General features: G+C 39.3%; 1 protein-coding gene and 1 non-coding gene across 2 annotated transcripts; both read right to left on the bottom strand.

The window, feature by feature from the left end:
* Positions 1-29,331: 29,331 nt before the first annotated feature.
* Positions 29,332-29,471, bottom strand: LOC123937657. Its single transcript, XR_006817514.1, has one exon. It is a non-coding gene; the product is annotated as a U4 spliceosomal RNA (small nuclear RNA).
* Positions 29,472-39,599: 10,128 nt separating this feature from the next.
* Positions 39,600-69,227, bottom strand: ANXA5 (annexin A5). Its single transcript, XM_045998180.1, has 13 exons — positions 69,068-69,227; positions 68,918-68,961; positions 57,505-57,589; positions 56,110-56,204; positions 54,671-54,784; positions 53,006-53,096; positions 50,410-50,489; positions 49,699-49,755; positions 44,231-44,324; positions 43,243-43,338; positions 41,646-41,704; positions 41,293-41,415; positions 39,600-40,135 (listed from the first exon to the last, which is right to left on the bottom strand). Exons 2-13 carry the CDS (start codon positions 68,924-68,926, stop codon positions 40,073-40,075), a joined length of 966 nt encoding a protein of 321 aa, XP_045854136.1. The 5' UTR covers positions 68,927-68,961; positions 69,068-69,227; the 3' UTR covers positions 39,600-40,072.
* Positions 69,228-72,089: the final 2,862 nt, after the last annotated feature.

Raw genomic sequence — 72,089 nt, 5'->3', positions numbered from 1 at the left:
CTTGAAAATTTGGTAGAATACATCGATAAAAACATTGGGTTCAAGGTATTTTAATCATAATTTCAACTTAACACTTATTGGTTAACTCAAGTCTCTGTCTCTCTCTTGCACTAATTTTGTTGACACTGTCTGCAAGAACTTTCCTTGGATTCAGTATAGTATGCAATATAGTAGACCAATAAGAAAGTCCATCCTTCTATGGTTCTATGAAGATTACAGAAAGTATGAGAAAACCATGTCCCCATTTACTCTACCAAGATTCTGGACTCATCACTAGGGACATTCACTAGAGTTTTGATTGGACTAGGCAAGCCCAAAGACCTGCAGGGTCTTGCTGGTCCCTAGCTGTTGAAGCATATAGCTAATTGGCTATTAATATGACATTTGCTTTTATATTACTGTTCTAGTGTGGTATACTCAATATTTTGTTTTCCCACTTAGAGTCAGTTTCCAAATTTCTTTCCTTTATTCCACAACTTTTTTATCCTGGCTGCTTTACTATTTACCTTCTTCTAGTTTAATTTTCATAGATTATTTATTGTTAGCAATCAATAACTTTCCTCAAGGCCAAAATATCTTCTGCCTCTAATTATAACCACCTAGACAGTGGTTATGAGAGGTTCCCAATTGAAGAAGGTATACAATTTAATGCTATTGCATCTGGTTCTTATTGTCTGCTCTGATCATTGCCTTTTCTCCAATTCTATTCACTTAATTCACTACCACTAACAATAATAATAATTTGAAGAAATGGTTTTTTTCAAAGTAAATTACTTCCCTTCCAATTCTCATTTTTCTGACAGCATAATTGAATACTATAGCAATTTGCTCAAGTAGTAGCTTGTCTTTACCTCATTATTTATAATCTGAAATGAGGCTAACAGCACCATTTTTCTCCCTGGAATTCTCTCAAATAAAAAGCCATGTGTAGTACAAAATCGAGTTTGTGGTATACACATTTACTTGGCCTGTTTCATGCTAAAGGAAACACAAAATAGCATCTTTTAAGGAAATTTCAGTGCATTAAGCAGTATTAATTTCAGTTTGTTGACTAGCACGTGGTAAAATTCTCCTGACTGCCGCTCAGTGCACTGAGTTATTTATAAAATAAAGAAGTGATAAATAAGATAGAAGGCATCTGCAGTTGAATAGAAAGAAAATAAACTGGAGTCCTTGTGATCTTTTGCTTTCTGTTCTGTGACCCCTTGAGTATAGTTCCCTTGAATAAACATTAAGAAAGAAACTAATTTCGGATAGAGAACATTATCCATTGATTCAAATTTTTAAAATATTGTTTATTCTCAAGCAATAAAATATATTATAAAAGCTTGAATCCTACTGATACTCATTCAAAATTACATTGAATGTCTACTATTGGCACGCACTGTGTTCACTTCTAGAAAAAATTCAAGGATGAGCACACCATTGTTCTGCCTCTATGAGCTTACCAGCTAATTAAGGAATAAGGCTAAGGAATAAACAGTTCCAGAGTGCCTGGGTGGCTCAGTTGGTTAAGTGTCTGCCTTCATTAGGTCCTGGGATCGAGGTCCTGCATTGGGATCCCTGCTTTGTGGAGAACGTGTTCTTCCCTTGGTCTCTCTCTTTCTCTCATGAATAAATGAATAATATCTTAAACACACACATACATACACACACACACACACACACACACACACACACACTTCTGATAGTATGCTGTGTTTCCAAAATAGAATGGAGTGACAAAGCATTTAAAATTTCATTTCCATATGGAAACCACAAATTCAAGCTGATCATAATTGGGCAACTATACATCTTAACAATTTGGCAAAATATATATATATATATATATATATATATATATATATATATGCAGAGAATTTGTCTCCTACTACTGCAAATCCAAAAAATAAGAGTATGATCCATATGCAAAGCTTCTATCAAGGAATTCTAAAACCACAGGTAGTCATCATTATCTATCAATTCCATGGAGCCTTGCTTCCTAGACTAAAAACCAGACAGGAAGGGGCAACTAAGTGGCTCAGTCAGTTGGGTGCCCACCTCCACCTCATATGATCAAGTCCTGGGATAGAGCCCTTCAACAGGCTCCCTGCTCAGTGGGGAGTCTGCTTCTCCCTCTTCCACTCCCCTTGCTTGTGCGCTCTCTCTCTCTCTCTGTCAAATAAATAAATACCAAAAAAAAAAAAAAAAAAAAAAAAACCCAGACAGGAAAACAGAAAAGCTCTAAGAAATAATAATAATTTCCTTTTTTCCCTCTCTATCTTCAAAATCCTTTCTTTTTCTGTAGTCCTCTGGCGCTCCCTTCTACTTGCTAGATGGAATGTGGCCCAATTTACAAGTGATTAATAAAAACAATTAGATCTTATAATGTACTCAGTTGAATTTTTGTTATTTAACCATTCATATTTTTCTGGCTTTTTTGGTGAATTCCTTTCAACTAGAATATATTCTATTTATATTCAGAAAAAAGTCCATTTCTACTTAAGGAAGAAATGAGTATTATAAAAACTTGAAGGAAATAAAGAAGGTACAGAAGCAGGTGAGTTGAGAAATATAAGAAATTAAATGGTAAAACAGAAAGAGAAATAATAAAGGAGGTCACAAAAATCACTGAAGCAGCTCTACATTATCTGGGCATTCTATTAACATTTTGAGATAGTCTAGCAATCATTTTCAAGTACCACAGTTTGGACAGCAATGTTTTAGAGAGTTCTAACACTGGATAACATTTCTAAACAAGATTAGAGGATCCTCAAACTGTCACAGAATTATGAAATAATTGTGACTAGTTCTTTTTAACAGAAGAAACAATAGCCAGCAAGATTTATTGCTTTTTTTATGTACTTCCCCAGTATTATATTCTTAGGCAACAAATGATGAGTCTTGCAGAATAAATATAATTTCAGTGACCTTGAACCAGTCTACTAGTTTAAAAACATTTTATAATTTACTTTTTTTGTGCAAAATTGTTGTCAGGAAGAATCAAATATTAGGAGTCCAGGATCATATATAATGACTAAAATTAAGAGTGAAATTGGACGTCCATATGTATCATGGGCAAAATTTAAAATGAATTATAGATCTAAACATAAAGCCTTAAACTATAAAACTTCTAGAAGAAACAGAAGAAATTCTCAATGACCTTGGGTTAGGCAGAGTTCTTTGCCTTTTTAGGCAAAGGCACATAAATCATAAAAGATTTTTTTTTATTTTTAAGACTTTATTTACTTATTTAGAGACAGAAAGAGAGAGGGAGAGGGAGGGAGAGGGAGAAAAAGAATCTTTTTTTTTAATTTCTTTTTTCTTTTTTCTTTTTTTTTTAGAGAGACAATCACAAAGATTTTAATTAAAAAGGAAAATACAAACCAAGAAAATATTTGAAAAACACATACCTGATAAAGTACTGTTACACAAAACATATATTAAGAACTTTCAGATCTCAGCAACAAGAAATTTTTTAAAAATGGGCAAAGTAGCTGAACATATATTTCACTCAAAAAAAGCATAATAGCTAAGCACAATATAGTCAACGAAACATGTAATTAGATTATCTTTTAATTAAAAATCTGTTGATAAAGAGAGTGTCTTTTGATAAAGTCTAATTTATGAACTTTTTTCTTTTATGGTTCACGTCCTTTGCCCAAAAAGGTGAAGAATTCTTTGCCTAACCCAAGGTCACAAAGAATTTCTGTTTTCTTCTAGAAGTTTTATATTTTAGACATTACATGTTAAGTGAAATAAATCAGAGAAAGACAAATACTATATGATTCCACTCATATGTGGAATTTAAGGAACAATACAAACAAGCAAAGGGGGAAGAAAAGAGAGAGGGAAAGAGAGAAGGGCAAACCAAGAGACAGACTCTTAACTATGGGGAACAAACTGATGGTTACCAGAGGGAGGTGGGTGGTGGGATGAGTTAAACAGGTGATGGGGATTAAGGAGTGCCCTTGTGATGAGCACCAGGCGATATAAGGAAGTGCTAAATCACTATTATTGTACATCTGAAACTAATACTACACTGTATGCTAACTAACTGGAATTTAAATGAAAACTTAAAAAGAAAAAAGGCTGTATGGTGGGGGGGTTCCTGAAGATGGTGGGGTAGGAGGATTCCGAGCTCACCTTAACCCATGGACACACCAAGAAAACAGACACATCAGTACAACTCACTCTGAAAATGACCTGAACACTGGCAGAACAGCCTTTCCACAGCTAACCACAGAGAAGAGGCTTCACTGAAAAGGGTAAGGAGCTTAACCTTACTGATGGGAACAAAATTCCCAGTATGACCAACCACAAACAGGAGGGACGCATTAAAAATCAGCAGGCTTAACTCCAGAGGAGCTGGAGTGTGATAGAAAACTGAGTCCCCACCCTTAATAAAGAGACAGAATAATGGACCCACCAAAATACTAGGAGAGTTGTTTTGAAAAGTGTCTAGGGTACATGGGAAAGAGATTTACTTACTAATCTCGGAGCATATACTGTAGAGTCAGGGATCTTTAGGAGACTTCTCTGGTGAGCACTATTTCTTTCCCCCCACCCCACAGCCCAAATACCAGGACACTTGCAGGAATCAGCCTAAACACTCTCCACCTATTTTGCTAACACTGTGCACCCAACCTCCATGTTCTCCTGTGGATCCACCCCATCCAAAGTAGCTCTTACCTCCAAACACCCAGCAAGCAGCCCTGACAGGGATGGGTACCACTCCAAAGTGACTCCTGCCCTTGGGAAAGGGGCAGATAACCAGACACACCTGTGTACCTGCAGTCCCACCAACTAAATCTTACAGCTAGCAGTGCAGAAAAAGTGTCCTCCTTATCAGGATGACTGTAGCCCCAGCAGATGGACTGATAGCTTGTATCTGGTCTGACTTCTGGCCCAACCCACCAACAAAAACCTCTCAGGGGCTGTACAGGGAGAATACCCTGCAAGCAAATGGGCTGAGGGGAGGCATCTGGTCTGAATCCTGAAACCAGCCAGCTACAAACCTGAAATGGCTCAAGACTGGCCCCTTAACACCAAAGGGATCAAAAACTGCCTGGGCATCCACAACAGGCAAAGGGAGCCATTGCAGCTGACTACACTGAAGGCAAACACAACTCAGTCACAACAATATGGAGTACACAACCCACACAGGAGTCACCTGAAGCTACTGGTTCTGACGAAGAGGGGCATTGCACTACAGGGCACCACAGGACCTCTTCTTCAATAAGGCCTCTATTTTCAAGATCAGGGGATGCGTTGACCTTCCTAATATACATAAACAAACACAGACACACAAAATGATGAGACAGAGGAATATGTCCCAAATGAAACAAAAGGACAAAACCTCAGCACGAGAGCTAAATGAAAAGGAGATAAGTAATATACCTGATAAAAAAAACTCCAAGAAAATGTCATAAGGATACTCACTATACTTGAGAAAAGAATAGAGGGGCTCAATGAGACCTTCAGCAAAGATATAAAAGTATAAAAAAGAATCAGTCAGAGATGGAGAACTCAATAACTGAAATAAAAATACACTTAGAAGGAATCAATAGCAGAATAGAGTAGGCAGAACAGATCAGTGGCTTAGAACACAGTGTAATGGAAAGCAATCAAGCGGACCAGCAAAAAGAAAAAGAATAAAAGTTAGAATAGGTTAAGAAAACTCAGCAAGATCATCAAGCATAATAACATTACCATTATAGGATACCCAAAGAAAAAAAGAAAGAGAAGGAGGCAGAAAATTTATTTGAAGAAATAATCCCCAATCTGGAAAAGGAAACATCCAGATCCAGGGGCAAAGAGAGATCCTAACAAGATTAACCCAAGGACATTCACACCAAAACATAGAATAATTAAAATGGCAAAAAGTAATGGTGAAGACAGAATTTTAGGAGTAGCAATAAAATGAAAATAGTTTCATGCAAAGGAAACCCCATAACGCTATAAACTGATTTTTAAGCAGAAACTTTGCAAACCAGAAGACAGTGGCTTGATATATTCAAAGTGCTGAATGGAAAAAAACTTGCAATCAAGAATACTCAAACCAGCAAGTTTATCATTTAGAATACAAGGAGAGAGAGAGTTTCCCAGACAAATAAAAGTTAAAGGAATTTACCACCACCAAATCAGCTTTACAAGAAATGCTAAAGAGAATTCTTTGAGTGGAAAGAAAGACCATAAGTAGGAATAAGAAAACTAGGAACCACAAAAGCAGTAAAAATAAGTATATCTATAAAAATCAATCAAGGGACTCACAAAATAGAAGGATAAAAAGTATGACACCACATACCTAAAATGTGGGGAGAAGAGGAGTAAAGAATGGGTTCAAACATAAGCAACCATCAACTTAGTAGACTGTCTTATGCAGAAGATGTTATATACAAATGGAATGATAACTACAAAACAAAAATCAGTAAAGGTGGCGGGGCGGGGGGGGGGGGGGGGGCGCCAGAGGTTAAAGCCTCTGCCTTCGGCTCAGGTCATGATCTCAGGTCCTGGGATCGAGCCCCACTCTCTGCTCAGCGGGGAGCCTGCTTCCCTCCCCTCTCTCTGCCTACTTGTGATCTCTGTCCATCAAATAAATAAATAAAATCTTTTAAAAAAATCTGAAAATAACACAAATATATGGAGGCTAAATAACATGCTACTACACAATGAATAGGCCAACCAAGAAATCAAAGAAGATATTTAAAAAAATACATGGAGACAAATGAAAATGAAAACACAAAATATTTGGGTCCAAAATCTTGAGACGCAGCAAAAGTGATTCTAAAAGAGAAGTTGATAGCAATACAGTTCTACTTCAAGAAGCAAGAAAAACTTCAAATAAACAACTTAACCCTGTATCTAAAGAACCTAGAAAAAGAACAAAGCCCAAAGCTAGTAGAAGAAAGGAAATAATAAAGAGTAGAGCAGAAATTATAGAACTAGAGACTTGAAAAGAAAAAAAAAATACAGAAGATTAGTGAAACCAGAAACTGGTTCTTCAAAAAGATAAATAAAATTGATAAACCTTTAGCCAGATACATCCAGGGGGGAAAAAAAGAGAGAGAGAGAGAGAACTCAAAATCAGAAATGAAGGAGAAATAACAATTGACATAACCAAAATATAAAGGATTACAGGAGAACATTATGAAAAATTATATGTCAATAAATTGGATAACCTGAGAAATGGATAAATTCCTAGAAACTTATACCATTCTAAAACTCAATCAGGAAGATATAGAAAATTGGAAAAGACAAAGTATAAGGACTAATGCAGAGGATCATAAGGGAAGGGAAGCTGAATGGGAAGAAATCAGAGAGGGAGCCAAACTTGAGAGACTTTTGACTCCAGGAAACAAACTTGAGGGTTACAGAGAAGGAGGTGGGTGGGGGATGAGGTAACTGGGTAATGGGCATTAAGAAGGGCATGGGATGTAATGAGCACTGGGTGTTATAATAAATAAATCATTAAGTAAATGATTAAATAAATCATTGAGCACTACATCAAAAATTAATGATGTACTACATGTTGGCTAATGGAATTTAAATTAAAAAGAAGAAAGTAGAATGTACCATTTTAAGCTTCTGTTAAAATTATAAAAATTTAAAAACTAAACTCTTAAAAAATTTAAAAATTTAAAAAGACCAAGTACTAGCAATTAAATTGAATCAGTAATAAAGCAAACAAACAAACAAGCAAACTCCCAATAAACACAAGTCAGGACCAGACAGCCTCACAGGTGAATTTTACCAAACATTTAAAAAAGAGTTAATACATTTATTTTCAAATTATTGTCAAAAACAGAAGAGGAAGAAAAGCTTCCAAATTCATTCCTACAAGGCCAGTGTTATCCTGATAACAAAAACAGACAAGACAGTTTAAAAAAAAGAAAGAAAAAGAAAAGAAAACTACAGGCCAGTATCATAGATACAAAAATCCTCAATAAAATATTAACAAACTGAATACAGCAATCCATTAAAATGTAATATTCACCATGATCAAGTAGAATTTATTCCAGGGATGCCAAAGTGGTTCAATAATTGCAAATCAATGTGATACATCACATTAATAAGAGAAAGAATAAAAACCACATGATAATCTCAATAGATGCAGAAAAAGCATTTGACAAAGTCAGCATCTTTGATAATAAAAACTCCCAACAAAGCAGGCCCACAGGGAACATACCTCAACTTAACAAACACTACATATGACAAGCCCACAGTTAACACCATATTCAATGGTGAAAAGTGGAAAGCTTTTCCTCTAAGATCAGTAACAAGACTAAGATGCCCACTTTCACCACTTCTATTCAACACGGCATTAGAAGTCCTAGCCAAGCAATTAGGTAAGAAAAAGAAAAAGACATCCGAGTCAGAAAGGAAGAAGCAAAACTCTTAATCTTTGCAGATGACATGATACTTTATACAGAAAACTCCAAAATTCCACAAAAATGCTGTTCAAACTAATAAATGAATGCAACAAAGTAGCAGGATACAAAATCAACAAAGAAAAATCTGTGGCATTTCTAGAAACTAAAAATGAATTATTAGGAAGATAGGAAAACAATCCCATTTACAATTATATCAAAAAGAATAAAAAACCTTGGGAATAAATTTAACCAAGGAGGTAAAAGACACTAAAAACTAGAAAAACCTGATGAAAGATAATGAAGATAACAGAAATAAATAGAAAGATATCCCATGCTCATAGATTGAAAAAGTTAATATTGTTAAAATGTCCATACTACCCAAAACAATATATGGATTCAATGCAATCCTTTTCAAAATTCCAATGGCATTTTCCACAGAACCAGAAAAAAACTAAGATTTGTATGGAACCACAAGACCCTGAATAACCAAAACAATCTTAAGACAGAAGGACAAAGCTGGGGGTATCATGCTCCCTGATTTAAAACTACGATAGAGTTATAGTAAAAAGTATGGTATTGGCATTTAAAAAGAGCAATAGAACTACATTGAGAGCCTAGAATTAAACCCACATGTATATGGAGAATTAAATTACGACAAAGGAGCCAAGAACATACAATGGAGAAAGGATAGTCTACTCAATGAACGCTGGGAAAACTGGATAGCAGCATGCAAAAGAATGAAACTAAACCACTATATTATGCCAGATGAAAAAATTAACTTAAAATTTAATCCATTTTAAAAACTATAATGTAAGTTCTGAAACCATAAAATTCTAAAAAAAAAAAATTCTTAAAATTCCCCTATGATCCTCTGCATTAGTCCTTATACTTAGTCTTTTCAAATTTTCTATGTCTTCCTGATTCTATCTCTTCCTGTAAAGTTCTTTAACATCTGTCTTAGTTTCTTGGATCTGACCCCAAGGACATGGGGAAACAAAAGTAAAAATGAACAAATGGGATTGCATTAAACTAGAAAGCATCTGCACAGAGGAAAAAAAAATCATTGAAATGAAAAGACAACCTCCTGGATGGGATAAAATTTTTGAAAATCATATCCAACAAGGGATTAATACCCAAAATATATAAAGAACTCATATAACCTGACAACAACAATACCACAAACAACCCAATTAAAAAAAATGAGCAGAGGATTTGAATAAGTATTTTCCAAATATGACATACATATGGACAACAGGTACATGAAAAGATGTTCAATATCACTATTAGGGAAATGCAAACCAAAACCATAATGAGCTATCACCTCACATCCATTAGAGTGGCTATTATCAAAAAATAATAACAAATAGTGGTGGAGAGTAATGTGGAGAAAAGGGAATCCTTGTTTATTGTTGGTGGGAATATAAACTGGTGCAGCTACCATGGAAAACAATATAGAGATTCCTGCATGAGCATAGCATTATGATACGATCCAGCCATTCTATGTCTGGATATTTATCTGAAGAATACAAACATGCTGATTTAAAAAGATATATGCATTATTGCAATATGATTTACAACAGCCAAGAAAGGGAAACAACCTAAATGTCCATCAATGGATGAATGGATAAAGATGACTATACACACACATGCACATGATAGAATATATATATACACACACAATTTGTGTATGTGTACACACACACACACAATGGAATACTTCCCATGATTTATGAAAAAGAATAAAATCTTACCATTTGCAACAGCATGTGTATACCCTGAAGATATTATGCTAACTGAAATAAATCAGAAGAAGAAAGACAAATACCATATTATTTTACTCATATGTTGAATCTGAAAGAAACAATATAAGGAAACAAAACAAAAAAACTCAAAGATACAGAAAACAGACTGGTGGTTACTAGAGGGGAAGGGTATTGAAGGTGGGCAGTCGGTGAAGGGGGTCAATCATATGGTGATGGATGGTAACTAGACTTTAGTGGTGGTCACTGTGTAGTGCATACAAATGCTGAATTATAATGTTTTATGCCTAAAACTATAATGATATATGTATACCCATTTTACCTCATTAAAAAAAAAAAAATGGAGAAGAAAGAAGCGGAAATCCTACCCTATGTGACAACATAAATGAGCCCTAAGGAAATGCCGCTAGGTGAAATAAGCTATCATAAGACAAATGCTACATGATACCACTTATAGGACGTATATAAACCAATCAAACATTTAGATGCAGAGAGTAGAATGGTAGTCGCCAGAGGCTTAGAGGAGGGAAGATTAGGGAGCTGCTATTCAAGAGGTATAAAGTTGGGGTTATGTAAGATACTGAATTTCTCAGTATCTGCTGCATAATATCATGCATATAGTTAATAACGCTCTCTGGTACACTTAAAATTTTGTTGAGACAGTGTAGATCTCATGTTACGTGTTCTTACTACAATAAAAAAATAAAGTTAAACTACTAACTTTAAAAAGGGTTAAACAATGAATCTTGGAACACTGAAAAAATAAAATAAAATTTTAAAAAATGTGTATGACATCATAAAAATAATTCTTTAAAAAAAGGGAAAGGAATATGTTTGAGTCCTTACGGAATCAGTTTCAATATGTGGAAACCTTGGCAGAAGTGCTTCAGAGATTTAATATAGTATATGTGCTGCCGAAGCGAGCACTGCTTCAGAGATTTAAAAGACAAAGAAACAAGAGTCAGAAAAACAGAAAATTAGGATGAAGGAGTTCTTACAAAAGACCTTGTCATGTTATGGCCTGTTTACTAAGATAACTAAAACATACTAGAAAAGAGATATAAAACCTCCAGAAAGAAAAAAGTTAAAAAGTCAAAATCTTAAAGAGCCCCCCAAATTAGGAAACCTACAAAAATGTACTACACTTTTGCTATAACCCATTTTCTCTGATCCAAGTTAAAGTTGAAAACCAAAACAAAACAAAAAACAATAGCAAACTGATCTTAAAAATAACAATAAACAATCATGAAATCACCATAGCAGGTTCACTTAGGGCTCTGACCTAGAAACGTATTGAAGTTAAAAAGCCTCTTAAACACAATATTTAAACATCCAACAAAACCAAACATGTAATTCATATGAAAATCAGGTCAAGGTTTATTTCATCACAGATAAAATTCAAGAAAATCAGAGAGTAAGAATTGGGTACAACAAGTTCAAAGAAACAGAGTCAAAATTTGAGTCAGACCACAAATGACAATCACTCAGCATATAAGACAGAGAAGTAATTGCCCAAGAACTCTTTCTAGGAGTCTGGTAAAGAAAGTATTTGCTCCAGATGTAAAGGAACAGTCACAGAGTACCATATAAAGAGTCGAGTTTGAGGCTATGACCCAGAGCTTCTAAATCGAGTATTTGTGTCATTCTTGCCCAGGACTAAAGCTTTTCCAAGTGTATTTCTGCAAACAAGCAGGCACAGTGAACTGGACACAATGCTGAGGAAGTGGAAAATAAGCCTTTTTTGAGCCATTATTTAGATTTCTGCCACACTTAAAAGCAAAAAAGAAATTTCTGCTTTCTGAACCTTAACGGACATTTAAAAATCAAGAGGTAATTCTGTTCTTGAAATTCATAGTCTTCCTTTCATACAGAGTTGGAGTCCTTATAGATTTTAGGCATTAGTCACAAGTACTGTGAGAACCCCATCAACCTGCAGTTAGCTGATTGACCTAGACAATTGAGGATTGATTCAGGAATGATCAAAGAGGAAGGGCAAACAAAAAAAAAAAACAACTGAGTGGGCCTACATGTCATTTCAGCTGGCAAAAAAAAAGGTAAATTGATTTTAAGGACAATCCATACATTGTACATTGTGGTAGAAAATGTAGAAATTAATTTGAAAATAGTAATTTGGTAACAAAAAGAGAGAAGTAAAGTTATGGTTTTGTAATGAGGCTAGAAAAATGAATGAGGAAGCTGAGCTGACATTACTTCCTTCCAGGAGGTATTAAAAAAAAAAAACCTGCTAATTATCTACCCAATATCGATTCTCCCTTTCTTACAACAAAATCACTGTATTGTTGGGGTGACATAGCAGAAAATAGACTGCACTGTTATCTGAAGACATGTTATTTGACGCTTATGAAGAATGGCTGAAACAAATAGCTTTCTTTGGTGAGATGCTTCCAGAAAGCTATTGAATATCCTTTCAGACAAAAAAAAAAAGTACTAATAGCCTACAAATAATAATAATAAAGTAATAGAAATTGTCCATAACAGCAGCAATAAACTTAGCTAAAAATTAATTACCATACCATATCTCCCAGCATTCCTTGCTGATGTGATCTGTGGTATATAAACACAGGTCATTAGATGGGGCTTCTAGAAAATTTCTTCAAGCAGGTCTGACTCATCGAGAAGTCATGTCATTTTTGTTTTCCCCTTTCTTCCTTCTAAAACACAGATTCAATAGCTAGAGCCCCTTTGTGATCATGGAATGATCTTTTTTCTTTTACAGTAATTACACCCAAGACAGAGCCTGAACTCACAGCCACTGAGATCAAGAGTCACATGCTCTTTGAACTAAGCCAGCCAGCCTCCCCAATCATGGAATGATTTTGAAAATAAAGCCACAAGTTAATGACAGAGAAACAGGAAGGTAGAAGTCTTATTGCTGATGAAATTATGGAGTCACCCACCTGGTCCAAGACTAGCTAATTCATGCCAATATTCATGAATTCAGCCTTCATGCCAAGTAAGAAGAAGGCAAGCTACTTATCTTATTTAAACCATTGGTTTTCAAGGTTTCTTCTGTGAGAAGGTTTTTGCATTGCCCAATTGGCTGACAGGGTTTGTGGGGCTAGTGCAGCTAAGTAAGAGTATTCTGTTAGATTCTCAGAGGCTTGCATCTATTATAATAGGGCTAAGTCACAAGCAAATGCCCTTCATAATGAAAAGGGAGTTGAAAGAACCCACCTGAACATGTGGAGCTTTTCCTCTTAATTATATTAATAAAATATACCCAATTTTTCTATCAAAATACATTTATATTGCCCTCCTACACTTGAGGATGGGATTTGAGTGGTGGTCTGAATTTTCAAATAAGCTAACCCAGCTACAAAACCTGGCTCTAGACCAAAAGTGTAGAAATCAAACAAACAAAATCTAAATACATCGGATTTCATCAAAATTAAAACTGCTGCTTATAAAAGGATACTATCAAGAGAATGAAAAAGATATCCCAAGAGGGAGGGGGAAAAATAATTGCAATCATATACGTTTCCTGGACCCTTACAGAAGAAATCTCCAAAACTCAAGATGACAATATCTCAGCCCATCAGTGATAGAGGGACTGGAATAGTCCTACTGCCATCGTCCATGCGATGCAGTGAACTAGGAGTAAGCCACAGTCATGAGCTTCCCTATCTGCTATCATGTGGGCCTATTTTGTATAGTTATCACTGTGTATGCTTTGGTTCTCTTGTTTTTTTGTTTGTTTTAACAATGGCGATCAAGGTGAAACTAATATAGCACAAGAAAATCTTTTTTGTTCTTGAGTTTCAAACAACAGTGATCAGTTAGCCTGACTTCTCAGAAGCCACTTACATCTTTTATTCTATGTGTTCTAAAAGATCAAAACCAAAAACCAAGTTCAGCAATATATTAGATTAGTGTGTTTCTTGCTTGATCTAAGTCGGTGTATGCCCAACTCTAATTCAGTTCATTTTTAATGATTTCATTTGGACAATCTGAAAGAGTAAACAGAACAGATCTCAGACCAACTGTATCAATTAAAATTCTCTTTTGCTTGGAAACCAGGTATTCATGAAGAGCACTTATCTCCAAGCCATGAACAAAGGGGAGATGCAGGTACAGAGAACCAGAAATGGTTTATGAGTAACAAATTCACAAAAACTGGTAAATTAAGGTCTACTTTTTAAAGAAGTCTACTTCATGTTAAAATCAGCGACTACAGTATAGGCATACTTTGGAGATATTGCAAGTTTAGCTCAGACCATTGCAATAAAGTGAATTACACAATAAAGCTATTCAAATGAACTTTTTGGTTTCCCAGTACATATAAATGTTTGCACCATCTGTAATTTATTAAGCACGAACTATCATTATGTCAGAAAAAACCACAATGTACATACCTTAATTTTAAAATACTTTAATGCTAAGAAACGCTCATCTAAGCTTTCAGCAAGTTATAATCTTTTTGCTGGTGGAGAGTCTTGCTTTGATGTTGATGGCTGTTGAGGGATCCGGTGGTAGTTGCTGAAGGCAACTCAGGGGTGGCTGAGGCAATCTCTTAAAATCTCTTAAAATAAGGACAACAATGAAGTTTGCTATATCAATCAACTCTCTTTTTTTAATGAATGATTTCTCTGTGGCATGTGATGCTATTTGATAGTATTTTGCCCACATTCGATCTTCTTTAAAAAATTGGAGTCCATCCTGTCAAATCCTGCTGCTGCAGGATATCAACTAAGTTTATGGAAAATTCTAAATTCTGTTGCCACTTTGACAGTCTCCACAGCATCTTCACCAGCAGCAGAATTCTTCAAGAAACCACTTTCTTTGCTCCTCATCCATTCAGATTTTATCCTGAAATTGCAGCAATTCAGTCCCATCTTCAGGTTCCACTTCTAATTCTAGTTCTCTTGCTATTTCCACCACCACATCTGCAGCTCCTTCCTCCACTGAGGTCTTGAACCCGTCAAAGTCATCCATGAGGGTTGGAATCAACGTCTTCCAAATGCCTGTGAATGTTGATATTTTGATCTCTTCGCATGAATCGGAAATGTCTTTAATGGCATCTAGACTGCTGATTCCTTCTCAGAAGGTTCTCCATTTACGTTTTCCATCAGAGGAGCCACTATCTGTGGCAGATAGGGCCTTACAAAATGTATTTTTTAAATAATAAGACCTGAAAGTTGACATTACTACTCGATCCGTTGCAGAATGGGCATTGTGTTAGCAGGCCTGAAGACAACATGACTGTTGTCCATCCCCAGCAGAGCCCTTGGGTGATCAGGTGCTTTGCCAATGAGCAGTACAATTTTGAAAGGCCTCTTTTTTTCTGGGAAGTACGTCTCAACAGTAGGCTTAAAATAATCAGTAAACCATGTTGTAAACAGACGTTCTTTCATCCAGGTTTTGTTTTTCCTTTTATAGAGTTCAGGCAGAGATGATTTAGCATAATTCTTAAGAGCCCTGGGGTTTTTTCAATGGTAAATAAGCACTGGCTTCACTTTAAAGTCACCACCTACATTAGCTCTTAAAAAAAAAAGCTCTTAAAGCTTTGAAGCTAGGCATATCCTCTCTGGCTAGGAAAGCCCGAGATGGTATCTTCTTCCGATGGAAAGCTATTTCATGGACATTGAAAATCAGTTGTTAATGTGCACCCATCTTCCTTAATTACCTGAGCCAGAACTTCTGGATGGCTTGCTGCTTCACCTTGGACTTTCAGGTCATGGAGATGCCTTCTTTCCTTATACCTCATGAACCAACCTCTGCTGGCTTCAAACTCTTCTGCAGCTTCCTCACCTCTCTCAGCATTCACAGAATTGAAGACAGTGAGGACCTCTGGATTATGCTTTATCTTAAGAGAATGTTGTAGCTGCTTTGATCTTCTATCCAGACCACTAAAGCTTTCTCTGTATCAGCAATAAGGTTGTTTTACTTTCTTATCATTCATGTGTTCATATATTCATGGGCACAGTACTTTTAATTTCCTTCAAGAACTTTTCCTTTGCATTCACAACTCAGCTAACTGGTGTAAGAGACCTAGTTTTCAGCCTCTCTTGGCTTTCAACATGCCTTCTTATGATTTCTAGCTTTCAATTTTTATACTTAATGATTTCTATCTTTTGATTTAAACTGAGAGACATGTGACTCTACCTTTTATTTGAACACTTACAGATCACTGTAGGATTATTAACTGGTCTAATTTTATTACAACAGTAACATCAAAGATCACTAATCACAGATTGCCATAACAAATACAATAATTTAAAAGTTTGAAATATTGTGAGAATTACCAAAATGTGATACAAAATGGAACAAATACTGTTAGAAATGGTACTGATGGGGTACCTCAGTCAGTTTTGGCTCAGGTTATGATTTCATAGGTCCTGAGACTGAGCCCCAAATGGGGCTCCATGCTCAGTGGGGAGTCTGCTTGAAGATTCTCTCCCTATACTCCTCCCCCCACTCTCTCCCACACTCACTCTCTCTCTTTCTCAAATAAATAAATAAATCTTTTTTAAAAATTGGCACTGATAAACTTGCTCAATGTAAGATTGCTAGACTTTCAATCTGTATTTTAAAAAAAAGTCTGCAAAGCATTATAAAGCAAAGTATAATAAAGCAAATATGCCTCTATTGTTTTTATATACTGACCTTTGTTAGAAGACAAAAAATATTACCTATGTTATTTTAACAGAAAGGGTTTAATATAAAGAATTAAACTGGGTAATAGATTCTTTATAACTGAAGAACTGAAAACGGGAAAATTAAAGTAGAATAAGGTGTCATGAAACTAGGAACTACAGAAAGTTAGGTAAATGAAGATGTTGGAACTATTAAAATTAGAACTTTGGACAAGAAGTCGCATACAGTAAATACTTAGAAAAGGGTATATTCCCTAACTGGAGCAGTTGTCTTTAAATTTAGAGGAGGAACCCATGGGTCATTGAGTCAGACTTCTCAGAAGGGAGACCTCAGGGCAGCTTTAGTGTCCACAATGGGCATGATGAGGCCTAGTTCTTCAAAAGTTGGAAAGTCTACAAACTGGATTCAATGTCTTCTATCAAAATAAAGTGTCAGTGATAGATGGAAGAAATGAGACTGTTGTGATATTAGCAAGAACCCAATTTGACAACAAATAAGAACCTTTTTCTTCTTTCTCCTCCAGCTTTGAAGTTCTCTCTAGTGCCCCTTTTTGTCAGAGTCTGAGAGCCAACTGGCAAAGAAATCCTGTTAGCAGAATCCAGCCCTGATATCACAAAGCAGAGATTCAATGTGAGTTTGGACTTGAGACATCATAGCTAAATAACCCATGCAGTCTAGCCCCTTGGCTACTCAGCACTCATTCATACTCTACATATATTTGAACTTTCATATAGCAACAGAAAGAACTCCATATATGCACCTAACATGATGGAACTATCCCTTAGACAGATGAAAGCATTCTTATCCTCTCCCCAAAATATTGAGATGCAAATTTCCATCAGTCATTGTATTCTTCTCTGAACTATGTTAACTATACTTCAAATTCAGTCAACATTCTAAAGATTTGGTTGTAAAGTTTATTCTAACAAAACTTGCATACAATCATAAAGAAAAGGAAAAGAAAGGAAGGTGAATATGTACACACACACAAGAAGATACATATAGCCGCAGCAGTCTTCATTTCTGTAATGGTCATGCAGCTGTGGTTGATATTTATAACCCCTTTCTTCTACATTTCATTCATGTTTCCTTTGTCCCCACCAAGTCCTCAGCTAGTCAGGATTCTCTGCTTTATGTAGTGAACCAAACCTTCCTTTCTGAAGATACTAAATCTCTAGTTGTCCCATTTTTTAAATTTCTAATGGTTTTCTATTAACTTTTTACTCTTAGACAGGATGTACCACAAAAACTCCAAAGAACTACCTTGGTTCCATATTCTTCTACTGAAGTCTGAACTTTTGTTTCCCCCTACAAAATTCACATATTGAAAACCTAACACCCAAGACAATGGTATTAGGAGGTGGGGCCTTTGGAGTGTGATTAGATCATAAGGGCAGAACCCTCACAAATGGGATTAGTGCCTTTAAAGAGAGAGCTCTTGTTTTTCCACCATGTGAGAACACAACAAGAAGTCTGCAATGTTAGAGTTCTCAACTGACCATGTTGACATCCTGATCTCAGAATTCCAGCTTCCGGAACTGTAAGAAATAAATTTCTATTATTTATAAGCACCACAGTATATGGTATTTTGTTACAGTTACTCAAACAGACTAAGACATACTCATTGCCCCTATTGTGTAGAAGGAACCCAGTTTCCTATTGGAAATCAGGATCCATGTCCCCAAACAGAGTAACCTCCTTCTTGACCTGTTAATTCAATGACATGAAGACCCAAGCAGCCAAATGGCAGTCTCAATTTTTAGTTCAACAGAACTATTGTTGGGTCCCCCTTGGAAATCAAGACCACCAAACCATCTGTAAACCAGGCTCAAGGTTTGTTCCTCCTCAGCCATAAATTCATAAGAAATTTTCCATGAAGCCGTAGGTATGGAAGAAAGAAAAGGATAATACAACAGTAGTTAGTGTTGAAGGAGTCTGAGGTACATCCTCACACAACTTGCTTGTGCCTTTTGGCACAAGCTCAAGCTCAATTTCTTATTTACCACTTATTTCCACTTAATAATTGATTTCTGTTGCTCATGCCTAAGTTTATAGCTTGCTAGCTCAGAGAACATCCATTATGGGAACCTTAGGTCACCTAGTCACTTGATATCCAATGATAAGACATTGAGGCCTGGTAGCAAACCTAGAGATATTCCTCTAAAGAATAGTTATCCATAAAAGACAGCATGGAGGGGAACCTGGTGGCTCAGTCAATTAAACACCCAACCCTGGGTTTCAGCTCAGGTCATGATCTCAGGAGCCCCTGTGATGGGCTCCACGGAACTCAGTGAGGAGTCTGCTTGAAATCCTTTCTCCCACCTTCCCCTCCATTTCTAGCCTCCCTCTGCTCACTCATGCTCTCACACGAGCTCTCTCTCTCTCAAATACAAGAAACAAAGAAAAGGAGGCTGTGCTCAAAACTCTATTGACTTCTGTCCTGTAATTCTCCTAATATCCTAATAGTATTTGCCAAAGACCCTGTAGTGAATTCCTCTGTTCCATGGGTTTTTCAAGTATCATCATATCTGCTACGTCATAAAGCTTAAGGGGAAAAGAAGTTCTCACTGCTACTTGAACAGCAGAGCCTTCTTTTGAAGTCCCCTTCAAAACCAACAACCTACAGCTTATTCTGTAGGAGGTATCATACACAAAATATATGTTGCCTCCAGAATCCAAAAAAGTCTACCCAGCATTGTGCCTCTTTTTGTTGGTTGGTGGTACAAGATGCAGCAACTTGTCTTTTATCCTAACATTTTAGCCTTTTATTCTGAGACGGTGTCTCAGAAATTTCATTGAGCTGGTGGGTCTCTGAATTTTCATGGGGTTTATAATTCATTCTTTTTTTCTCAGCTATCTTACTAAGGCATCTAAAGAACTTGTTATTTCCCGCTCATCAGAGACAATGAACATAATCTTAACCAATGTAGTGGAGAAAAGTGACATTATTTGAAATGTCAAGACAATCACTGTGGAAGATACCAGAATAGAAAGCAAGAAAATTAACAGAGCCCTGAGGAAGGAAAGTAAATTGTTGGTCTTACCACTCAGAAGCAAACTACTTTTTGTGTGGTTCTTGCAAATTAATATGGAAGGAAAAAGTATTTTCCAGGTCAATAGCTGCATACTGATGTTGATTTGTTTCAGTTAAAGGCACCACACCTGGAGCAACGGCTATAATTGAAGTCAACACCTGATTAAACGCAAGATATTCCATGGCCGTTCTCCAAGATCCACTCCACTTTTACAGAGTCCAAACAAGCAAATTAGAGATCTGATTTGCATCATCAAACACGCATCTTCTGAGTCTTTGATAGTGGCAATAATCCCTGAAATTTCTGCAGAGATGTGTAAGGACCTATTTAGCCAGAGCAATTCCATCTTGGGTAAATAACCATTTTGTAGTTTGTGCAGTAAACTTAAATTGACTCTCCCCCCACCAGAGAAACTTACTTAGAAACAAGTCCAGGAAACCAGTAAAATGTAGTCAGCTAGTTCCTGATAATAGAGCCCAGAATACAAGGACGAGTCAGGCCAGATAGAAACATCTAATCAGTATGAAGTACTGTTTGTAACAGTGAGAAGGTCTTGTCCAAACCTAAACGACTCCATCTTGGGAAGGATGACAATCTTATTATTCACACTGAATATGTTAACTGACTAAGCCTTCCCAAAAAGAAAATACTGTTTGTAATGGTTCCTGGTATGGGGTAATCTTAAATAACAAGTCACCAGACCAGATGGAACTAGCCAATCAGCAAGAGACACATAAACCCAGTGGGTTGAGATACCAAGATATGGGTTGCAGTTTCACCCAAAAAAGGTAGCCTGTAAGATTGGGAGGGGTCGCCCTCTTCGCAGGCGGCCCTGACCAGTCAGTCAGTCGATTCTGAGCCTGTAAGCTGGGGGTGGTCATTCTCTTCAGAGACGGCCCTGGCCAGTCAGTCTGACTTCTAATGCTTGGCATAGAATAGAGCTTTGCATAACTTTAACTTTGTTTCAGTCTCATTCCCCTGGCCAATCAGTCTGACTTCTAATACTTACCATAAAATAAAGCTTTAAATAACTTCCACTTTGTCTCAGTCTCGTTTCATTTAATAACGGACCTAACAAGATATGTAGTACTGCTTTTGTTTACCATTCTGGCAGGAAAGGGAAATTCTATGGGCATTCATTTGATTCTTCCTATAGTGTCTTTACAAGTCAGAGAACCTTTGTAATGATTCTTCCAGTTGACAATTGTGTCCATTCAAATTATACATTCAATAACTTAGGAAAGAATCATAGGTGAAGCAGTAATTCAAATTTAGGCCAAAATTATAGAGATAGAGGGATGCCTGTGTGGCTCAGTGGGTTAAAGCCTCTGCCTTCGGCTCAGGTCATGATCCCAGGGTCCTGAGATCAAGCCCCACATCAGGCCCTCTGCTAGCCAGGGAGCCTGCTTCCCCACCCACACCTGCCTCTCTGCCTGCTTGTGACCTCAATCTCTCTGTCAAGTAAATAAATAAATAAATAAATAATCTTTTAAAAAAATTAAAGAGATAGAGATATATCACTTGACCACCATGAGCCCCACTTTGATGAGTGGACCATAATGGCATTTCAGTTCTCTTGGATTTAGCATTAATTCAGAGCCAGCATGTAACAATCTCTTCAAAAGTCTGGGTATTTCCTTTTTCCTACTGTTCATTCACTGTAGTAAAATGCTACAATTCCCTTCGGAGAAAGCTTGGAGGAAGATTTGCATTCTGAAAAATTTTCTGACATGCTTTTATAGCTCAAAAATATGTGGGATTTTGGTAAAAGCATTCATGGGAGAGCAAAAAGATAACAAAGTGTTCATTTTCTTTCATTCAAAAAATATTTGTTGAGTGCCCACTGTGTACCAGGCCTTACTAAAGTTGATGGATATGAAGAAGTGTATTCAATACCTTGCATTTTAGTAAGAAGTAAAATAATAAAATACTTCAGTATTTTTAGATTATGATAGGTTTACTAAAAATAAACAAGATGATTTGTTAGAACTATCAAAGGGAGATCTGGTGGGAGGCACATCAAACAGAGTGATTGGCAAAGACCAATCTGAAAATGTAAAATTGAGGTTAAAATGTGAAAGAAGCAATAGAACCAGTTATGACAAGAACTGAAAGAATAGGTTCCCAGGCAGAAAGAACGAGTCTCTCAGAGACCCTGAGTGAGGATGTGCCTGGGTGCTTGAAGTACTGTGAGCCAAAAAGGTGGTAGGAGGGGCACCTGGGTGGCTCAGTGGTTTAAGCCGCTGCCTTCGGCTCAGGTCATGATCTCGGGGTCCTGGGATCGAGTCCCGCATCGTGCTCTCTGCTCGGCAGGGAGCCTGCTTCCCTCTCACTCTCTCTGCCTGCCTCTCTGCCTACTTGTGATCTCTCTCTGTCCAATAAATAAATAAAAATCTTTAAAAAAAAAAAAAGGTGGTAGGAGATGAGGTTAGAAAGACAAGCAGAGGCCACCATAAGGTTCTTAGAAGCAAGAAATGTGTATAGTTATTTCTGCTATAACAAGACATATGCATTTTTTAAGATTTATTTTATTTATTTATTTGAGAAACAGAGAAATCATGAGCAGGGTAGGGGCAAAGGGAGAAGCAGACTCCTCGCTGAGCATGGAACCTGATGTGGGGTTCAATCCTAAGACCCTGAGATCATGACCTGAGCTGAAGGCAGATGTTTAACCGACTGACCCACCCAAGAGTCCCAAAACATATATATTTCTAAAAACCACTCTGCGATGCCAAATCACATCATAAAACCACAGGTTTTAAGGGAAAATACATGGCTAAAGGTAAAACACTGAAAAATTTTGTTGTAACACTTTAAAAACTGATTAAAACATAATAAAACAGCACATTTTTGCACGTGATTAGTGACATAAATACTACAATAACTACATACCTGAAGCTTACTCATGGAAGCAATCCTCAGAAGGGTTGCAGCTCTGAGTTTTGGGGTGGGGGAAGGAGGGTTATCCGAAACCTAGGGAAAGCAGTACACCTTATGTGGCCAGGTGTGGCCCATAACCCACAGTGAACCGAGGTAGCTGGGAGGGCACGGGGTTGAGGTGTGTGCATGCGCGCTGCTTTCACTGGGTGCAATTGCTGCATTCATCTGGTGTTTTTCAAACATTAGCAAATATGAAACTCACGGTGTCAAATATATCTATTGCTTTTTCAAAACAAGCCTTTGGCAGGACTGTTTTATTCCAATTGTAGGAGAAGCCACTTGGAGGTTTTAAAATAGTAAAGTGGCATAATGCAATTGTGCTTTAAAAGATCTCTTCAGCTTCTCTGTGGAGAATGATTATAGACCAGGATGAAGGGCATTTACTGAGTTGGAAAACACTGAGAAAGGAGCAGATTTCAAGGGAAGTGGTAGTGGGAATGACAAGTAGGCAGGTGGGTCTGCCTCCGACCTCACTGGAAAAGTCAGAATAGAAATATGACCTGCATCTGTGGAGTAGTTAATGCAGGGACCACCTGAGATAGTCTAGGGGCGTAGAAGGCCCAGGGCCTTTCTCATCACCACGAGCATGAAGTAGAGATGCTACACAGTTCTACTCTTATTCTGTTTGGGTATCAGGTTTCAACATAGAGTCACATCAAAAAACAGAAAAAAAACAGAGAAGGAGACAGAGGGGGGAGAGAAGTAAAGAGAAGGAAGGAAGGATGAGAGGGAGGGATGGAGGAAGGAAGGCAGGGAGGAAGGAAGGAAGAAAGAACAGAGAATACTATAAAATCCAGGTCCCTGGTGTATAATACGCTTTACAGTATAAAGCTGCAGCAACAGCATAACATTATTTACATTAGCATGACTAATGGCAGGTGCACTGCATTTTCAGACTGGGGTCTCTGCATCTAATTTGCAGGCTTCCTTTCCCCACACCCAGGACCACTTAAGCTACTTGCTAGCTCTCCCCTTTCCATCTTTAATTACAGTCCAGACCTTGGCACTCTGGGGCAAGCTGAACTTTGGCTTTCAGTATCAAACCAATCTTGCCACCAAGCCCAGTTCCTTTTAACCCCAATTCTAGTCATTGGTCGCTGTCCTTATCAGTCCTGTTTTAGGAACCTCCCTAATGACCGAATCTCAAATCTCTAAGACTGGTGGTCCACCTTGCGACAACCATTAGATTCTCCTGTTGTTTCTATGTCTGGTGCCGAGTTTCACAGGACAGGCAGCTGGGAAGGGAAGATGAACATGAAGTGGAGGGGAGCAAGGACAGCTACAACCTGCTGTCAGAGTCTAAGATTTTAACCTTCTTTCTAGCTAGTAAGTTGGCCTATTACTGTTCTGTGGATTCTGGTAGAAACACTATACTCCAAGGTCAGAGGAAAAAAAAAAAAACCTTATTACTCACAGTACAGCAAGCAGCAGAAACATCATGCTTGTCTCAGCTCTTCTCGCCCCCAAGTCCTATGGATGCAACACAGAGGTGCTCAGATGGGTACGGCATCTACAGGGAATTTGCATCACAGCTGAGAAACCCCGAATTTAGAGATTCATCAAAGGAACCACATACAGTAAGCTGTAAGCAAGTCTGTTCTTTATCCCAGAGTGAAATATTATCTAAACCTCAGGGTTGCTCACAGCAAGTAAGCACAACTCTGAGAAGTACCCAGGAAAGAGACTTGTATTCTCAGCATACCCAGCAAGAACATCAAGAGACACTCTTCGACCATGGGGGATTGCCTCTTCCAACATTTTTGAGGCCGAGCTGGAACCCATCTAGATGAACTAGAATCTGCCTTGGTCTTTCACTACCTCCAAGTCTTCAACTTCGATGATGATGAATGTGTCCTGCAGGAGACACTTGTGCCTTTCATCATAAAGCTAGCCATGCATTTGGCCCAGGAGTCGGGAAGGCTGAGGCAGGAGCTGCAGCTGATGCCAGCCCAGCTGCTGACCTGTGCGAACCAGCGGACAAGAGACAACACACGTGATCTACAACAGCCTCTCACTAAACGTAAAGAGCATAAAAAGCAAGATACCTGTTGTCCCACTTTTGCCTTCCAAACCTTATACAAAATCTCTCTCCTGACTCATGCTAACCCAAAACCATACGGGAAAAGGAATTCTAGAAAACACAATTTCAGTTTAGCTAAATTAACCTAATAACAATCTACACAGGCCATAGACAAATGGCCTCCATGTTACCCTCCTTCTGAGTCTTTTAAGTCCGATGGTCCATCTTTAAACAATTCCTATCATTCTCGTTTCATGGAGGAATGGCTGAGGATCAAAAGGACAATTGAAACAACTAGCCATGTTATTTCAGGGGTCCCTAGGAGCACCCCCAGTTTCAGTGATTCTCTAGGAGGGCTCACAGGTCTCAGCATAGTCATGTTCACAGCTAAGACTGAATACGGTGAAAGGATACAAAGCAAAATCAGCAACGTATGGGAAGACGTGTGGAAAAACAGGTACAAACTTCCAAGAGTCCTCTTCTAGTGAAGTCCTACGGGCTGCACTCAATTATCCCAGCAATAAGTTGTATCAAGACATGTGAAGTCTTGTGTGCCAGGGAAGCTCATTAGGGGCTCAATGCCTTGAGTTCTTCCTGGGGGCTGGTCATGTAGGCCCTCTCTGCCTAGATGTACCAAAATTTCAGACTCCCAGAAGGAAGGCAGGTGTTCAACAACCACATTGTACTGTTTAGGCACAGGGAACAACTCTTGTCAGTTGTAGGCATGATGGGAACCCTCTCAACACCCAGGTTGCCAGATGGCAACCAGAGGCCAATCTTGCAAGCCGACCTTTTTAAGGAGAGCAGTCTCAGTGCTGCTATGTTAACTGCTTTCTGTGCATATTTCTTGACATGGCAATAATCATGGCTCCATTACAACCAACGTGTTGTTCTCTTGGAGTTTGGGCATACTACATTCCCCTGGGGTTTTGGGTTTGTTGCTGTTGTTTTTATTGTTGTTGTTTGTTTGTTTTTCTTTTTTTACTTGTAAAAAGAAAACACCCTTTCTCCTCACATTTACCATAAGGAGGATTTTTCTCTAAACTCCCCTGTTCACTTCCTCCCTTTTCCCTTTACTCACACTGGTTGTGGAGAGGTGGAGTGAGTTAACTGATTGCTAAGTTTAGGAAAAATAACTGGGTGTGCTTGGTCAGGAACAGTGCAGCTCCTCTGACATATCATGGGATACATGCCCTCCCTGGGAGACCTCTACCATCTAAGACTATTGGTTTATCTGTCTAATTCTAGGGTTCAATATTAGCAAACCCAGGTGGTAGGTTATAGGTATATAGGTAGGTATATAGGTAGAGTCCCTACCCCAGCAATACAGGTAATTTTTGGACCTCTTCTGCCTTACTTTTTGTTGTAATTTACTAACCTGATCAGAACCAAGTAGAGAAGAGGATTTCTGTGCGTTGGAATCCCCTGGTAAACGTCAACAAAGAGAAGGAATGAGTATTTTGAAAATGGTACACATAAGTTGTTAGAGTGGTATTTTTTTCCTATCTTTATATCCTTAATCTTCTAAAATGTGATCCTATTATTTTGTAACTATAAAATATCATTTTCATAATAAGTAAATGAAAATTTTATGCTCAGAAAAAGTTCCTGATGTCTTTAAGTCAGAGGGGAACTAAGGCTAATCTTCAGTAAGCAGAGCAAAAATCACAAGAATAACATTGAATACTCCTTAAATCGTAATTTCATAAGATCTAGGATATATGTGCTTAAATGAATAACTAAATTACAAAGTTTTATGCAGGATGCCTGGGTGGCTCAGTTGGTTTAGGGTCCTACTCTTGATTTTGACTCGGGTCATGATCTCAGGGTTATAAGATCGAGCCCGGCTGTGAAATCCACACTCAGCAGAGTCTGCTTGAGATTCTCTCCCTCTCCCTATACTCTTCCACTCTGTTCCCTCATGCACACGCATGTGCACTCTCAATCTGTCTCTCTAAAATAAATACATAAATCTTTAAAAAATAATTTAAGTGTTATGTACCCTGAGCTTGAAGCAGATTAAAACATTTGTGCCCACCTTCATTGGCTTTGAATTCCTGTTTACCTCCTTACGCAAAAGATCGGAAAGCAAGAAGCCTTTGTAGAAATGTGTTGTTTTCAATCAATTCATCTTTGTGATTTAATTTTGCAGCCGAAAGTCCCGCTAACATTCTATCCAATACTTGTTTATTCAGCTTAGTATTTTTTAGAGAACCTCATATCATGGTTTGTTAAGCTTCTCTCTTCTTCATGCGGAACCATGTTTTATGAAAAATATGTATTATTGAATATTGGAATCAGATTCATTGTGGTGAGGTGCCCAGGCTATGAGAGAACAAAGGAATGGATCTCCCCATCCTTTCCCCAGGCTATGAGAGAACAAAGGAATGGATCTCCCCATCCTTTCCCGTTACAGGTAAAGAAGTCTTATGGGTATTGTTATGTGGAATCATCGGTTAGATTTGCATTAGCTAAATATTGTATGATGCTATTCCCTTAATAGAGCTAGCAATAGGGAAAACAAACTGCTTTCTTTTTTTTTAAGATTTTATTTATTTATTCGACAGAGAGAGAGTTCACAAGCAGGCAGAGAGGCAGGCAGAGAGGAGGGGGAAGCAGGCTCCCCGCGGAGCAGAGAGCCTGACGTGGGACTCGATCCCAGGACCCTGAGATCATAACTTGAGCCAAAGGCAGAGGCTTAACCCACTGAGCCACCCAGGCACCCCAACAAATTGCTTTCTTATTGGAACTTACATGCATATAGCTGGCATCACACCCACTTCCTACTTTCTCCATTTTCTTTCGCATTGACACAGAATGAAAGATTTATGTTGATCAGCACTCATGGTTACTGTAAAAGAAACTAGCTTAAGTAGAGGGTGATGTAGCTTTAGGCAGGGATGGATTGAATTGCTGATGGAACACTTCATCAGGACTTTATCTTCTCCATCTTCCTGCTCTGCTCCTTTTTGCTTTGGCTTCATTCTCAGCATGCTTTCTTCTATTCACTGGTAATGATAGCCACCAGCAGATCCTGGTTTAAATGGTAATATCAGCATACAAATTCAGAGAAAAGCTAAGTAACCTCTTTCTCCCAGAACCCATATTAAAAATTTAAAAGAGTGTTGACTAACATTGCTTGAAAGTCATGTCTGGACTCCATCCTGAGCCAATTTCACAGCCTGGAGGAAGGATTAAGTGTGGTCACAAAATATATAGTTCCTTAACATCACATGGTATGAGAGAAGAAGTTACCAAAATACAGGAATACTGAAAAATTTAAAAAAAAAAATTTTAATATGCTTATTAAAACATGGAATGGATACCCCTTCTCACCTTCCTCTTCACCAGATATGAAATGTTAATATACTAGACACCTCTTGGCTGGCTACCTATGGAGGTGGGTACCCAGTCATCTGACTGTTCCTTGTAGCTCTGCTACCAGCTACTTCTACGCATGCTGGAGTGATCAACCAACACCAGCTGGGCCACTCAAATATTTGAAAATTTGGACTTAAAGACAAAGAGACATGGGGCACTTGGGTGACTCAGCCAGTTAAACACCGGACTCTTAATTTTGGCTCAGGTCATGACCTCTGGGTCATGGGATCAAGCTTTGTGGTAAACTCTGTGCTGAGTGTGGAACCTGCTTGGGACTCTCTCTCCCTCTCCCACCATACCTCCCCCCTGCTGGTGCACATACTCTCACTCTTTCTGTGTATGTCCCTCTATCTCTCAAAAAAAAAAAAGACAAAGACAGTTGTTGGAATGGAATCATAGTAATGGCAATACACAAGGGGAGAATAACTGGGAGCCAACTCCAGAACCTCTAGACTTCTTCTTACTGGAAATAATGAATGTCCATATTGCTTAAGCCAGAAGTAGCTGGATTTTGTCTTACTTTTGTGTTAAATCAAACTAAGCAATATCTAAGGCAATCAGAGTTCATTTCTGCTACTTGCAGTGAAAGACCATAAACCCACAGACTGTGTGTTCTGCATGTTTCCAGTCTCACCAGCCAGAAATGAGGTCAGCTCCATATTAATGCCCTAAATACCCTTGCTCTGTCACCACACGTGTTTGACTAGCAGGATACCCATCTTATCCTGGCATTTCCTTCCTTAAGTGTTTTCTAAAATCCCACTGGAGCTCTTAGACGTCTTTTAAAATTTTTACTAGTTTTTTCACCTGCAAGGAGGTAATTTCAACAATGATTTTCTCATTGGTCTTAGATGATAGGGTCTTTGATGATAAAAGGAAGGTGTGTACATTTTGGGAAATTTGGAAAATAGACTAAAATGCAAAGACAAAAAAACTAAAATTTTACCTTTAAGAAATAATACTTTCATGAGTAGTTTATTTCCAGTATTCCTAATATTTTTATTGTGAAATATAACACCTGTGTAGAAGGGCAGAATGTAGACTTTTGAGAAATAACTACAAAACAAACATCTAGTAACCATCATCCAGGTCAAGAAATAAAAAAAATTACCATCACTTCAGAATCTCTCAAACATCTTTGCCCAGTTATAACCCCCTTCCTCCCTTGTAAGTAATGACCAACTTAACTTTTGTGATTATTTCTGTTGCTTTTCATTATAATTTTATCACCCAAGTATATATCACCAAAAATTTGATTTTAATTTTGTCTGCTTTTAAGCTTTATATAAATTAAATCATATTTTTCAATTAGCAATAATCACGCCTCGGATAAACCTCATAGGCTACGATACTGCCACTGCGCAAAGCTAAATTAAATCATATTTTTAATTTGATTTTTTCATTCAACAATATGTATGCCAGATTAATCCACATTCTTGAATGTAGCTGGAGTTTTTCTTTTCATTGGTGTATAATAATCCACTGCATGATACAGAAAAATTTGATTTATCCATTCTATTCTAGATAGACATATTGGTTATATCCAGTATAGTTCTTGAGTATTTTCTTTCTATGGTGGAATTATACTAACTATAGAAACGTATATTCTACTTTCATCATTTAAATTGTAGTGTATTTTCTCTTGTTACTAGAAGTTATTTAGAAATATTATATCTAATTTCTTTATCACATTTCATTATATGTATGTACTGTAATTTATTTAACCATCCCTCTGGGGTTCTCATTTAGATTGTTTCCAATTATTTGTCACTACAAGTAATGTTGTGGTTAACATTTTACACATAAGGATTTTTATCTGTATTTCAAAGCATTTCCTTAGGTCATTTCTCCAAAATAAAAATACTGTATCAATAGTATAAATATTTTAAAGTCAAAGTTCTCTCCAGAAGGGTGGTATTAATCAATGTAGGAGTTTCACCTCCTCCTTGCCAGCATTAAATGTGTGCTCACGTTCTCATGCATGCTTGCGCTCTCACTTGTTCTCTGTCTCTCTCTCTCACTCTCCCTCCCTCACTCCTTCTCTTCCTACCACCCTGTAATCTTCTTCAAGGGTTATGTTGCAAACTTTGCCCTAGAGCCTAGTCAAGTACAAAAAAAGCTGATCACCCTCTCCCAATCCCACCTCCCCCCAGCAACCCCATACAAGAAATGTGAACAGATTAAAGTACAAAGTATCTCTGTTTTCTTTGTGGCAGCCCAAGCAAGCAACAAATGGAAAGATGGTGCCTAATGACAGAAAATGGTCAGTGCGTAGTTGGAGGCTGACTGAATGAACTATAGGAAGGGCAACCAGGAGGACAAGGAAGTGTTCAAAGAGGTGGCCCCTTCAGGGGACACATGGACAGCAGCTTGCAGCTAAGTTTCCAGGAGAAGGTGTCACAAGTTTCCAGTGATACAGTAACATGGAATCTGAGAGATGGTATTTGCAGCATGCTAGCCATGATTACCTGGGAGACGTGCTATGCTCTAGTTGACTCACGGGACTACCAATGGGCAAAGAGAAGAGGCCAACACAAGACCAAGTTGCTAGAAACAGAAAGAAAACCAAAGTGAAGTTCCAGGAGTCTGGGCCATAAGAGGCAGGAGAAGTCATGTCTTCAGGACAAATCTGGGACCCAGAGATCAGAACTAGGACTCCTGTCCATAGTTCAGCAGGGCAACTAAGATCATCCTCAGTGAGGGAGGTGCAAAGGCAGTTTAAATACTACAGTTGACCCTTGAACAATGTGGGGGCTCGCAGTGCTGACCCCTGTGCAGTCAAAATCTACATATTAACTTTTGACTCCCCCAAAACTTAACTACTGATAGCCTACTGTTGACCAGAAGACTTATTCATAACAGTCAATTAAATGTATTTTTGTATGTTTCATGAATTACAGATTGTATTCTTATAATAAAGTAAGCTAGAGAAAAGAAAATGTTAAGGAATTTTCTTATTTAAAAAATCACAAGCAAAAGAAGACACTATAAACACACCGTGAACAGCATGGGCACTCGAGAAGTCATTTTACATCATCTAGTTCAAGATAGCAGTCTGAACAGTTATGAGCCCTGGACACTATTAAAATGAGAGTCAAGGCATTAAAAATCTCACAATAAAGAGAATGACAGGGAACCCATCAGCACAAGAGCAACATCAGCAGATATCTAGGAAATGGAAAGCTGAAGGAAGAGTGCTGGAAAGTGATGAAGCCCTAACTGAAAATACACAGCGAAGAGGCTGCAAGTGTAGAGAAAGGCAGTCATGTCTGTGGCGTCCCAGAAAAGCGTGTGACACAGATATCAGGTAGCATGGAGGTAGGGTGACATGCAGGACCTAAAACAGAAGAAGTAATTGACAATCTGCATATGAAACAAGGTTCATATAAACACTATATCCTGGAGCTCAGAATCTCTCTCACCAACTTCTACCCCTACCGTTAGCCAGAAAGGAAGGAAGGAAGGAGGGAAGGAAGGGAAGGACTGAGGGAGGGATGGAGAAAGAAGGGGGACATGAGGGAGGGAGGAAGGGAAGGAAGGAAGGCAGGCAGGCATTAGGCCTAGAAAGAAAAGAGTCAAATCAAAGGATGGAGCCTCAGGAAAGAAAACTCAGGAAGGGAAATACGGGGAAGGTGTCACACAGTTCACAAAATGCTTGTGTTGTTACAAACATGTAAGAAGCAATAAAAGCTGCTATCATGAGGGCAGGAAATACAAGTACAAAAGAAGGGAAATGAAATCATGGAATGCAGGTAGGTTAGCTACAGGTTGATAATCTGAACTTCTCATTTCCAAATTGTAGAATCAATAGACTGACAAAACAGTGACTTAACTGGGATTATAAAACAGAATGTAAACAATTAATGCTAACAATTTGAAAAGCAAAATTACAGGTGACAGAATTGGAAGATGTAGTGGAGAGAAGAGAGAAGAAACATAGAGTGTACTCTAGCCTTTCAAAATGAGAAGTCTAAAGATTCTTTCTAAAATTGTTGGAACAAGAAATAAAAATGTAAACACATTGCTTAAAGTTACACAGATAAATGCAAAAGGCACCAAAAAGTAATGAAAGTATGCTGAGAGGCGGTAGAAGAGAAGATGGAATAGAGTAAATGACCTTAAATAGTCATCTATTAAACCTGGAAACCAATAGAAAAACTTGAATGAAGAAGGGGATAGTAGTTTTTACATATTACACAAGAATATGGGTGGAACTACCTGGAAAGAAGTTAGGAATTAGACTTCAAAATATCTTGGGGCAATTGTGTTGCGACCAGCGCGGCAAATCGACCAGGAACGTGAGGGTAAGAGGATGGTGAAAAGAAGTCCAGAGACAAAGAGATGGGGGCAGGAGGGACACTGAGGAGGATGTCCGACAGTGCTGAGTTTATTCAAGGCAGCAAGGCATTATAGCCAAGAATAACTATTTTTAACTGAATTTGAGCAAAAGAATTTGCTACATGTACAAAAAACCCTCCAAACTTCCCCATTATCTACTTCTCACAGTCTAAACGTAGACCCTCCAAGGACAGTGGTCTTTGTCTACAGATAATTCCTTAACCAGCTGCACTGACTCCAAAGTAACTCAAAATATAGTTTACAATGGTGCAGTTTATAGCTCGTGCAAGCACAGCACAAACCTATAATGATGTGTTGACCAGGCCTGTTTTGCCTACTACAGATAAACACCTGCAGGCAATGGCTGATGTTAGTACAAGGAGTGACAACAAACTTGAGAGTGATTCATGAGCTGTGCTAGAACAGCAAGGACCAGTTATGAATTTATGACCCCAACCAAATTGCTCTCATCTAACTAGTAAACGTGTGGTAAATCGCGTAGGCGAGCGCACAACACATAGCACAGACCCTTTCTCAGTGCTACTCAACTTTTCCATCCTAAACCTTTTGTTAGGCTATTCGGACTTTAAAGATTTTTTTTTTTTTTTTTTTTTGACAGATAGAGATCACAAGTAGGGAGAGAGGCAGGCAGAGAGAGAGAGGAGGAGGAAGCAGGCTCCCCGCCAAGCAGAGAGCCCGATGCGGGGCTCGATCCCAGGACCCTGGGATCATGACCTGAGCGAAAGGCAGAGGCTTTAACCCACTGAGCCACCCAGGCGCCCCTAGGCTATTCGGACTTTAAAGGAGACACAAGTCAGGGCCTGGTTTGATCCTCGTCTCAAGCCTTATCGCGGCCTCCCACACAACTGGGTGATGGATATTAAGGAGGGCACGTGTTGGGATGAGCACTGGGTGTTATATACAATTAATGAATCATTGAACACTACATCAAAAACTTATGATGTACTATATGCTGGTTAGCTGAACATTAAAAAAAAAAAAAAGATCTTGGGACAAAGGACAAACCAGAGCTTGGGGGAGGAGGGGCCCTAAACCCAGGAAAACAGGATGATTCTAAACCAAGTGACAGAGAAGTAATTAAAAAGAGGATTAAAATTTAGATTGACTTTTTGCCTGTGTGTTACAGTGAGGATGATTGTATAAGAATGTCATCTGATGCTGAAAATTTCTAACGTTTGCTTTTATGAAATAGAAGCAGTTTGAAAGTGATGAAAGTAAGTTTATGCCAACAGCATCACCCACTGGACATAAGATAGACTGCAGCAGGCTTGGCATAAGAGACTGGTTGCACACAAACTGACAAACTGATTCTTAAAAATGTATATATATATTTTTTTTATTTATCTATTTATTTGTCAGAGAGAGAGAGTGCGCGCGAGCGAGCATGAGCCAGGGGAGGCACAGAGGGAGAAGCAGACTCTCTGCTGAACAAGGAGCCCTATGCGGGACTCCACCCCAGGATCCTAGATCACCACCCGAGTAACCCACTGAGCTACCCAGGCTTCCCCACAAATTAATTTTAACTTCTTATGTGAAACACACACAAACACACACACAGCATATGAGGAAGGAAAAACTTGTCCCTGGGGGGTTTCGATGATTGAAATTAAAGGCAAGTCAAAACATCAAGTAAAGAAATGCTTTTCCCCATTTATGTCCTCAGATTTAACCGAGGCGTACTATCAGAGGCAGTGCTGTGTATAGTACAAATCACTTCCTGAAACCATCTGTAAAATGTCCCCTACCCAAAAAGTATATTGTCCTTGTCTTAACCCTCAGAATCTGTGACCTCTATGACAAAAGGGAATTTGAGGATGTGATCCTGAGATGGGGAGATTATCCCTGATTATCTGGGTGGGCCCAATGTAATTGACAATGGTCCTTTAAAATGGGCAACAATCAGAGTAAGAGAAAGAGATGTGAGGACAGAAAGCAGAAATTAAAGTGAATCAATTGCTGGCTTTGAAGATGGAGGAAGAACCCAAGAGTAAGGAAGGCAGGGGCCCTCTAGAAGCTGAAATAGACAAGGAAATGGGGTTCTCCCCTACAGCCCTTTACTCTAAACAGGTAAGATTTGTTTTAGACTTCTGACCTCTAGAACTATAGGATAATATGTGTTATAAAGCCACTAAGTTTGTGATCTATGTAGATACATATTTGATGTCTATATATTAAAAATTATATGAAACATTATATATTAAAAATCATATGAAACCAGAGAGGAAGATAAACCATAAGAGAATCTTAATCATAGGAAACAATCTGAGGGTTGCTGGGAGGAGGGGATGGGGTAACGGAGTGATGGACATTGGAGAATGTATATGTTGTAATGAGCACTGGGTATTATATAAGACTGATGAATCACTTTGTACCCCGAAACAAGTAATATATTATATATTAATTAATTGAATTTAAAATTTAAAAAAACACGGACTTGATCAAAATTGTCTTTAACGACTAGAAATAGAGTGCAGAACGTTTTAAGGCATCTTATTTCTCAATTATTCTGCCAACACCAAATGATGTGCAATGATTAATTTTGAGATATATTTTAGGAAACATTTCATTTTAATTAAAAAAATACATATGTATTTGACTTTTCAGTTTAAAACCTGCAAAAAAAAATTCCAGGCCCAAATGACTTCACTGGATAATCTACCAAACATATAAGAAAAATTTTCACACAAGACAGAATAGGAAGAAACTCTCTCCACTTATTTTATGAGGCTAGCATTATTCTGATACCAAAACTAGACAAAAATATTTCAAGAAAACTACAAGCCAGTATGCCCCATCAACACAGAAAAAGTTCTCAAAAATATAGTAACAACAACAAAAAAAAATCCAGCAGTATTTTAAAATGATAATACATCACAGCAAAGTGGAATTTATCCTGAGAATGCAAGATAGGTTAACATTGGAAAATCAATTGATATAATTCACCTTATCAATAGAAAAAAGAAGAAAATTCACCTCCTTCCACAGACATACCAAATCTACAACAACATATGGAATAATTTCCTCAAAAAACAAACAAACAAACAAACAAACAACAACGACAAAAAAAAAGGGGGGGACCTGGACGGCTCAGTCAGTTGGGCATGGGACTCTTGAATTTGGCACAGGTCATGATCTCAGAGTCAGGAGACTGAGCTCCAGTCAGACTCTGGCTCAGTGTGGAATCTACTCAAGATTCTCTTCCTTCTCTCCCTCTCTCTGTCCTGCCTCCCACTAGTGCTCTGTTTCTCTAAAACAAAAACAAAAACAAAACACAAAAAAACTAGCTGAGTCACAGCTACACATTGGGCAAACAAGGAAAAAACCCCCCTTGGGAATGGGTAAGAGAGGCCCGCACAGTTTCACCATAAACCACACCCCTAATGCTACAACCCACGTCTGAAAGGGAATTCACCACCCTAAGCACCAGGAAGGAAACGGTTTGAACCCCACAGCTGGCATTCCAACTTTTAAGCCCTGCACCTGAGAGATGAGCCCCTAAAACACCTAGCCCTGCAAGCCAACACGGCTCACAACCACAGGACCCACAAGGCTCTCACGAACTGAGACAGGAACTGTTCTTAAAGGCTCCTGCGGACTCACCCACTCCGGGACCCAGCGCAGAGGCGGCCAAAAGAAAATCACCCAGACTTTCCGTGCAACAGACCAAGTCGCTTATCTTAAAGCATCAGTATGGAGGGACTGGCATCTAATTTAACACACACCTAAGGCAATCATCTCCGAAAATTGAGGCCTGCAGGCACCGCTTTTGTGCTCTCCCTCTGCCTCATTGAAGGTCCCCGGTAACTCCCGCCGGAAAGGCAAGCGTCCACCCTCGGTAAGTCTCCATGTGTGCGTCTGCCACTCAGGGCACACGGTGACATCACCTGGCTCTGGCAGCTAGCAGGGCTTATGCGTCCAGTCCCAAAGGACTGCAAGCAACAGAGGAGTTCTTAACTGGGTTCCACCACCCCACCTCTGGGGGGCAGTAGAGAGGCAACAGACACGGGAGGCTCCTCTGTGAAAGAGGCCTATTAGTATATTGTCACAGCTGCGGCCTGAGGGGCAGGCTTGAAATTAAACACCCATCCAAAGGGCTGACTATAATCCTCTCCAAAGCACTGGGTATTACAGAAGACTGAAGAATCACAGACCTGTACCCCTGAAACTAATAATACATTATATGTTAATTAATTGAGTTTACATAAAATATTTTTTTAAAAATCCTCTCCAGAGACTTCAGAGGACTGGCACTGTCTTCTCACGCCCACCACCACCCCCACCCCTCCACTCCCCCCCACCTCAGGATCCCCCCCCATACCACCACCACCACCCCACCCCCCCAACCCCCCCCCCCCCACCCTGCCAGAAGGGACCTGCGCATAGGCCCAGCTCCATATCCATGGCTGCCACTCAGGAGACACCCTTTGATCACCTACAGGCTCTGGCGACCAGCAGGTGGGTCACATGGGTGTGTAACAAGGAAGAGCTGGTGAATGGCTGGCTACCACGCCCAAGCCCAGGGACAGTAGGCTGAAGCCCACCCTCTTTTTGTGAAAGAGGTCTATTTGCTTCTCTAGAGCTTCAGCCTAAGGGGCAGGTTTCTGGTTTAGCGCCCCCCGCCCAAGCCTACCAGGGTGTTCTTGGGAGACAGAGGCCAATGGGCACTCTTTGCTCCTCCCTGTGCCTTGCTCTGGTTCACTGGTGCTCCTGGCTAGAAGTTTGTGCACCCATTTGATTTACAGCAGCTCCCCAGAGGATACCTTTTGATCACCTGGCTCTGGTGGCCAGCATGGCTTGCGTTCATGGGGCCTGAAGGGCTGTTATAAATGGAGAAATAGTTTCAACCAGCTACCCGCCTCAGGGCATAGCACAGAGCTGGCAGAGTGACACACGGTGCCCTGTCATTCTGTGAAAGAGGCCTATTAGTTTATTTCTAAATCCATGGCCCATGGGGTAGCTTCTAATCAAACAGACCCTAGAGGCTGACTATAATTCTCTCCTACCAGTCAGGAAGGCTGGCCAGTGCCACCTTCATTCCCTCCCTCTGTGTAGACATCTGGCACACCTGTTGTTATGGCAGCTGCCAGAGGACAAATTCCTTGATAGCCTGTCTCTGGAGGCCAGAAGGGCTTTGTTCCCCAGTTTAATGGGACAGTACCAAACTAAGAAAGAGTTCTTAACCGGCCGTCACCCTAGGACTCAGTGCAAATACAGCAAAGAGGCAAACAGAAATGTCCATCTCCCGGTCTTCCCCTGACAAAGATATTTAAAAGCTGCTGAGACTCTGGATCCCAATCAGCCTGAATCTAGGTAACGACTGAGATCCCCCACTTTAGGCCACTAATAGGTCTTGGCGCACCTGGGAGCCACTACGAATAGAAGTCGGCTGCTGGGACAATCACAAAGGTTTGAGAGACAGCCCATGTTCAGTGCAGCATTATTTACAAAAAGCCAAGACATGAGAGCAACCTAATCGTCCACCAGTGGATGAATGGATAAAGAAAATGGGACATGTAACAGAATATTACTTAGCCATACAAAGGAAGGAAATGTCATTTGTGACAACATGTATGAGACTTGAGGACATTATGCCAAGTGCAGTAAGTCAGAGAAAAGATACTCTATGATCTCACATGTGAAATCCCAAAAATAACATCAACAAATCAAAGTTACAAAAAAAGAGATCAGATTTGTGGTTATCAGAGGTGGGGGATGGGGAATGGGGTAATTGGATGAAAGTTGTCAAAAGGTCCAAACTTCCATTTTTAAGATAAGTAAGTACTGGGGATGTAATGTACAACATGATGACTATAGTTCACACTATACTATAGTGTAGTATTTGCATCTGAGACAGAGCCTAAGAGTTCTCATCAGGGAAAAAATATTTTTTTTAGTTTATGAGATGATGGGTATTAACTAAATATACTATGGTAATCATTTTGCAATATATGTTAAGAATCAATTAATTATGCTAATTTAAACTTACACAGTGATATGTCAATTATATCCTATAAAACTGGAAAATATATACATAATTAATTCTCTACTTGACTCTGCATCAGAATCACCTAGAAAGCTTTTCTTAAAAAAAAAAAAAAGTCACATGTACACACACACACATAACTTTTAAGGTTCCATTCTGATTAGTAGCCAAGGTTGTGACAAGAACAACATTATATTTAAAATTTTTCAATGGGAGTAGTCCATTTATAATAATGTCTTAATAGCAATCACATGCTCTTAAAAATATGCATATCCAAGGGAGTCAGTGCAAAAAGGAAACTGACCCCAATTCGAAAAGCAGTTTGAATGCAAAAAACCAAAAGGTAAACATTAAGAGAAACTGCTTCTTTCTAACAGATATTGCCTGCTTTTTTATCTCAAAGAACTTAGCAGATGAAACTGGAAAAACAAGTTGGTATTAGGAAAGAGAAAAGTAGCACTCTGACTTTTTAGGTTGTTTTATTTCTTTCTTTTGCATTTTGGGGTTATTTTAAGATAGCTTTTCTACTAAGCACCTAGCATCATAAGCATTGCCTTAACTGATGCACAAGTAAATATGCTACAAATAAACCAGAGACCCCTTGAACATCTCCCTCATTCCACACTGCAGAGGAATGCAGCTGTATTTCAAGTTCATCATCCAAAAGCCAACTGTAAATTCAGTTGTCGGTTAATAGCACTGTCAAGGACTGCCTTGAAAAAAGGTATCATTATTAATGGTATTATGCTTCGTGAAGTAAGTCACAGAGAAAGGCAAATATCAAATGATTTCACTCGTATGTGTAACGTAAAAAAGAAATGAACGAACAAACAAAAACAGCATCAGACGTTTAAGTACTGAGAACAAAGGTCATGGTTACCAGAGGAGAGTGGGGTGGGGAGGACCCGCAAGCTGGGTGAAGGGGAGTGGGAGATACAGACCCCCAGTGATGGAATGAGTAAGTCGTAGGGATCAAAGGCAGCATAAGGACTCTGGTCAATGATACTGGAACTGTGTTATACGCTGACAGCTGGTGGCACTTGTGGAGAGCACAGCACAGAGAAACTAAATCACAGGAAACTAAAAGTAACCTTGTATCAAAGTCCAATAAAAATAATTTTAAAAAACGTTTTCTGAACACACACCCACACATGATTCAGCGGGAAAGAAATGTTTATTTCTCATTAATCTTTTGAATGCAACCACCATTAACATTTCAGGTTTAGTTTGGTAGCAAACTTGATTAATCACACTTCCAGAGCTCGTCATTTTAAAGCTAAGGTTCCGATTAAGGAAATACAGTTATCAATTTAATATAAATGAAGTTGTTTTAAAAAGGCTAAAAGCAGTCAGATCTTTTAAAAGAAAATCTAAATGACCCAGACTTTAGACTTTAGTAACGTTAAGTACGCTTCAGTACTACAACAGACGAAGAGAAGAGCTTTACTGAACATCAGCAAGAAGCACCACTATTTTTCTTCTGTGACATGTATGTTTTGGTCATTAGCATGCTAGTATGAATAAGGCAACGCGTCAGGCACGGGCACACACGAAGTGCAGTGAGATGCGAAGGAAGGTCTTGGCGGCGGGACAGGCACCACCGCGCAGGATCCCCCTCAGCTGCTCCCTCAGTCGTCCTCTCCTCCACAGAGCCTCAAGAGGGCCTTCTTATAGTCCCCAGACGTATCACCCTGAAACCCAAATGTACTCCATTAACTTCCCTGAGTCACAGAAGCCGCAGAAAATTAAAAAAAAAAAACAAAAAACTAAGAGTCTGGCAACAAGTTTTATTCATGTGACTTTTCTCCCAAGTGGATAATCTCTGTGTATGTGACTTTCACATCAGGAATGTTACACAAGGAGTTTCCTACCAACGTAACACATGTTTAACTTTCCAATTTTACCCCTTAAAAGCACAGCTCTGAGACAATGAAGTATGTTCTTCCCTCTGGTAATGCAGAGAACAAGGAAGCTTTTACAGTGACATTCAAATCAAGCTTTCTAAACCCGTAAGTTACTATCATATACTATGCGTCTAGCCAAAGGAGGCAATCCTGGGACTATGTCGCTGCTGTGTTTTTGCTTCAAATCCGGAGGGCAAGATATGCTTTATTTCTGCTTGTCTTACACAGATATGTGTGATAAATTAATGTTTCGAGCAAAGACTGAATGTGAGAACTCCCCAGTGCCCTTCATCCCAGCCACACCACACACACAAAGTTCAAAGCTTGCTTAGCAGAGATCTGATTTGCATATGGCCCATTTTCCCTTTTATTAAAAGAAAGAGAGGGAGGGAAAAGGAAGGAAGGAAGGAAGAAAAGAAAGTCAAAAAGCCTTAAGCCATATTTAAATACAGGCCACAATCTCCCTCACTTTTAAAAAAGACAAAAAATGATAGTAATACCTAAACTCTTATCTCTGACAGGACCCCGGTGGTTCTTTCCTGAACTCTGAACTAATACCAGAGACAAGGTGATAAAAGACAATAAAGAAAGACCAACGTGAAAGGAAGAAGGAACTAATAAAGACAGCTGGAACTGATACAAGAGAGAAAGAACACACACATTATCTTTGGGGTGGGGGCTGGGTTTGATGATTCATCTGTCACCGCTTCTAAATAATGCTCCTAAACTCACTGTGAGCCAATCTTTCCCTTGGGAGCTATCATCCTGGGAGCCATCATCCGTACTTTAGGAACCGAAACCAAGCTTTGTAAGCCCCGGCTCTAATCACGCCACTAAAATTTGAAACTTTACATAACAAGTGGGTTCTCCCATCTGTGTCTTACATGCTATTTATCTGGTGTGCTCTGGATTTCTGAACATAATTTAAAGAAAGGTTCCACTACCTTAATCATGGAATAAAGAGAGGTGGAGAAATTCTTCCTGAACTCCTTCCTAATGTTATACAAATCAATCTCACTCCTGGACACCACCACTCTGATGAGGGTATGATCATCTGTCCCCGCTCCCTGTAAGAAAGAATAAAAGGGAGGCACGTTGTTTCTCAATGTCAAACACAGCATCAAACTCCCCTGAGTTAGGATGAATCCATAAAGTAGAACAATTTGGTAGAACTGAACTGCATGTTTTAAGGAGAATTTAAAAACCCCAAAGTTATCATTTAAATCCAAATAATACACAGGGAAAGACAGCTAGAAAGATAAATTAATTGGACAGAAGATTCAAGGTATGCACTTGCCTTCATGGCATAGTAGAGGGTTTCTGCAAGGTAGGCAGGTATACTTCGAATAGATTTCACTAAGAAAATAAATAATATCATGGTCAGACGCTGTACTGATAGGAAAGGAATTAGTGATTAAAAATAAAATCTTGCTTCCTGCTTATTGCTCTACTTATTTACAAGCATAAAAATAACCTCAGCTAAAAAAAACCCTGCTCATTTGCGGGCAGATCTGATCTCCTTATTCACCAAGTATTTTCTTAGAAACCAGGCTGGAATTTCCTGCAGGTTCCGAGTTCTGCAGAGAGAGCCGTGTAGGACAGGCATGTGAGGTTTTCAACACCCCTCTGTTCTGAGCACCTCTCTGCGATCACAGTTCGGCAGCCTGCACTGTTACACCACAACCTTCTTCACCTTCAGGAAATGACACAAACGTCCTGGAAGTTTTCAATCCACACATTCAAGCAAATAACACAAAGTACCCACTCCATCTAATCTGTGACAAATCTTGGGCTGTCTTTCCCTCATCTTACCCCAGGCAGTCTCTCCAGACTCTTATAATCCATGATTCGCATGGAGCAGCATAAGATTTAGCCAATTCAGCAGAGACACCCAGATAAACTGGTAACAGAAAAAAGTATCTTCCCTAAACATGAATGTATCTACTCTGTGTTAGGGCTGCTCAGACCTCAGTCAGCTGAGCTTCAGACACTATCAATAGAAAAGTTCCTTCATATACAGAAATAACAATCCATGATTGGGGGGTGGAGTTATCCTCTCTCTTCCAGTGCCTAAACAAAACTCAAAAAGGAACTAAACATGCCATTATTTTAAGTGTATTCTAAGGAAAGGGCTGTCTGAAAGTTTCCTATTAAAATTCATTAACTGTGGAAGTCAAATCAAAGGCTACTATTAGTGCCGGTTCATGCACCTCTTTAGCTTATTCTCCAGAAGACAGCACAAAAACTTGAGCTCAATGCCAAATACTCCGAAGAAACAGCAGACAGAGGTTTACTTCAAACCCATATGAAAATCAGGGTCCCTGGGAACTCACAGACTAGATTCTCCCTGGATTTGGATAGTATGTAACACTACCATAAACTGCATGAACTCGGTTCTCCAATTTTTCCAGATCATTCTAACTATTTAACTAAATTTCTAAAGTAATCTGAAAACCACCATCATCATATCCTCCATCGTACAAAAGATACTTTTTCTACCTCAGATGCCAATTTCTCGGTCTGCCTCAAGCTGTGAGGACAGTATTCAAAAGGATACTAAAATTCTACCCAGTATCAGAAACAGTATTTACAAGCCCCTAAGATATTGCCCACACTTCAGATTCATAATAATATGTTTTTAATACAGCTTCAAAATGATTTTTATAAATAGTTGTTTTCAGATTTCCATAGGATTAGATGAACTAACCAGATAATCACATATTTCCAACATTAGAACAGACTTTGAGTTGGAAATGTGGGAGTCTGCCTCACTCAAGTATCATAATAAGCTCTTCATAAAGCAAGAAGTGGTTATTTTCAGATACAGCTTCAACTGAATAAAATACTTGAGCTCTTAACAACATAAATATTAGATTCATTGTAAAACTACCTACCAACAGCAAGGAGTAGTTGTTCCAAATTACCAGAAGTCTCTCGGTCAATGGTTTCCTCAATCTGAAATCCTGATATAGTCATGTATTTATCAAACACTGTAACAAAGGAAAATGATTTGAGTCACGTAAGGATCATTCTGTACAGAAAGAAGATACTTACTCTAACCAGGTCTTGTCCCATGGGACAAATCTCCCCTCTGTCCTTGCTGACAGAACCCTGACTTTGTGGCAGAGCAGCAATATACCACGCCCTAAACAATGGATTATAAATGTTCTTTGTTCACTGAGTTCCCAGCCTCTACTTACTAGTTAAAACCAATGAGACCCAAACGTAAATCTGCTGCAGAGGATTCTGAGAAATCTTTCCTTAGTAACAGTGATAAACAGATAGGATTAGTTTATCCCTTTCTTTTCTTCTTGCTGTTAATGTTGATAAATTTGGAGTTACAGTAGCCATCCTGCGACAATGAGGTACAGAGCACAAGAAAGAAAACCCCAAAACACCAAGGGCAGTGGCGCAGGAAAACAGAAAGAGCCCACTCAGGTACTGCTGAATCAGCCAAGGCATCCTTCCTACAGGAAAGCCAGTTTTTAAGCCCCGATTAGTATAGGGTTTCCTGTCACTTGAACTCATTCCCACCGATACCACAAGAACCCAAAGATGAGATCATGGGTGCCACTATTTAGGAAGAAATGCCTGAAGTGAGCCATAGCTAAGTGATTAGTGACTATGAGAGTCATGATCTAGAGGCCCAGCTTCCTCATCACCCTGACAGTAAAGGGGGGAACTAAGGATCTCTAGTTCCGTATAAACTGCAATAGCAGCGAAGAGAATTGTGAGATTTTTTCAAGGTTACCAATAGGAGGAAACACAAAACCTGACTCACTCCGCTAAGTGCCTGTTATAAAGCACATATTTTGGCATACCGGCTCCTGTATTTTCAAAATTAACCAAAGTACCTGTATCACACACATTCCTGTCACTCACCCCTTCTCAAATGAGATACACTTCGTGTCCCAAAGATGGTGATAAACTTTTCTTCATCTGTCCCCCATTTCAGTTCTCCAGCCTGAAACAAAGCCTGTGAAAATTTCAACCTCGATTAGTAAACCGTTTCTCCACCTCATTTCCAGGTTCTGAGGGACACCGGTGTGCCACTCCCCGTACATAAGATTCATCGTCTTATACTTTTCGATCCTCATGTTTCCTGAACTCAGTTAGGTGAGTTTGGAGCTAGTCTGGAGCTCACCACAGAACTGTACACAGAAGATTAATGAGTCAAAGCGATAAATCACAGCAATGGGGCAAGATTAAATGTTCCCAAAATGTCTCCTGTACTTCCAGGCTTTTGGGGTAATGGTGTGGTTGGTGGAAATTTCGGATGACGTCACTGTTGACACATCCACTTACAGACTGGAAAAGAATGTAACTAGGAGCTAAACTATGTTTTCTGTTTTGTTTACTCGGTCGCTGTTCAGCAACACATGACAAAATATGAACTCCGCATTTTCTCTTTTCAACTGCAGTTAAACCAGAACTAGCTACAAAGAGTTTTCACATTTCTAAAAGATCACAACGAATTTTTAAAGATTGTGCATATAGCACAATGCCTGGCACACAGCAGGCAACTAATATATATTTGTTGAATAGATTGAGTGTCCACATTTCCTTTTTTTACATGGAAAATACATGCTTTTTCGTGTTCATATATCGCTAAAAAAATAAAATTATATACACAAACACCATTATTAAATCTGACTCCACTTTCTGAAATGTGGATAATTTATTAAAACCCAACAAATCAGCCTTTAAAGACTATTTATTTATTTGACAGACAGAGATCACAAGTAGGCAGAGAGGCAGGCAGAGAACGAGAGGGAAGCAGGCTCCCTGCTGAGCAGAGAGCCCGATACAGGGCTCTATCCCAGGAACCTGAGATCATAACCTGAGCCAAAGGCAGAGGCTTTAACCCACTGAGCCACCCTAGCGCCCCCAAATCAACCTTTAAAATGTCTACACTACCCTTTAGTTCATTTCCAGACAAATACACCTATTAAACCAAGACAAACACAATTTGCTGAGCCTGCTACTTGGAGGTGCTTTTATGATCACAAGCAGCAAACCAAGTAAGGACAGAAGGTGATATGATCATAACACGTCTTTGGATGTGGAAATTTTCATCATAGGTGTGTTTGCGAATGTAGATTTTGGTGATGTGTATCTATTTTTTGTTGTATTTCCAGGGCATTTTGAAAATGTGTCCCATCTTTATACTCGGTTTTAAAATTAATTTAATGATAAAAATAGTATCAATCCTGGTCATGGGACCATGTTCTTCAAAACTGAAAAGAGTTCCTATGAAAGGCGTGTAAGTATCTCAACTTTAGAACTACATTATGGTATTATAGACCTGTTTTAAAATAACTTTTAAATCTAATAACAAGAATAACACATGTTCACTGAGGAATTTTGTACAAGAAATAAAACACAGATAAAAAAAATTACCATGAATGTCAATATTCTGAAGATACTGGTCACCACCTCCAGTATGCTTCTACACACAGGTAAGACACACACACACATTAATATCCAAAAAAGAGGGTGCACCCCTACTATACTGCAAGCATTGCTGAATCACTCCTTTTTTTTTTTATTCTTAAATTTATTTTTTTTTTCAGTGTAACAGTATTCATTGTTTTTTTTTTTTTTTTAAAGATTTTATTTATTTATTTGACACAGAGAGATCATAAGTAGGCAGAGAGGCAGACAGAGAGAGTGAGAGGGAAGCAGGCTCCCTGCTGAGCAGAGAGCCCGATGTGGGACTCGATCCCAGGACTCTGAGATCATGACCTGAGCTGAAAGCAGCAGCTTAAACCACTGAGCCACCCAGGCGCCCCAACAGTATTCATTGTTTTTGCACCACACCCAGTGCTCCATGCAGTACGTGCCCTCCCTATTACCCACCACCTGGTTCCCCCAACCTCCCACCCCCGCCCCTTCAAAACCCTCAGGTTGTCTTTCAGAGTCCATAGTCTCTTATGGTTCGCCTCCCCTTCCAATTTCCCTCAACTTCCTTCTCCTCTCCATCTCCCAATGTCCTCCATGTCATTTGTTATGCTCCACAAATAAGTCACTCCTTTCTTAACAACTACTCTGTATTTCTTGAAATCGTCTCTAGTAGGTATAGCAGTTAAGCCTGTTATATGGAATAATTTGTGAAATGGCTATTTTAAACTATACACTATTTTCTTCAAAGAATTATGTTTGAGATCAAGATCTATTCTAAATCTATTAAGTAAATCACGTTCAGTAGTAATGATAATCTTCATGTGGAACAATATTTGAAAGTTTTATTTCACCTTGTTTTAATGTAAGAGTGCTTTCTTCTAAATGAGGGTGCTGAGAGTCCCCAGAGCAGGTCCGGATGACGGACCCTCACACCTCCTTACCCTCCCCACTCCCCTCACAGGGGGCTGTATATAGTTGGATAACCTCCGGTTCAGTGCAAAGGACAGAGGTTTTTAAGTCAAAAAGATCTGAGCCTCATCTTTATCTGTGAAATCTTAAATGAGTTACTTAATCTCTTGAGGCTCAGCATCTTCACCTAGAGTAAAGGAATAATATTTAATAATTAATACTTAATAATACCTAGAGTAGGAATAATATTTCTATGGAGTCATTACTGGAGATGATGTAACTTATATAATGAATGCATCCAACAGTATCAAGAAATCAATAGCAAGTACTCAGTGAACATTGATTGCCTTCTCCTTCCCTTTTTCCCCACCTTCCCCTTTAAGTTCAGATTGCTCTCCAAGATCGGGAAACGAGGATTTGGAGGAGGAGGAGGAGGAGGGAAAATCAGTTTCTCACCTTAAAAATGTAAGAAAGTAAGAAAAAATAAACTATAAATAAATAAATAAAAATAAAAATGTAAGAAACTAAAGTGGGTTATCTACAAAATGTTAAATTCCCAGGTAAATGACTCACTGTGGCTTATCAAATCCCTGAAATAAAAGGAATCCTCTTGTGCCAGGTATCAGTAGAGAAAAAAATTCAAAAGCTTATGAAAGAGCCCTTTGTTTGTCTCAGCTTACTCTCAATTAAGAAATCTGAAATTCCCCTTTGTGATAACAGTCCAGCTGCCCTTGGTACAAGAAAGAAATGGATGTATACCTTTTCATAACACCAAAAGGATAATTATTTTTAACCAGCTGAATTCATTCATAATAGCACTTTTTTTTCCAAAGATTTATCTATTTATTTGAGAGAAAAATTGTGCGTACTTACACAGGTGAGCGTGAGAACAGAGGGGATGTGCAGGCAGAGAGGGAGAAGGAGAGAAGCAGACTCCCCACTGAGCACGGACCCCCCCGCCCCCAGGCCCTGAGGCCACCCATCTGAGGACCATGAGATCAAGACCTAAGTAGAAATCAATAGTTGGACTCCCAACCGACTAAGCCACCCAGGGGCCCCAATAATACATTTTAAAGAATCCAAGACTAATAGCCAGCATAGCATATTCTAGGTTGTTCCTGCTCAAGGAAAGGGTAAGGAAAACCTGAACTCTATTCAAGGGATACTTTAAAGTAACTTCATAAAACAGTTTTCAGATGTATAAACTTTCCCCTTCACAGTCCTGAACGGTCATATCCTCTGCACAACAGGTAATCGCTGTTGTACATCGCTGTACTCCAAGTGTGGTCCCCAGATGCCAGCGGCAACACCTGAGAGCTTGTTAGAAATACAGATTCCCTGGTCCACCCAGACCTACTGAGTCAGAACCTGCAGTTTAATAAGATCCCCAGGTGATTCACATGGACTTGAGAAGCACTGCTCTACACTGAGTGCTCTGAGGACAGAAATCAATGAGAATGAGGTAAAAAACGCACGGTTTGCACTCCCCAGCCTCACATTGCAGCCATGCTCTCATCATAACAGCAGCTGGGCTGGGAAATCGTCTCACTGCCTACTAATGCAGACCTCCCCGCAGTCATCTGAGACTACTAGAATTTGCTTCTTCCATGGTGACCACCAAAAAGCATCTAGAACTCCCACTCTTAAGAGTTCAGAGTGTGAGAATATCAGTTTCCAGCAAAGCCCAAGTGTAATTAATGCCTGAGTGGCTCAGTTGGTTAGGCAGCTGCCTTCGGCTCAGTTCGTGATCCCACAGTCCTAGAATCGAGTCCCACCTCTGGTTCCCTACTCCATGGGAGCCTGCTTCTCCCTCTACCTCGGCCTATCTCTCTCTGTCTCTCATGAATAAATAAATAAAATCCTTTTTTTAATTATTAAAAAAAAAAAAGAACTGTGTGTTACTTGAAACATGTGACCAGAGAGACAGGACTTTGGTATGTGATTTTATGAATGCAAATAATTCCTTTATTATCAATTTCCAGTTTTCAAGTTTCACGTTTCAAATTTCCTAATATTTATTTTCCACATTTGACTATACACATCTTTATGGGTTTTAAACATATTTTCATTCCAGTATAGTTAACAGTGTTGTACTAATTTCAGGTGTATAATATAGTATTCAACAGTTCTATACATTACTCAGGGCTCATCATGAGAAGTGTACTCTTGAACCCCTTCACCTATCTCACCCACCCCCCCACCCCCGCCCCCTGCACCCCCGCCCACCTCCCCTCTGGTAACCATCAGTTTGTTCTCTATAGTTAACATTTGATTACTTATTAACCATAGTGACACTATACTGTACCTAAGCCACTTAGGTAGAGAATTTCATTTGGAAGTCACTATAAAGCAGTTGACAAGAGAATAATCCTATAGAATTCTATCAAAAAAAAGGTGGAAGAATTCCCAAATACTAAAATAACTTTTATAATCTACTACCTATTAAAACACCATTTACCACTAAAATACCTTATCCTTTCTTCTTTATCCTCTCCTGCCAAGACACGTACTGCCTCACTGGCAGTGGAATCAGTAATACCTGTGTTTTTCGGTAAAATTATCTATTTTTGTGAACTTCCATAATCACAAAAAAAATATATCTAGGTAGGTAAAATTCACTATTTAAATATAACTCATTTTATTTCATTTCCCTTTTGGGACAAAATATTTAGCTGGCCAGATCAAAATGAGAAAAATATACTTATATGAGTATTGTGATTTGTAAGAAAGATTATTTGTAGGGGCGCCTGTGTGGCTCAGTGGTTTAAGCCTCTGCCTTCGGCTCAGGTCATGATCTCAGGGTCCTGGGATCGAGCCCCGCATCGGGCTCTCTGCTCAGTGGGGAGCCTGTTTCTCCCTCTCTCTCTGCCTGCCTCTCTGCCTACTTGTGACCTCTCTCTGTCAAATAAATAAATAAAATATAAAAAAAAAGAAAGATTATTTGTAGATGTATCACAATACAGATTATGATTTCCCATTAGCGTGGTTTCTTTTTCTCAATCATATGTCATCGTAAAGTCCCACATACCCCATCTCACCTGAGCATCTTGTTCAACCTGTGCTTCGTCAATTCCAGCATCAGGGTCTCTATTCGCCTGTAAGAGATAATGTCACATCACTGAATTACATGAGTATTTTTATTCAAAAGGAAAACTGGTTCCACCTGATGGCTGTGCACATCAAGCTCTTTCTCTTTGTAATAGTATGATTTTAAGGCAGTAATTCTACAATATTTCACATCATCATACAGCACTGTTCAAAACCAATCTGACCCTCTTAATTTTAAATCCTATGAATTAAAGAGAATAGCGATATCTAAAATAAAAAACAAACAAACAAACAAAAAAATCCCAAAAGTTAGCTAGCTACTAAGAGTTCGGGTCAGATATTCTGAAACACAAACCAACACAGGCAACATGCAACCACAATCAAGCAAGTATGAGAAAGGATTAAAGAATTTTAAATGACCTTACTTAACTAGATTCAGACCAGTCCAGCTTCAGATTTTTTTTTTTTTTTAAGATTTATTTTTTTGACAGATAGAGATTACAAGTAGGCAGAGAGGCAGGCAGAGAAAGAGAGAGGAGGAAGCAGGCTCCCAGCCAAGCAGAGAGCCCGATGCGGGGCTCAATCCCAGGACCCTGGGATCATGACCTGAGCCGAATGCAGAGGCTTTAACCCGCTGAGCCACCCAGGCGCCCCCAACTTCAGATTTTTTAATCAAACTCTAAATAGTCTACACCCAATACCTGAAGGAGAACCACCAACATCCTCTGGTAGTACCCTGACGTGTCCCCCACCACATCGTCTTCCAGGCTTGAGCCGTACTCTGCAACAGAATAATTTCATACTTATTTATAGCTTCTTTCAACTAAAGATATTCTGCCCCATTAATCAAATGGAAGAGATGTAAAGGAAGGAATACTTGATTAGTATAAATGTTCTCTACTTCGTCTCTGAGGGCTCTAAAGACCAAAGGCAAATGCTTGTATGAGTGGCTGGTAGAAAACAAATTAAAGTCTCCGAAAAGCACTCAATTCCAGCCTAAATCCAGACTGAGCCATTTAGGAAAGCTCTCAACCAATGCAGTTATTACTCTGGAGATGTGTGATGGTACAGGAAGACCTCTGACATATAACTAATCATAATTCTAAACTCTATAATGCTGTCTTTCAAATGTTTTACATGATTAGTTTCTAAAGGTCTTCTGTCCTCTAAATTTTTGAGTTTTTCTTTCTTTAGGCACACTTATTCTTTCCCCTAATATTTTTTTTCCTCTGCAGCAAATAAAGTTAACTCTGAGACAGAGCAGTGAGCTTTAGAATATGCCCCTTCCCACCTCTGTTTCCAGTTAGTCCACATGAGGCCACAGCAAAGGGGAGAACTGGTATCTACAAAGGTCTACAAGCCCTCTTCACTAAGTCTCAGAGAGCTGCTACTGAAGGCAGCTCTAAGACATTTAAGTATTTAATCATTATTTGAAAGCAGACAGACTTTAAAAGCCTGACATTTCTGTTTTAAAAGGTCTAGAAGAGCTCCATCTTGATTTCAACCAGTTCCCCAAATCCCAAATGTTGAAGGAATCTTCTATCCCTTTGTGTACTACAAAACCTGTATCTGATTAAGGATCAAATCCCTTCAAATAGTTCTGCTCCCTCTCATCTATCCCCGTCACACTTCCCACCATTGGCCCACCTAGGCTGGCCATAAATGCCCAGCTTACCTCCCCACGCTATAGCTTACTATCAGCCTCCTGATTCAAATCTCCTTCCTCCTTCATTGTCCCTTGAATACTCCACCACCCATTGAGGAACTTACACCACCTCTGAATCAAGAGCAAAGCTCTCACCCAGTCACGTAAAAACCATCGACAACACAGCCTGCATTGACTCGTTTATCTCCACACCAGACATGCACAGAGCCCCCATGACTGCTAGCTTCTTTCCATTTCTTCCATACACTTCCTTCCCACTCCAATCCCCATGCCATTGCAGAGAGGGACACACACGCCAAAATGTTCTTGTCTTTTTTTTTTTTTTGTCTTGAAACCTTGTCTCACGGCACCACAGAGCCTGTCCTAACATCAAAAGCCTTGATGACCTCTCTGCTCTAAATGAATTCTTACGTTAAACATTTTTTGGTATTTGAATTTAGTTTGGGTTTTACTATCCTTTAACAGCTGCAGTCAGTTTCTAAATCCTGTCACCCCAGAGACACTGCAAACTTCTTGAGGACAGGAGCTATGGTATGGGCACCTTTTGTATCATTCGTGACAGCCTGTACACCACCAGACACACAGCTAGTGCATAGTACGTGACAGCACCCCGTCTGTCACCCTGCAAACAAAGGCTCCCTCACACATGTCAACATCCCCGGAGAGAGTCTCGGAACGTTACATCAACTAAAACTCAAAGGTGATCTTCTGCAGTTAAGTTACATGTATCCCCTCTGCCTTGCTGGTGGGGACCTATCCAACTATAAAAAGAGAAGCAGGAGAGAAAGATTCAGCACTTCAGAAAGTTAATTATTTAAATTTCACACGGTTCTGACTTGCTGAGTTACAAGGTCATTTCCAAGATGAATACACTAATAACAAGACAGGGACCCATTTTCCTAGCTGAAGGCACTCAGCCTGTTGGTCTGAGGACTGAGCAGACAATCTCAATGGTCCGCTCCTCCTTAGTCAGGTAGGGGAAAGAGTCTGGTACAGCAAATGTGATGAGGAAAGAACACTCTATCTTGACTTTTTATTTCATTTTCTTGGCTCCATTCACAGAATATACTTCAGACTGAAATAATAGATTTCTTTTCACACAAAAAAGTAAGGAACACCAAAGAGAAAAAGTAAACTGCAGAGTGTTCAAACAAGTACTGCCATTAACTAAACGAACACATGTTTTCTCAAACATTTTCAACTCTGGTTTGGACACGGTGTCCTTTCACAAATTCCAAAAGGGCCTTTTAGGTAACTCTTAACTTCTACCAACATAAATTGATTTTTTTTTTTCCTGGAAGAAAAACCACCTACATCTTGAAGTTCATGTAAAATAAAAATAACCTGTATATCTCTCCGCCAGTTGCAAATTCTATGTTAAAGTAAACTCCCATCTTCATCGAAAGCTTCCCTTAAGGGCCAAAATAGATACAGGTCTAGTAAAAAGCAGTCTTTTCGTTACTGAAGGAGAAACAAGCTTATTACACATAAACGTTGCTTATTCATTCATTTGTTCCTTCGTTCATTTAGCAATCCCAAACAGCCTGCCTCGTAACTATGAACTGCACTCACTTTATAAAAGTAAAAAAGTACAGTGGAAATGAAGGGGAAATGTAATTCCAAACATTTACCTTCTTCATAAACTTGTTTTATGGCTCTCAGCTCTTCAGGTGTCCTTGAAGCAATAATTTCCGTCAGTACTTTTTCATCTGTCCCAGCTCCCTGTTTGGAAATTTGTTTTTAATAAGAACATATATCAATAAGATTAAAGAGTTATTTTCCTAGAACTACCCAAATTGCCTAGTTATATAAATAATATATAAATTATCCAAGTTAATATTCACTTCTTTGTATACAATTTATATTAGTTACAGAAATAAAAAAATTTCCAATTAATTTGCTCTCCAAAGACAATTTTATCCCTTTTTGTCTAATGAAAAATATTTATTACATGTATGTGATATATGACACATAATAGATCATATAAATTTTTAATTTTATCAGTTTCATTCTAAATAGTTTAAAAGTAAAACATGTTAATGAAACATGAAATTTAAAAGACTGAAAGAGTAAAAATGAAAACTACAGAAATTTACACAGAGAAGCACTGATATGTAAACAATTTTATCTCAAAGCATAAAGCCCCAGCCCTCAAAGTAAGTCTTCCATGGAATTTCTAGTTCTGTACCAAAGTAAACAATAAATGTAGCATTGCTTAGTTATTAGAACTGGAACAGTACAGAGGAATTGAAACACGTTTTCTGGATTTTTGGAAAGTACAGCTGACCTTTGAACAATGTGGAAGTTAGGGGCAATGACCACCTTCCAAGTCGAAAATCTGTACATAATTTTGGACTCTCCAAAAACTTAACTACCAAGAACCTACTACTGTTCATCAGAAGCCTTACTGATAACATAAACCGTCAACTAACACATATTGTGTAAGTTATATGTATTATATACTGTATCCTTAAAATAAAGTAAGATAGAGAAAAGAAATGTTACTCAAAAAATCATAAGGAAGAGAAAATACAGTAACCATACTGTGCTATAAAACATCAGTATATGCACAGTTCAAACCTACGTCGTTCAAAGGTAACTGTAATTTTAGTTGGTTTTCTTTTTTCTGATGATAAAAGTCTATCTACACTGCTAAATTAGAAGCTACAAGCAAGGATAGATCTGAACTTAATTCTTAAAAACGGCATATTTAAGCCTTACTCTCTTTATATCTCTGTTTCTTTTTCAAAAATCAAGCACTGAAAAACCTATGTTTATGCTCTGGCAGATTTTAAATTACTACTGACATTTCAGAAGTACTCCACAAAAAGCCCCTTTTCAACAAGCTGAGGCTTTGTTTATTCCAAAAGCAGCACTGTAGGAAAATGAAGAGAATGAGGAAACTCCTAACTTGATAAGCTCTCTTCTCTTTTCACTCCATAAGTAAGAATCCCTGTGTTATATTATCCCCTTATTGTTGAATCTCATTTTGCCCGTTCAAAATCTACCACTGAGTGTACTACTTCCTGTCCTGTAAGTCTAAACAAATGCTTCAGTGTAGTCATATGTATACAATATTCCAGACACCAGTCAAGGGAATATATATTTAGTTATTTGCTACAATGAAATTACAATAAGACTATCAGCTACTATTTTAGTTATATACTATTTTGGTATTCAGAAGTACAGGAAAGACAGAAAGGGTATTAGAAATAACTCAAAAAATTTTAAGTATAATTACCAACACAAAATAATAGCTTTCATGACAAGAATGCTCCTTTCACTAATTCTTTTACCTTCAGAGCATGCTTCAGTTCATAGGCATCATAAAGCCGAGAAGGTTTCATCAGAGCCACGATTAATTTTTCAAATTTCCCAGTCAGTTCTGATTTCAGGTCATCCAGAAGGTCCTAAATTACAGAAAACACAAATTGGTTAAACAACCAGTAATTTCAAGGACAGTCTTCTTAAATATAAAGCATAGCCCTCTGCACAAAAGAATTATTTATGTTGCCATCTCCAAGTAGAATAAAGACATGTGAGTTAAACAAAACCCCAGGTTTGAATAATGTACTTTTGACAGCTGACCTAAAGCTTCAGCTAAAACAAAGACACTTATGGGTTAAGGTATTTGTTTTTAAGAAATGTTTTTCTGAACTTCAACAGTTAAAAAATGAATAAAAGTCAGTTAAAGATAGTTTTAAAAACACTGTTCTGAGAAACATGTATCTTTAAAAAACAATTTTCCCAAAATAAAATCATAAATTTTATTTATTATTATTATTAAAACAATTTTTTCTCTCACTATCTATTACTATTCCAATACACGATGAATTATGTTTATAATTACGCTCCTGACTACTGAGAGACAGCTGCTACCACGGAGAAACTGTGTAGATAATTATGACAAGAAAAGCATTCTGCCCTAACCATTTCAGTTTCAGTACACAGGAAACCAGAAATTATGTTCAGAATACTCTTTTATTTGCTAGTTTGCTGTGCATTTGTTTCTTAATTAAATAATGAACATAAAATTTCAGAATAACAAGATTATGTTTTTTTCATACACACAGTAATTCATTTAAGTAACAAATTTTATTTGAGCTGTTACTCAAATAAGAGCATTTAAGTCAATGAACTAAAAACTAATTTACTTTTTTTCATATTTTATTTATTTTATTTGACAGAGAGAGAGGTCACAAGTAGGCAGAGAGGCAGGCAGAGAGAGAGGGAGAAATAGGCTCCCCACTAAGCAGAGAGCCCAATGCGGGGCTCGATCCCAGGACCCTGAGATCATGACCCAAGCCGAAGGCAGAGGCTTAAACCACTGAGCCACCCAGGCGCCCCTAAAAACTCATTTATTAAAATACCACTCCACAAGGAACCAAGATTGTAACTATGTCACAGTAAAACAGACTAGCATACAGGTCTGCATCTAGAAAATAGCTAATAACACAGTCCTGAGCAGGAAGCAGGCGAGAAGACAGGCAGCTATCACCAGGGGATTTTCTAGCCCTTCTGTAGCATCAAGCAAGGAAAAACAATTATGGGGCTAAGCTGGGTGAGCACTGGAAACCAACAGCTGATAATTAAGAAATTTAAAAAGAGAAAAGGAAGAGTAAAATCAGAATAATAGAATAAATAATGTTTACAAAAGAATACTTGTAGAGTTCCAACTAATCTTAAAGCATATCAGGGCTCTCACATTCTAACTTAGGATGAAATGCAGACTTACCCTGCCAAATAGAGTTTTAAAAGCCACGGCAATTTCCTGGCGCTGAGCATTACTTCGGGAGGTCAACAGAGTCAGGATGCTGTCCTCATCAGTGCCTGCAATTTATGTTCAAAGAATTATATCTTGGCTCCCACATGCCCACTGTCTCAACAGCCTTTGAGACCAGCGCCCCAGTCACTTTGATTCCTTACTCATAAAATAGACTTATTAAATAATTTATTGAACTATAAAATGTACAACATATGTTATATTTTCAATATAAACGATCCCCTGTTCCTGATGTACTGTGAAGTAGGTAGAAAAAATATTCCTGACTTTTTAAAAACTTAGTGCACCTAGTTTTTCTTGCAACAGAGAGTTACTCAAACAATGGATATTCATGAGGCAGGTGTTGAGTGGAAGATTAAGAGAGGAGAAAGAGATCCTGACTTCAAGTTACAACTTAGCATAAAAAATACAAAAACACATAGTCAACTTTGAACTAAGGCAGAATGTTACAAGTGCCTCGGGAGAGGCCCAGGTGCTGAATGGGGTTTCGGAGGAGGTTTTCTTAGCTAACAGGTGGAAGGAGTTTTGGTTAAGGCTTCATGGAGAAGGTGACACCCAAAAGAGACAGGAAGGATGGAACGGTTTTATCAGGCAATGATACAGGGAAAGAGGACGGGCTTTTAAAATGAGGGAAAAGCTCAGCAGAGGAAAATACAGGGTTTTCATGAATAGCAGATAACCTACCATGGCTGGGTCAGAGAACACACGGAGCGGTAACATGAGCCAAGTCTGACCATGCGGGCTGGGATAATAAGGAAGGGCGTGCACGGCCAGAAAGCTAACACTAATCCTGCTACAACAGGAAATCTCACAAGATATTCAGATGGAGAGAGAAGGGGTCAGAGCCAAGTCTGAAGAAGGTGGATCCCCATTCATGGACACTAGTATAGAAGCAGCTTAAAGACAGAGGATCAGTTCTCTGTAGAAATCCTCAAGATGAGAGGTACATCTGTGGCTAGAAAGGAGACTGGGGAAAGAGAAGAGACTGCAGAACTAGACTCCTGATCCGGCAAAGGGGACAAAGCCCTGCAGAGCTGCTCACTCTCAGGAATGTCTGCTTATCTACTTGGTCAGCTACGTCCCAGGGAAAGCTGAAAGCTAAAAAAACAAAGGGGGCAAATTTAACTTCCTGTTCAGTTCTAGAGACAGGATATTAGGGATGATCAGTCATACTCTTTTGTTGCCTTCATGTATCTTCTCTCTCTTTACACATTTCAGATAAAATATTCTAAAATTAATCTTACTGTAAATCAGTTGACTTTTTGTTTGGAAAAACAAATGTCATTTGTTGTGACATTTGTTTTGTTTTGTTTTGTTTTTTAAGAACAAAAGGAAGGTTGAATTTACCCAGGCCTTTCATGGCCTTCCGAAGAGTTTCCGCATCAGCCCGCTCATCAAATCCGGGGAAGGCAGCCACGGTGCCTCTAAGAACCTGAGAAAGGAAACACAACATGATATTATTCATGGTATGACCAATACGACAAAGCAAATAATAACAAAGCAAGTCATTGCTCTATATCATGTTCAGTCTTTAAATAAATTTACAATTTGATAACCCCATTTGAAATGGGAAGAGGACCACTTACAGTTTGGATTAGCAGAACCAATTCAGTGCATGAGCTATCCTGGTCCACCTGCAATACCATTAATGGGAAGGTCTGGCTCCCAGGGCCTTCGTCCCTTGGGCATTGCCCCCAGTGCTCACACTCTGGTAACACCCCCAGACCCACAGAGGGCACTTCCTTGCAGGATTTCTTCCACTTAAGTCTCTTGCCACTTTGATCGAGGAACACGCTGAACCTGCACTGAAACCCGATGCACTGCCCTAGGCACTCAACTCTAATTGGTATTTTTACTACGTAACTTTTCATCTAGTCTTGTTTCCTTATATTTGCTTGGGGATTTTTAAGATAACCAGGTAAAGCCTAAAAAGATATTTGATAATTCACATGCCAAATCTCTGAATTTAGAACTTTATAAAAGTAGGGACACTTGGGTGGCTCAGTTAAGCGTCTGCCTTCAGCTCGGGTCATGATCCCAGGGTCCTGGGACTGTGTCAGTCCCCTATCAGGCTCCTTGCTCAGCAAGGAGCCTGTTTCTCCCTCCACCTGCCCCTCCCCCTGGTTGTGCCCTCTCACGCTCACTCTCTGACAAATAAATAAAATCTTTTAAAAAAAAGAACTTTGTAAAAATATATTGGAAGGCATTCTTCATAAGGTTTCCTGTTGTGCTTATTTTATCATACATGTAGTGTTTTTCATCATCAAAATATTTTAAGGCTTTCCCCTCAAAATCAGCAGTATCATTAGTTCTTGAGAATCAAAAGACTTTATGACTACCGAGTCCTAAATTTTTATCTTATGATAAAAGGAGAATTCCAGCATAAACTTTTACTAATAAATGCTTCTGAAGTCCTTCAAAGCTCCTGTTACAGTTCTATCGAAAACTGAAGAGGGGAGCCTGGGTGATTCCGTAGGTTGAGCATCCCACTCTTGGTTTTGGCTCAGATCCTGATCTCAGGGTCACAAGATGGAGCCCTAGGGCAGGCTCGGGGCTCAGTGAGAAGTCTGCTAAGAGATTCTCTCTCCCACTCATTCTGCTCCTCCCCCAGTTCACATGGATTCACACACACATTTTCTCTCTCTCTCTCTCTAAAATAAATATATCTTTTTTAAAAAAATTTTTTTAAAAACAAAACTGAGGGAAAAACAGCTACAAGGTGGGGAAGGGCTGAGAACACTTGTCTGGTTTATAATCATGTGTGCTTTATTATAAATGCATGGAAGCAAAGTGACCTACAAGGAAAAACTGTCTGGCAATTTCATATGGTTCAACATAATTAAGAGGAATAGTAAATCGAGAGAGACATTGATAAGATTTGAGAAAACTGTCCTCCAAAATTGGCACGGATCAGGAATGTCATATCTCTCAAGTCAAACTGCAGTTTCCCTGCTTAGTAGGACCACATCAAATTGATTAGGAAGAGACACTACCAATATGTCATCATGAAAAATGAATAAATACCACAGGTCCTCACAGTGTGAGAACCTAGGAATGACACAACAGGTAACTCAGTGCCTTGTCTGTTTATTCATTCACTCAATAATCATTTTTAGAATGCTTTCCACATGCCAAGTATTGTACTAAGAAAAAGAGATGATCTCTAAAAGTCAAGAGAACAGGGGTGCCTGGGTGGCTCAGTGGGTTAAGCCTCTGCCTTCAGCTCAGGTCATGGTCTCAGGGTCCTGGGATCGAGCCCCGCATCGGGCTCTCTGCTCGGCGGGGAGCCTGCTTCCCCCTCTCTCTCTGCCTGCCTCTCTGCCTACTTGTGATCTCTGTCAAATAAATAAATAAAATCTTTAAAAAAAAAAAAAGTCAAGAGAACACGACAGGCACGTAAATAATCAAGTGCAGCAGAGTACAAACACACACAGGTTTCATCAGGGCACATACACACATGAAGAAGGGTCTGAATTGGGAAGAATGGAAAGAAAAGATATCAGAAAAATTTCCCAAAAAATGTCTTGAAAGTTGCCTGTGATTTTCCAAGGCAGGTTCAAAAAAGTAGGTAAGTATAGGAAGGTATTATCCAGCATGCATAAAAACATGAAAAATTCTAGTGCTTTGAGCAAAGGATTAAGAGTCTGAACAGACTGAAACAAACATTAAGTATGCATAGAAAAGCAAATGGTGGTCATGGGGGGAGGGGAGGAGGAGCTGGACAGCCACGGTAAGAAGTGCAAACTTCGGGGCGCCTGGGTGGCTCAGATGGTTAAGCAACTGCCTCTGGCTCAGGTCGTGATCCTGGAGTTCCAGGATCAAGTCCCGCATCAAGTCCTGCATGGAGTCCCACATCAGGCTCCCTGCTCGGCAGGGAATCTGCTTCTCCCTCTGACCCTCCCCCTTCTCATGCTCGTTCTCTCTCTCTCTCTCTCAAATAAAATCTTAAAAAAAAAAAAAAGAAGAAGAAATGCCAACTGCATCCCGTAGGCAAGGGCAAGTCATTAGAGGACATTTCAGTAGGGAAGAACAATGTCGAATGTGCACAGTAATATTACTGGGGCAGCAGTGGTCACAACGTAATGGACTGGGCAAGAGTGGAGACAGGGAGGCTGTTGTAAAAACAACTAACACAGGAAGAAGACAGGACCTGATCGATGTCAGAAGCATCAATGGAAATGGAAAGGAAGAGACAGAGAGTAACAGAACCAAGGCAGAAGGGAACCAATTAGGATAACTCCTTTTTTGGATGGGGAACAGAATGACTAGTCTTACACTTCTCCCCAGTAGGCATACAGAAAAGAACCAGGCTGGGCGCCTGAGTGGCTCAGTGGGTTAAAGCCTCTGCCTTCAGCTCAGGTCATGATCCCAGGGTTCTGGGATCGAGCCCTGCATTGGGCCCTCTGCTCAGCAGGGAGCCTGCTTCCTCCTCTCTCTCTGCCTACTTGTGATCTCTGTCTGTCAAATAAATAAATAAATCTTAAAAAAAAAAAAAGAAAGAAAGAAAGAAAGAAAAGAACCAGGCTTTGTCAGTTACCAGAGCACATAGGTGGTCATTGGAGCTGTGTGAGGAGGCTATCACAAAAGGCAATGTTAGTCAGGGAGAGTCAGCAAAAAAGGGAAGGTCCCCTACAATCAGAATGGCAGCTAAGGGGTATCTGGGTGGCTCAGTCGATTAAACATCCAAACTCTTGATCTCAGCTCAGGTCTCGATCTCAGCGTCATGAGTTCAAGTTTGAGACCCTAATATTTGCTCAGTGTGGCAATGAGCCAAGCACGGTGTTCAGAGCTTCCCACAGATATCTCGTGTTACAGATGAAGAAACACATTGGCTTAGAAAGATTTGGGGAATCATCCAAGCGACCATCAAGCAAGCAGCAGAGCCAGTACCTGAAGACAGGCCATGGGACTGCAGGCTATTAATCATGATGCTGCACATCCTCCCAAAAACAAAATCTCCAAAGAGTGTGATGGCATGGAGAATCCAAAGGGGGAAAATGTTCCAGGAAGAAAGGAAGAAAAGGCAGAATCGAACATCACAGAGAAGTCAAACAGGAGGTAAGCGTGAAAGGGTCCATTGGACTTGGTAACGAGGAGGTCTCTGATGGTGGTAAAAGCCTGATTGGGGAACACCAAAAAAGTCAATTGTGAGCATCTCCATGAACTCCGATTTTACAAATGATGGTTTGTTTGTTTGTTTTAAACATGCTTTTAAACACTCACTTTAAAAAACGTACTTTCTCCAGCTTATAGGCTATAGAGTTGCTAGTAGATCAAGAGGTTAAGAACAGGGGGGACAAGAGAGATTTGCTTTAAAAAGACATCTGACCACTAAGACTGAAGGAAATGGGGTGAAAGATGGAAGGAAGAGGAGTATCCTCAGAATCTCAGTGACTCACTATGAAGAAGAAATAACTGCTGATTGTATTTTTGAGAGCTTTCTAGAAACTGGGAAACACGTGCTACATTCCACATGATCCAAGTCACCATCAAAGCTAGCCAAAGCCACATAGCAGTAGTAAGGGACCAGAAGTGAATCACAGACGTGAGTCACAAGGGCAGAAACCTTGTTTGGACATCCTGTCCAAACCCCATTCTGGCCCACATAAAATTATCTGCACTGGGCAAATGTGACTTTCCATGACTCATACTACAGGGCTTCTCCTTTTTCCTGTAGACCCACTGCCTCAAGTTAAACATTTATACCTTGCCCAGGTTAATTCCAACTATGAGTAGGTACGGATCCCTTCACCCATGCCGAGGTCATCCTCAGTTACCTTCACTCCCTGCCACCAAGGCCTTTTCAAAGGCATTATTATATATTTTCAGACCATACATGGCCAAAACATATAATTCACTCTTTTAACTCTCACCTTCAAAATTATCCACTCTTCTAGCTCTATAATTTTGTTAGCTTTTTTTGTTCATTTATTCTAAATGAGAAAGTTCTTTACCACCAAGGACTAGGTATGCCAAAATAAAATGAATGCAGTTAAGCCAAAAAACATGTGAAGGGTTTCTTTTCTAGACAGAATTTAAAGAAACAGGAAAAAAACAACAGAAACAAGAACTTCAAATTTCAAGATGAGAAAACATTCACCTGTCTGGAACCTTTTAAACTGAAGCTTTCCTGAAGGTACAGAAACCCTCTTTCAATCCGTCTTCCAGTTTAATGAAATCAGTACTTTGACTTCATTTAAAAAATTAAATCTTTGGGGCGCCTGGGTGGCTCAGTGGTTTAAGCCTCTGCCTTCAGCTCAGGTCATGATCTCAGGGTCCTGGGATCGAGCCCCGCATCGGGCTCTCTGCTCAGCGGGGAGCCTGCTTCCCCCTCTCTCTCTGCCTGCCTCTCTGCCTACTTGTGATCTCTCTCTCTGTCAAATAAATAAATAAATTCTTAAAAAAAAAAATTAAATCTTTGCTCCCACTGATGAGCAAAAAAAAAAAAAAAAAAAAATTAAATATCACTGTGCCAAGAAAAATAAAATGAGCAAGAAAAGGGGGGAAAACCAGCATGGTATGATTATGATCTAAGTTGCAAGGTAAAATAAATATCAGGGGGAAAAAAAACCCTAGAATCTCCAAGAGGACTGAGGGGTACAAACACAAACGACAGGGGGTCAGAAATAAGATCTCAAGCCCTAATTCTTACCCTTGCTCCAAATCTATCAAAAAAGGTGAAAGTTAAGTTCAAAGCCTTAAATTCAAATTGGTTTTTAACCATTATCTGATCCCTTTTTTAAAATCAAGCAGAAAGGGTAAAGTATCACCAAAAAAATTTAAGTTTTATGTGCAAAGGTAGAAAAGATGTTTTGATTAACAAAATAAATGTTCTGTCAGTATGATCTAGGTTTTTGTTGTTTCTTTAATGCTCCCATGACTATGACTCCCTGCCACCATAAGAATCCCTTCCCTTGGCAAATACCAACAAATGGTAAGTCTAGCCGTCCATGAATAGTGGTGATGCCTTGAGTTAGTTAAGGTAGGCAAATGCATTAGACTTCAATGAGTACACATTTGAGCTGGGGTATGGGGGGGTGGGAGGGTTCTGTTTTACCTAACTGTTCAACTGGGCATTCTATGAATTGTACTTGAAAAGCTGTATCACTAACCAGTTCATTCACCAATGCTTCAGGAAACAAGCTTATAGATTTCTCATATTAGAGAAGAGTGTGCACGGATTCACAACTTTATTTCCTTTTGTATCTATATCTAAACAAGGGACAGAAATCTAATAAACATGGCTGGTCCTACACAGAGGCAGAAATGTTAGCCTCAAATCAATTTTAGTTGTGGGAAGAGAAATAAGCATAAATAAATGACCTACGGAGATGAAAGAGGTTTTAAAGATCATAGGTATCCTGCTGCTTACGAGACAGCACCTCCTAAATGTTTTATAAGGAACTCAAATTCAACAAATCCACTACTAACTCAATCTTTCCCCCCCACCTCAAACCTGTATTCCTTTGTCAGAGAAAAACACAAATCAACCACTCAGTCAAGCAAGCCATTCATCTTGACCCTGACCAGACAGACCCTTCACCACAACCACCACTCCACTTATGCACCCAACCTGCCTACTCTTCCAACAGTCCCCTCCTATCTGAAGTCCCAGCCACTGCCTAGTTTGTCTTTAAGATTTCACTGGGATCATAGTAGCAGATTCTTAAGTGGACTTCCAATATCCAGCTTCTCTCTCCTGCCTCCCCTCCCCACCCCCCACAAACCTCCCGCACCACCATGCGGTCTCTTCAGCCCTCAGAAATGCAACATCACACTGGCACCAGGGTGATCTTGGTTAAATGCAATCTAACCATGGCACACCCCAACTTAAAACTCTTTGTCAGCTCTCCTTACCTACAAAATGGGTCATATTCTTCAGCTCTTTCTGGCATCCCTTTCCAGGCAGGGCTCCATCTTCCCACCTGACCACACTGTCCATACCGTACTGTCTGCAGCTCCTGGCCAGGCAAAGCACCTTTATACCTCTGAGCATTCACTCTTGCTGGTGTTGCCTCTACATATAATGCCTTTCCTCCCTGTCCCATCTGACCACTGCCACGTAAGTGACTGACCTCAATTTCCTCTTCTGTAAAACTGAAATAGTAATACTGATTTCTAAAACTGTATTGTAAGCACTAAATAATGCATACAATGAACATAGCAATGCATGTGTTATACCAATAAACTGTTGTCCCATTTCCTTTTTTATTTTCCAGGTCTAACAATACCTGATGCATAGTGGGAAATCAAAAGCTTCATATATTCATGATTGCACCCATGAATGGGAAATAAAGAGAACAGTTAGGAACAGGTGTCCAGAGAAATGATACCAACTGGAATACGCATTCATTCCAGTAAATCAATTGCCTACAGGTTTACATATTATATAAACCACTAAACTGAAAAGATGGGTCAACCAAAAAAAAAAAAACCCAAAGGTCCTAGGAGCACTAATTTTTGTAAAGATCAACTAATGTGTCTGTGAAGTTTTATAATACTATACAGGTCATACAAATAAAATTTATTTCAGAAATTGATCTATAATGTAAAAATATGTTTCTATGATGTTAAAATTTCTAAGTCACTGAAAGAAGAAAACCACAGATTGCCCAACTCCTAGCTCACCACCTATGTCCAAAGGGACAAGATCTAGACAAGAGAATTAAGATTTGCTGAATGCCAATGAATTGTTCAGTGGCTTGCCAAGCAGCCAAGCAGTTTTGGTTCTAGCTCTTTCTCAGCATCCAAAATGTAAACAAGACTCAGAGGTATCAGGAACTGAGAGACACTAACCCAAAGCAGTATAGGTAATCCTGATCTAAGATACCAAGAGAGATCTCTGAAGAGAGATTTGACCTTAAAGTGAATGGCATGAAAAATACAATCAATATCTGGTCAAATCCTCTAGAATAAACCTCATCTCAAATCTATTTATTTACAATGATCCTGCTTATTCTGCACAGGCACTTTATAAATTATCACAGTACAATGATTTCAAACCAACCAAAGAAATTCCTTATCAAACCTTGCACGGTTTATGTATGGGGGAGAGAAATCTGATGTTCATGAAGTTTCTAGTGAAGAATTATGTTGCCTAATTTTGCTTTATGACATTCTTGCTACTTTAAATATATTAACTCTATAAACAACATAATAAAGCTAAATTCAGATTGCCCAAAATCTATCTAAAAAAACCATATCTATCTATATATCTATTCTTCACTATATCTATAGATAGATAGATAGATATTATTTATTTAAGAGACAGGCAGAGACAGAGCATGAGGACCGGGGAGGGACAGATAGATTCTCCTCTGAGCAGGGAGCCCAAAGAGGCAGGGCTCCATCCCAGGATTAGGTAATCATTACCTGAGCCTAAGGCAGACACTTAACCAACTGAGCCACCACCCAGGTGCCCCACCGCAAAAATCTATCTTTTTAAAGTTTTATCACAAAGAAAATTATACAGACTGAAATGAATTACCTTTTTAAAGTGTTCTTATCATAAAGAAAATTATACAGACTCAAATGAATTAAAATGTATTAAATGGATCATTCATCTTTGAAATACAGCCAACTCCTGATTTTTCCAAACCAAAGAATACAGAAGTACAGCATGTACTTTTAGGTACCTAAAATAAATTAGAGTATCTGCGAAATAATTTGGCTCTAGCTAAATAGTGAGATTTTAAAAACCTGCATGAGCAAGTGAAGCAATAAGAGAGAAACAGGTCAGAATCCAGTTTAAGAAATCCAACCCAAAATATGGTTAAGTCAGACTGAGAAAAATGACCTTAAAAACTAATTTTTTTAAAAGTGACATTTATATAATCACAGCTCTGAATTATTTACTCACCATGATAATATAAATCACTTTTTATGTAGTTCACAGTATCTGTTATGACTTTGTCTCCCTATACTGACATTAGAGTAAATTTAGAAATTAGAGTAAATTAGAAATTAGAGTAAAATTTTAAGAATTTACATTGATATGAATTATATTATGAGATTTTAAAATGTATAATTTATGTAGCAAATAAGCAAAAATGTTAATATAAATATACACAGGAGTATAAAATATCCCTAATATTTTTATATAAAAATAGAAACTCCAATTATCTATCAAAGATCAATCAGTCAATGCTTTCTCTTTAAATTCTTAACAAGATGGTCATGCCCTGGAGCTACATATATAATTGATAGCTGGATCTTTGTAGACTGTGACTGGCAGGGTGGTCCCAAGATCAAGTAAAAAGACAAAACACTGGTATGGAAGGTACAGTTTATAAACATGAAGAATTACTGCTGTGGGAGTATACATTTGCATTCTTCAATAAGTAAGAGACAATGTTTAATAATATGTTCTAAATGGCTGAAATGTGCACCTCTAAGTCTGAGGCATCTGATTTCACTACTCTACAGAGGGCCATAGAGTGGAGGTCTCTGGTTCCCATAACCACAGGTCAACAAAACGTACTACCATAGAAACCATTTGAAACCTAACACTGAAACTACTTCAGCTTTCTTACCATTACACTGGGGCCCAAGGTATTTTTTGACAGTAAAAGTTCTTAACGGGGGCATTCTGCATCCCATCAAACGTGTGAGTATAAGAACAAAACTCTATCTTAATGTTAAACATTTTAACAAAATGCTTTACTTCCATGGTTTCCAAGGAGCAAAGTGCAAAATTCAACACTGTATCTTTCTTAACATTACTTGTAACTTCTGTGATGACTAACAACTGTGGTTTTGATAGGAAACAATACTGGACTTCTACTGTGATAGAGATCATGCCCCCAATTTTATAATGCAAACAACCATTCTCCAAGGTTTTGTGTATATAACAGCCTTTACACTTTTCATTATTTGAAATAATTAATGTCCACAATTGGAAAAATGTGTTAATTTGTGCTATCTGGAGTCTACATAATTAAAAGGAATTGATTGAAAAACTTCAGACATCACTGGGTCAACTTACGAAAGAGATTCAAGAAACAGCCAAATGAGCAAGGATAAAGGGAATTATTCTTTGATACTTGTTCAATCATCATTTGCATCACCACATCAGCATATCAAGATAAGAAAAACAACTCAGTGAAGGAAAGTTAGTTCTACATAAAAGTATCCTTTATATGGGGAAGAACCTAAACCAAAGTTTCCATTTGAAGTAACATGAGAATCGGTTTATTGTAATATTTCCTAAGTTCAAAAGAGGAAGTAAGAATGGAAGCACTGTATAAATTTAATAAAGTTATCAGGTCATCATAATACTCCCATGTTCTCTTGGAAAGGACCTTGAAACTTTACTCAATTTTGTAAGTCAGTATTGTTTGGTGTTTTTTTGTTTGTTTGTTTGTTTGTTTTGATCTGATTAAATAAATGAAGAGTATAAAGAGAGGACACTGTCTGGGAGTTAAAATACTGGTTTTAAATTTGTATTTATTTATGGAGAGAGAGAGAGCACCCAAGCAGGGAAAGAGGCAAAGGGAGAGAGAAAAGGAGAAGCAGACCCCCGCTGAGCAGGGAGCCTGATGTGGGGTTGGATCCCAGATACCTGACCAGGACCAGAGCAGAAGGCAGACGCCCAACCAACTGAGCCACCCAGGACCTCCAAACTACTGGTTTTAAAAAATTATCTGGACTCTGACAAGCCAGATTGATTCCCAAGATCTGTAAAACTAGTTTTGCGTTGCAGTTGTTAGGACCGATATTTTATTCACAAAATACTGTACAACACGCTCATTGTTTTTAAAGACTACTATTTTTTTTAAGATTTTATTTATTTATTTGACAGAGAGAAATCACGAGAGGCAGGCAGAGAGAGAGGAAGGGAAGCAGGCTCTCCGCTGAGCAGAGAGCCCGATGTGAGACTCGATCCCAGGACCCTGAGATCATGACCCGAGCTGAAGGCAGCGGCTTAATCCACTGAGCCACCCAGGCGCCCTAAAGACTACTATTTGAATGATTTTTCTTTTCTGTATTTTGGACAAATGTCAAGAACAAAACAGGCCAATATTAGGTAATCAAGTTCTGAAACAATCCCAAGGCAAATTCAATTTAGAACTCGTGCCACGAGTTACTTAAGAAAAGCAGCTCTTCTGTTTAATCTTTTGAGTGGGGCGGGGGGCTGAGGGGAGGACGCTGTGCCTACAGGAACAGTTCCTTTCAGTAAAATTGTGTTGAGCAACTGGAAAAATCTCACTAGAGCTCTACTGGAAAAAGCCATGCCCACCCATAGTCTGGAAATAATACAGGGAAAGGAGAGGTGGGGAGGAGAAGGGAGGGGCAGAAGGGGGAAGGGAAGCGAAGGGAGGGAAAGGAAGAGGAGAGGAAAGAAAGGAAATAAAGAAGTCGTCAGGCATGGAAAGAAAGAGAAAGACACGGAAAAAATCGCGTTCGTCTCACTTGACCGCTAAGAGCTTTTCCTGCTCTGGTTCTAATTTTAGGTTCTTTGGATTTTACACATTCACTCACAAAAAGGGAGTGCACACAAATCCGGCCACGTCACCGGCTGCTGCGCCCCACCGGCTGCTTCCGAGCAGGTTCCGGCGGGCACTAGACGTAAAGAAGCCGGGGACAGGAAAGGCGGGGGAGGAGAACTAAAGGAGAAACAGGAAAGGTGTAACAGATTTCTCAAAGGCAGATTTCATTTACTCCTAAACTTTTTTGGCTTTCAGACAAATTCTAGAACTCCCTTGACACAGCTTACAAAGTTGGCAAATGCGCACGCTGCGCGGAGGGCGCACGGCCATACCTGTGCCATGGCGACTGCTCAGGTCAGGAAAAGGTGATGCAAAACTGCAAGACAAGAGAGACACCGCCGCTTTAGCGAGCCGCAGACCGATCCTCCCCGCAACTTCCCTCTCCGGACGCAGCCCCCACCCCCGGCTAGGCGAGCACTCACCCAAGCGCAACAGAGGGACCTAAGTGCCCCAAACCTCCCAGGGAGCGGCAGAACGCGGGGCGGCAGCGCGCAAAGCAGCGTAAGGATGCGAACAGAAGACGCTCCAGGCAGCTGCGCTCAGCCCACTCCAAGCAACGGAAACACCACCCGCCCCGCCCCACCCCACCCCTCCCCTCCCGCAGCCTGCCCCTCCCGCAGTCTGCTCCGAGAGCCCGGCCCGCCCCTTCCCCGGCCTCAGTGCGCCTGCGTGGGGCACAGCTCGTCCTCATTCCCGTAGCTTGGGTGGGGCGGGGTTGCGCTGCTTTGGAAACCCGAGAAGGCTCCGATCCCGAGGGACCGCTGGGCCGCTCTGTCCTCGCGCAGCGGGAAGGGCGTGGGGACTCTGTCCAGGACTCTGGGTTTTGGGTCGTTGGGGCTTCTTCTCTCTTCGTGGCCGCAGGAACGGTGGCCTCGCAGAGCTACTCGGACACAGCGTGGCGTAGCCGACTTTTTGCAAGGCGAGACAGTCACTGCAGCCAAGGACAGTGCATCTTTGACGGTCTTCTGGAAAAGAGAGTGAAGTTTTGAGTGTGTTTCTAAGTAAACAAACCTAAAAAGTGCCACTGATTACTTCTTAGAGGGCCCTCCCTGAAATGTATAGAGCCCTTTGTTAGCTTATGTAGGAAATTTCAAAACCTCTGTCTGGGTCAGTTCCTATTTTACAAAGGAGCCTAGAACTTTAATGAAACTTAAATTTGAGGTATACTCAAATTTACTCATACCCAAATACACATTAAGCATGAGTACGAAATACGTAAGTATATGAGAGAGAGGGAGACAGAGGCTGAGAGACAGAGACTGACTCCAGGATATTTTATTAGTCTGATACAGAAAAAGCAAAGATAGTGCCCTTCATAGGCCTCCCGGTGTGGGGGAGGAGAGGTACCAGGGCAGGGGCAACAAGGCAAGAGGAGAAGCTTGCAACACTAGACAAGATCACATACTCTCACATGAGAAGAACAGTGCTGTGGAGATTTCAGGATAAGAGATTAGAATCTAGTCTGCTCTGGGGAATAAAGAAGAAGTCTTGCCAAATTAAATGGAGAACTACTGTGATTCTTGGTATAGAATATTTTCATTTGCTTTCACAAGTGAGCCACGTGCTTAATCAAGCCCTGACAAAGTCACAGCAGAATGGTTGTTTACTGGAAAAGAAGGCAAAATCGAAAAGTATGTGGAGCTTGCAACAGACACATAGCCTCTCCTTTCAGCTTGCCTTCCCTCTTCTCTGGGAGCCTTTCCTCCAGCAGCCCAGCATCTCTGTAGGTCATCAGCTCTCCACTTCACAGCTCCCCCAGCTTTCTTGACGTGCCCCTGTACCTGAACATAGCCCTTTCTCTGCATCTCTCCTTGCTTATGCTCTGTGCTTTCTATCTGCCTTTCACCAAGAGCAGTTCCTGTAACCGGCCTAGAGCATTCTTTTTCCCATGCACATCTACTTGAATTCCATTTATTCATTGCCTCTCTTGCTTCCTACTCTCAGAGGAATGAAATGACATCAGATCTAAGAATCTTATTGATTCTATAGGGAAATGCCCATCATGGGTTAATGACTTGTTCTATGTCCTGCAGCTAAGTACTATAGAACTAATGAATGATCAGATCCAGTGTCTTGATATATCCCAGTTGGTATTCCTTTCACTTCCATTTACACTGATTTATTCAACCCCTACTCTGGACCAGCCACAGTTCTAGGTGATGGGGAAATAAACAAAGTAGGTCAGAAATTCTGGTGGAGGAAACAGGCAATAAACAAATACTATTATGTCCTATATGTTCTATATGGTTCTATTATGTCCTATTATGTTCTATAAGAAAAATAAAGCAGGGGTAGGGACTGAGGGTTGGAGGAACACTATTTTGTAAAGGTGGTCTGAAGGCATTTCTTGAGGAGAAACCTGAATTATTACAGTTTAATTGTATTTGACAACTATTTACTGGGTACCCCAAAACTAAAATAGGAGACAAACTGTACATCATAAAAGAAATGCAATCAAAATGCAACAGGTTTCAGAGAAGAGACCACTAATATTTTGTCAGGGGATTCTAAAAATTGCTAGACATTTGCATTAGGCTCTGAGGGAGGATATTTTATCAGGCAATGAAGAAAAGAAAGGATGGTCCCTGGTTAGGTGAATAGCAAAACCAAAAGAAGGAAAATGCTCTTTTGTGCATGGAGTGAAAAGTGCATAAATAGAAACTGCCACTTGGATGCTGCTTTGAATGGCATATTTAATTGATGGATTTTAACAACAAATATCTGTTATCCATTTCCAAAAGTCCCTGATCAGTGTCCAAAAGCCATCCTCAGAATCTCCACCAGACCCTCCAGTTAACTCGCTCATCCACTGTTGTACAGCTCTTGGGTACAAATAATGATTTCAGCTATTTTCTGACGAGATAATCAGGTGGCATTTCCACCTAAAATTTTCTTTTCATTGAGGAAATATACCAAATGTCAAATAACTGATTTACAAACAAACTTGTAAAACTCAATTTATGTAAACTCAGGATTTTCCCACTGACACTCTTGCCCTCCTTTATCTGGATCATTGAACTAGCCATTTTATTCTAAATGACTCACTAGGCTTCTTTGTGTTCAGTTTCCACATCTTCCAACTCTAATATTTTGATTATATATCCACTGACCTGTTTCCCTTAAACATAATGATTGATAGAGAGAGAAAAATGGATAATAGGCTTTGCATAAGTAAGTACAAGACAAGTTTTCCCTAATTACAGAAGAGTGGGAATCTTTTGTTTTAAAAGACAATAAAATCTTCAACTAGTCTGATATTAAATTTGTTTAGGGAGGCCTGAGTGGCTCAGCTATAAGTGTCGCACTCTTGATTTCGGCTCAGGTCATGATCTCAGGGTCGTGAGATCAAACGCTGCCTTAAGCTCCATGCTCAGTGCAAAGTCCGCTTGAGATTCTCTCTCCACCCCCCCCCCGCCCCTCCCCCGCCTATGCACACGCGCACTC

The sequence above is a fragment of the Meles meles genome, chromosome 2 (assembly GCF_922984935.1).
Source record: "Meles meles chromosome 2, mMelMel3.1 paternal haplotype, whole genome shotgun sequence".
Classification (NCBI taxonomy): Eukaryota; Metazoa; Chordata; class Mammalia; order Carnivora; family Mustelidae; genus Meles; species Meles meles.
Note: the sequence above shows the minus strand (reverse complement) of the source record. Positions and strands in the feature narration are given on the sequence as shown.

Bases quoted from the DNA above. Each gene is read 5' to 3' on its own strand.
- ANXA5 (XM_045998180.1), bottom strand. The intron at 54,785-56,109 runs GTAAGTCTGCAT...TCTGTAATTTAG, and splicing joins TTAAAACTCTATTTGGCAGG to GACCTTCTGGATGACCTGAA. The intron at 40,136-41,292 runs GTAGTGGAACCT...TTTGGGTTTCAG, and splicing joins CTCTTTATTCCATGATTAAG to GGTGATACGTCTGGGGACTA.